This window comes from Tasmannia lanceolata, unplaced genomic scaffold (genome assembly GCF_043159265.1).
Source record: "Tasmannia lanceolata isolate RefF3 unplaced genomic scaffold, GAP_Taslan_0.1 ptg000019l, whole genome shotgun sequence".
Classification (NCBI taxonomy): domain Eukaryota; kingdom Viridiplantae; phylum Streptophyta; class Magnoliopsida; order Canellales; family Winteraceae; genus Tasmannia; species Tasmannia lanceolata.
Genome location: NW_027518696.1, coordinates 10946432 through 11018520, shown reverse-complemented (window position 1 = coordinate 11018520; position 72089 = coordinate 10946432). Strand labels below are relative to the sequence as shown.

Sequence of the window (72089 nt, the reverse complement as noted above, 5' to 3'; positions counted from 1 at the left end):
CAAAAAAACCGTGGAGGTCGGCCATGTGCTGTGACGAATTTTACACTTTGCTAACCCATTTTCAGCTAGAGTATGCCGACATGAAATTTTCTGATGGACGTTCTACTTATGGCAAAAAATTTGAAATGTCTGACGTGTACGCAGCACCCACTCCATTGCTTTGGAGGTGTGAAATACGAGCACAGTGCTCGGAAACAAGAGTATGGGATAAAAGGAATGTATAATGAGAATAATCATTAACAAATACAACTAATAACTAAAACTAGACTTATTATGGCAGAGACATCAAAACGGCGTTTTTCGATCTCCATGACACAGGCCCATAATAGAGAATAGCGGAATATCCTGTGGAAAAACGATTTTTGCACAATTTGATATTCTAAAAGAAACTGTGTTTCGATTGCCGGAATCAGGAGTCGGAATCGGCATCCTATTCTCTGATTCACTCGTAGACAGAATGGCAAATTAAAATAAAAAATTAATTCCAAAAAATTCTAATATCCCTCATAATGGGAATCTCAATTCCAATGCCAACGTTTGGTTGAATTTTTATATATGTAGCCTTAGGGCACTATTCTTTTAGCCATGATGAAATGAATGAAGATCAAACAAAGATTTTGAAAGCTTCTCTTGTGTGGATGTGATGTGATGTGATGTACGACTAGGAAGAGAAATAGAAGTGCCTATAAGTGGCATATTTGCCCATTAAGATTTATTTCCAAGTTATTTAGTTTCTAGGATTTTTATTTCCATGTTTTATTTTTAGGGCTGTTATTTTCGATGGAATTTTATTTCCATCCTATTGCCTATATATAGGCCTCATTGTACTAAGAATTAATAACTTTTGATGAATAAAAATTGATTGAGATTCTCCCCTCTAATTTCCTCTCTTTTTCTCCCCTCTAATTCTTCTTCCCTTCTCCTACTTCTAGTTCTATTCTTCCTCTTCTACTTCTCCCCTATCTCTTCTCTTCTACTTCTAATTCTTCTTCTATTCTTCCCTTCGTCTTCTCTTTTTCTCCCCTTTCTTCTATTTCTCTTCCTAGTCCTACATCAAATTTGGTATCAGAGCAAAAGATCCAAGCAATCAGAGCAACAGATCCCAGGTAACTTCGAAAGATTAACCCTATCTTTTGGTCCGATTCTTAACAGCACAGCCAGAAAACATAGGCTTTGTTTACTGTGCCTACCCGGAACAGTAATTCCCCCCTTCTTCCACCTTTAAACCTATCAAAAGCGTACCCCCATAACCCATCTTGCAGCCCACACACCACCCAAGAGCTATCTTTTACACCCCACTAGTAAACACCTTGCCATATCTGCCTTGTTGATGTCCGCCCACTGAGTCAACCCAGATCCCTCCTCTTCAGCCACCTTCATCCTTATTCCATACAAAAAAATCAGCCCCATACCCATCCCATAAACAGTACCTATAACTAGGCTTAGGAACCCCTCCTTCCCTGGTGTTTTTCCACCCGAAAGCAGTTTACCCAAACAAATCTCCTTCACCCTTCCTTGCTTATTACCAGCCCCTATTAACTAGTTCTCAGCCAACTAGAAAGAAAAAAAAACCCAGAGCACCTTCTCCTTCCCTTATCCACAAACCCATCTTGCCGAACACCCACCTTCATCTCTTTCCTCATCTTCACTTTCAGTCCCAAAAATACACCTAACCCTTACCCAAAACCATACCCAACAGACCACCCTCTTCTCCATCCCATCTCCCACGCCCCATCATCTCCAGCAAGACCATCAGCCCCAGCCCCCTAACGGATTGCCGGAACCCCTTCCGGAACCCTATCCTGCCGCATCCTTCTCGGGCAACCTTTCCGTGAGGCAACAGGAAACTCTTTCAGTTTCCTTCTTGGAAAGAACTCTCATAAGGCAAGTTGCCTTATGAGTCATTTTCCTTTTCATCTTAGGTTACCGTATCATTATTGTTGCTTTGGTAACATATGGCAACTTTTGAGTTACCTAAAGTAGCAGGTAACCGAAGGAGTAGAGAAGTTGTGTTACCCACAACTATAGGTTGCCAAAGTTATGTAGCACAGTAAGTTATCCGGTAGATTATAACTCGCAGAGCAAATTTAAATGCTTGAAACTTAAGTTCTATTGACTGGAAACTTGTAGTTCTAGGTAAAAAGTAAGTAATATTTATTATATCCCACTCCTTTTCCCCTTGCATACCCCCTTTCCACTAAATAACATGGAAATAAATCTTAATGGGCAAATATGCAACTTATTGGCCAACTATCTGCATCACGATCGGCTAGTCTCTTCCGTGAATATTGTCGAATTTGAACATCAAACAATGTCTCCTGAAGGTCTATCCTTGTTGTTCCTCCAAATACAAGTGATTGGATAACCCAATTTGGCTTCGACAGTTAAAAATTAAGTGGAGAAACAATATACAAGCCCTTAAACAGAGCTATGGCGCCCCAAATAAAACTACTCTGAAGTCTTTAGATGAGCAGGAAATTAGTTGTGTCTAGCACCACACGTTTCAAGGTTACTAATGTCAAAAATGCTAGTGGATAAAGGATGTCAATGAGATGACAAAGCAACAAACCAAGAGTTTCATCCAATCCTTACAAAAGTTTAAGAAAATCCAGTATTCCAATCAATATGCATTCTGATGGTCAGAAACTGTCTTGAAAGAAACCCAACTCCACTAGGGACGATTCTTAAGAAGAAATAACATATAAAATGTGGGGCTGCTCCACATGCATTTAATCAAACAGCAAGCTTAATCTGAACTTAATGCTTATGAAAACTCTACTGATGCATGTGAAGGTCTTTACAAGACAATCAACCAGCAAGAAAACTCCCAGCATTCAAGAATTCCTATCAAGAATTCATCCAACTCATGCATTTCCTCATGAAACTAATATCAGCACTAGCAGAGACTAAGGCATTTCGTCATCTACATGGATGAATTCAAATTGCAAAATTTTAAAGAGCCAATCATGACAACTGCATGGCAAAATGAACAAGATCTGCTTTGTCTAAACTTATTTATGGAACTCAAGCAAAAAAGAACTTGAGACCACCATTAAAACGAGAATCACAGCGTATTGGTCCTTGCATGCTTCAAACATCATTTACATATATTGATGCAGTTGGATCCGGAAGTGTTTTTCGACAATCTTGGAGATCGGATAGATCTGGAAATTTTTCCTATTTTTCCTATATATATATATATATATATATATATATATATATATGATAGAAATTTATCTACGCCAAGAGCGAGGGGACGCACAAGCTCGATCAAGCGTAGAATTGCCGGAGGATTTGATCTATGCTACAAGCGAGGGGACGCATGAGCTCAATCAAATGCAAGATCGACGGATGATTCTTGCATTCAACAAGTAGTGACATAAGATGAAAGACATATAAGAAAGATTAACACTCTATAATCTTCAAATTCCATAATCCTAAGATTTTAAATTTAAAAAAAAAAAAAAAGATGAAAGATAGAAAAGAGCTAAGCTTTATTTCAAAGTCCCCTCCAAGGAGAATCTCTCCAAAAAAAACTTGTTATAAATGAGAGGAAAGGGCCTTATATAGGCAGCCCTAATACATCATAAAATTCCTAAACTACCCTCGATGACACAAAAAGACCATTAAGAACAATTACAACAAGTAAAATGATTAAACAATCATGCAGGAACCTTAGAAGCAGGAATCTTCCCTCCCACCTCGGAACCTCGATTCGGCGCTCCTTAGGAAGGAGCTTCCAGGAACCATGACCCCAAAGAGACGGGAACCTCTCTCATGACGCTCCAAACCTGCTTTCGCTTCCAGCCTGCTTCTATTACTCCATAAGTCCCACCATCACCAACTTTCTTGCATCAAACTCCAACTCTTCAAAGTGCTTCATTGGAGCAAGCACAAAGGCCTATGGATCTTCAAAAGGCACGAGTAATGAGTGCACATATATGAAGACGGTTAGAAATTGTTGCTTTTAAATGTACTTAAATTTTGAAAGAGACATATGAAAATGGTTAGAAACTATTTTTTTTATGTACTTGAATTTTGAAAGATGTATAAAGAAAATACTACATACACGCTCCCATGACGCTCCCAAACTTAGACTCTTCTAGACCCTCACGCTTCCTCGCCCCCGCTCCCGCCTCCGCACCCGCTTCGTGCTTCTAAGGCAGGAACTAATGTGAAGGGAATGCTCCTGCATCAAACCCCCTGCTTGAAAAGAGCTTGTCCTCAAGCTCAAATCGTCCTCCACATGAGGGGTTTGAATATTTTGTCTCATTCCTTGTTTGAATCTGATGTGATATCAAATTTTGTTGCCATCGCTCTAGTAACTCCAAAGAATTTCCCAACAAGTGGAGACTGAACAGCCTCTTGCAACTCTCGTACAGAACCTTTTTTCTTTTTTGAAGGAGGTAACGATTTATTAATAATGCACACTCTAGTACAGAACTGAACTAAGAGAACCAGTTGCCAATTGTTTTCCAACTTTTACAATTGTAGACAGCCACCGAGTCATACAATTGTCCATTCTCTCGATCTTGTGGGTCATCAGACAGCTTCAACCCAGAATTCGTGGAAGCTCGTAAGCACTTCATAGCAAATTCTAGGAAAGAGTTTATTGCCACTGCTCTTGTACCTCAACCAAAAAGTGGTGTTAACCGTACAACCATTAAGAAGCTTTCTGTAGAGGCACTACTGGTGAGACAAAATCAAAATTTTGACTGTCCCTCAAAATCAGCATTACCAATCAATAGTTCTCCTACTAGTGGTAAAGGGCTACATGTTGTCAGAGGATATGTATACTGTCGCAAGATCTTTATTGAATTTCTTTTGTTAAATGAACCCAAACCTTGCCTATCATTTGCGGTTGTCACTCTACCTAGCTCTTCCATATGTGAATTTGCTAATTTCCATTAGCATTAAAAAAAATGGCACCTGTTCTCCACTACTTCAACACATGGAGCCTGGCAGAAAGGAAAATGCATGTCACTAAGTGTCTCAATTTATGCCCCAGAAGTTCTGATATACTTGCCACTTTACCAAAAATTGGCTCAGAGCGATCAAGTCCAAGGTCAAACAAGATTATTAAACCCAAAAAAAAAAAAAATCTAATAGCAGACCATCAAGCGGAGAACCATAGCTCTTGCAAGTGTAAACTCAGGGGAGAACAAGATGACCTGATGATTGATTGCGGCAATTTCTCCTCAGAAGCATTTTTTTTTATTTCTTTTTCCATCCAGCACGATGAACCGGAATTCATGGCAACTTTGTTCTACATGGCTTGCTGCTGTTGATTAGCATTATGAACACTTGAACGATGGTCAACTAAAGATATTTTCCAAATATGTACTTTTTGACCAGAAGAATCAGAACAAGTCTCAGAAATTGTTTCCTCTGTAGACTCGTAAGCACTAATAGAGATATCATTGTTCGCCTCCTTTTTCTTCTGTAACCAGAATTGCAGTGGTAAGATGTTGAGCCGAGAAGACAAGTTTCTCCAAATTCCAGATCTATGCTGCTATTCTCGGCTGATTCTTGGATCAAACCGAGGATTTCAAATGCTTGAGATCGTAATTCACCAAAGCTTGGAAAAAAGTAAGCTGATATGAGACCAAATCATTTGCAAGGAACATAACTCAAATCTCAATGTTTTCTAAATGTCGATATTTAAATCACCCAAAGGCAGTGTTCAATTTGAGAAATTTCTTGACCTAAAATCTAATATCAGATGTTCAGAATTCAGAACAGAACCTCTGATCCTTCTGCCTCTTAAATCGAGTAGTTTCAACAAGCTTTATGGAATCATGAACAGATCTTCTAGCTTTGAATGTATAATCGTAAAACATTTTGAACCCATCCAGATCAACAATAATGATGAGTTTCAGATCCGATGGATAGTTTCAGAGATTCCAGATCTAGAATTCAGTTTGTAACAACTCTCAGGTTTGTTAAACCGAGAAAGGTTTGTTAAACCGAGGATGGAACTTCATTTGGATCTTTACCAAATGAGATCAAAGAAAGTACCTGGACGAATAATTACTGTGAATTTTTGTTTGACAAATACTTCAACATCACAATTAATTGATGCTCTTTGCTGTTGGGATCCGAGCCTGAGGTGGAATTCGAACACAAAATTCACTAGATTCAGAGAATTCCAGCACAAATTTCATAGATCCAGTCACTCCTACTTCAGGAATAGAAACCGAGACTGTTCTTGAGCTCTCTTCACCGAATTGCTTCAATTCAATACAGATTTCCTTTCCAAGATCGGCAAAGATTGAGAAATCTTTGCTGCTGAGCTTTGATAACAATTGACGCAATTGGATCCGGAAGCACTTTTCGACAAGCTTGGAGATCGGATAGAACTAGAAAATTTTTCTTTTTTTTTACTTTTGTAAAAAATGATAGAACTTGATCTACGCCACGAGCGAGGGGACACACGAGCTCAATCAAATGTGGAATCGATTGATAATTCTTGCATTCAACAAGTAGTGACAAGAGATGAAAGGCAAGAAAGAAAGATTAGCACTCTAATCTTCAAATTTCATAATCCTAATATTTCAAAAAAAAAGAAAAAAGGATGAAAGATAGAAAAGAGCCAAGCTCTATTTCAAAGTTCCCTCCAAGAAATTTAATGCCAAAAACTTGTTACAAATGAGAGGAAAGGGCCTTGCCCTAATACAACATAAAATTCCTAAACTACACATAATGACACAAAAAGACCATTAAGGACAGTTGCAACAAGTAAAATGACTAAACAAGACATCACATGAACAAGCAAAAGACACCTATACTAAGAACCATGTAGGAACTAATGTATATAAGAGGAAGCTCCGCTGCATCAGAAAGCAAGGATGATCAATGGATCACAAAAGTAATTTTCAGATTAGAAAAAAGTTACCAGAATAAGGAACTGACACAGGGGATCGAAGAAGATCTGACCGTTGAATCTATTCAAAGTTTGGATATGCGGTAGAGAACCTTTATTGAAAGACAACATCAAAGTATGGATTCAACCAGATCATGAGAAGATCAAATCTAGGTGTTTCTTAAATTCTGCAGGTTTTTATTTAAGTCGGGAACTGATCCAACAGTAGATCCAGATCTGGCCATCAAATCGGGCTGAGACTTTAATATAATATGTCGCTTGTACATCCTAAAAGAACCCCAAACTTATACCTGTATCCATCGTTAGATTGAGAGGTATAAGAGGATTCAAAAAAGACTGTTTTTGGTCGACTGTTGGTAGTGGTTTTGGTGGACTAGGATGAGTATGAGATGTGACTAGTATTGTAGGAAAGTCAAGAGGACTGGTTGTGATGGTCGATAGGAAGGGAAAGCAATTGATGGTGGCCAATGGGATGTGGGAATAGATAGGATATTGACTGCAAGTGTGATTTACAACTATTCTGGAATTTCTGAGCAGACCAAGAAAAGGGAATGATGTGTAGGTTTCCCTGTTTGTTACATTGCTGTTGGAATAGGAATTCTGGTGTGGATATGAGTAGGGAACAGAAGGACTGGATGTAGGGTTTGTTTAAGGACTGGGGAAAGTAAGATCAGGATTGTTTCTTGGATCCGTAAACGGATCAAGAATAGTTTCAAGAAAAAAAGAGGTTGGGGCTGGCTGACACCTGTGAAGAGAGGGAAATAGGCTGGCAGGGAAAGATGGGAACAAGGAAGTGGTCAACAAGGTAATAGGGGTCTAGGGGACTGTTTCTTAAGCAGAAAACACAAGGTTAAGTGCAAGGATTCAAGAGTTGAAAACTGTAACAGGGAAGTAATTCAAAAGGAGGTAAAGAAGATTACACAGAATTACTCTAGGGTTCCTAAGAGTCCTACCTAGGCTGTCAATGCATCTCACCAAGACGAGGGGCTTGAAGCATCTCACTCCAAGGATTGCAAGGCCTGTAAAATCTGTAAACTGTATTCTATCATAACATGCAAAAAAGGGTCAAAAGCTTTACATAAATAAAACCTTGGACTAAGACCAACTAGGGCACTTGGTAGACTAAAATTTGAAGTCATTAATAACATGGACTATTATTTATGAGACACAGACTTCTTATCACTTAAAATGTCGTAATACATGATATGCCCTACTTTTACGAGCTATTCACTTAAGTGACTTAAAATGATTTTATAACAAAAGGACCATAGTAACCCTTATAACTTAAAAGGAATTGAATAACACTCTAAAATTGAATAACAGATTCTTTAAGCGCTCGTGATGGGGCCCATCTTCCTAGTTAAATGAAGGATGGTCCCCATCACTGATCCCCATGTGAAAATCAATGTTCGGTTTCCTATATAGAAATCATTATGACATGCGCTGTGTAAAGATTTCCAGATCCTAATCTTTCCGCACTTTTCGAGATTCCTTGGATTGAATCATCTCAGTTACCATGTTTGGAAATAATGATAATAGCCTTTCATTCACCAATAAGAAGAAATGTGTACAAACAATTAGAAGTATAGCAGCTATGCTACATGTCAACTTAAAAAGCATTATTCTGGATTTAAAGATACAAAAGAAGTTCCTAAAATCCTAATCTAAGTCCTAGCACTAGCAGTACATAGATATAGTATAGCACAATCACTTGGCCATGAAGTACAAAGCCATAATAATGATGAGGCAATGGATATAAATAGAACTTTGCAGGTGTTACAATTAATTAATTCGGCCCAAAATGAGTATATCCTGCAGTCTCACTTCATCACTTAAGACCAAGTCATAATTCCCCTCAACGACAAACTTCGCCCCATTTAAAAATGGTTCACAAAGATTTTAATGACTTCCAATTATTGAGTTGTAATTTCATATTTTCATGATTGAAATTTTTTGTTGAGAATTGAAAATTTACTAATCAAGGTTCATTTCCTTTAAGACTTCTTAATAAAAGTGCCTAAAATTTTATAAAATAGCATATCAACCTTACAATGTCGACTTGGACAGTCAATAGCATGTTAACATCTTAACATGCTTCCAAAACATCCAAAAAAAAGAAACAGCCAAAAATTAAAAGAATAACAAAATTAGTTTTAGTCATTTAGAATGGGGTTGACATCCAATTAAATAGAAAGTCAAATTTATAAACAAAATTGAAGATTCAGGTGCATTCTAGGTATGATGCACATGAAACTGAGTCCGCCAATGACTTTAGTCAAAAACCGCACGAAAAAATTTGAAAGGTAGTATCTAACTAGTAACTCAAAATTGTGCAAAAGCAAATAAGTAACCTTTCAAAAAAATGTACAAAAGCAAATAAGTAAATACCATTAGTACCAAAAAACTAGAATTCAAATAAAATTAGTACCAAAATATTGAAAAAAAAATATAAACTAATTAAAAGATTTATTTTATTGAGTCAACGATTTCAGCTAGCACACAACGATGCTGCACGACAGTAGTGGGAAGTTATCTATGTAGAGCGTGCAGCAAGGGCAATAAGAACAGTAAATCATTTCCATCGGTTTTACACTCGTTAATTCTACACAACAGCATTTGACCATGCCCGTTTACACAGGGAAAAGAAAACTTAGTAAGGAGGTTCAGGCCACAAATGAATGCCCAGCATTTTCCACCAACATCAGCATCAAGAATTTTCTCTGAAGTGAAAGTAAAGTCCCATATCATTCTTCTTGGAATGTCATATAATAATAAATAGACACTGTAATAGAGAATCCTCAAAAGCCAACTAAAAAGAACAAGTTTACCGAATATGGCAATTAAATTAAAGCACGAAGTATCAAAGACCAAGATTCCTTGCATTCCTCACCGAACATTCAAAATCCACATTAAATGCAATAATCATGAAAGCTTCAGATAGAAAATGACAATTAAAAGGCCTTATTGCTCTACCATGGAAATTCCATTGAATATTACTATAGAAGACCATAGAAAAACATTCAACAACCAATTGCATCTTGTGCCAAAGCTAAGAACTCTCTGAATTCTTGCCTGAACATCCAATACCAATGTTAAATGCGCAAGAAAGTGAAAAAATCTTCAAAGCAGAAATTCCATTAACATTGACACAAAGATGCTATCATTCTACTCTTGAAATAGTAAGTGGTAAGTCAAATTTATTCAAACAATTGAAGATTCAGGTGCATTCTAGGTATGATGCACAGGAAACTGAGTCGAACAATGACTTGAATCGCAAACCGCATGAAAAATTTTAAAAGGTAATATAGAAATAGTAACTCAAAATAATCAAAAGCAAATAAGTAATCTTTCAAAAACTGTACAAAAGCAAATAAGTAAATACCATTAGTACCAAAAAATTATCATTCAAACAAAATTAATTCAAATATTTATTTTATTGTGTCAACGATTTCAGCTAGCACGCAATTTCTAACTGGCAACCCCACTTGATGCTGCACGACAGTAATGGGAAGTTATTTTTCTAGAGCGTGCAGCAAGGAGAATAAGAGCAGTATATCATTTCCATCGGTTCTACACTCATTAATTCCCCACAATAGCGTCTGACCATGCCCATTTAGACAGGGGCAAGAAAACTTAGTAGGGAGGTTCAGGCCACAAATGAATGCGCAGCATTTTCCACCAATATGCTAAAGAAATTTTCTCTGAAGTGAAAGCAAAGTCCCATATCTTTCTTCTTCTTGGAATGTCATATAATTTAATAGACATTGTAACAGAGATTACTAGAAAGCCAACTAAAAAAACAATTTTACCGAATATAGCAATTAAATTAAAGAACAAACTTTCAAACACCAAGAATCCTTGCATTCCTCACCGAACATCCAAAATTCACATTAATAGGAAGTGCCATTAAAAAGACCTTATTGCTCCACCATGGAAATTCCAAAGAAAACTACTATAGAAAACCATAAAAAAGCATTCAAGAATCAATTGCACCCTGTGCCAAAGCTAAGAACTCTCTGAATTCTTGCTTGAACACCCAAAACCAATGTTAAATGCATAACAAAGTGACTAAATCTTGACCATTCAAAAAAAAAAACAATGTGACTAAATCTTCAAAGCAGAAATTACCTTAAGAGTGACACAAAGATCTTATCATTCTACTCTTGAAATTCCCAGGAAAACCCAGCAACTATTCTCCAATCATTAAAAATAAACACAAAACTATAAAAAGCAGTACGATACTACCTAATTCTATCCAAATCCATTTAAACAAAATCACCCATAAATCCAACCATACATTACCTCGATTTCAAATAAGGCTTCGACGAGTCCACGTAGAGCTGAATACCGGACAAATATGGAACGTAATACTGAACAACAGAGTCACTCCCATTCAACACCAACGGCACTCCGGCGCCATACGCACTCCACTCCTTGAAAGACTCCCAAAGATCCCCAAGATTGAAATACGGATGGAACTCCGCATCGCAATTTCTCCATCCCCTCATGCTTGTCTGCAAGCCCCAAATTCCAACAACTAAATGAAAAATAAAAAATAAATAAAAGAAACCCAAAAAATCCATTTCTTCAAAAGGAATCATGATATGTGCATACTATTATCGTATTGGTGTAGTTGTAATGTAGTTATTATGTGTTTATGGCTTATGTGATTTAGGGTAACGGTATGTAGTTGTTGAATTTAAGAAGGCCCGGTTTCCTCGAATCAACCTCTCTCCCTTCTTTTCTATCTTTTGTTTATTTGTGTTATAACCAATTAGGCACGTAACAAGTGGTATTTGAACGGGTCTATCCTGCGTCATAGCTGCATGCATGTTGGGAGATTATAGATTCCATATGTGATACCACATAAACACCATAATAGTACTTTTCTTTCTTTTATTTTGTTTATTTATGATATGGGACCGTAATAAGTAGTATCAGAGCTATCGATCCTGTGTCCTGACTACATCTTGGGCGATTTTGGATTCCATACGTGATACCACATAAACACCACAAAAAAATCCACTTATCAAATCCTAAAACCATCCAAAAGCCCTAAGTTTCCTTCTGATTATACTTTGTGACACTTCATAAACACCATAATAGTATGCACATAACAAATCACAAAACCATCAAAAAAAAACCCTAAACACCTTGTTTGGATTGCAGGAATTTTCAGGAAAAAATCGTAAATCAAAAAAATCAAAATTTCCTACTTTTTTTACACTAAAAAAAAAAAAAACTGGAATCAACTCTATTCAATTTTAATTTAGAGAGGCCTTCAACCTGTGATGATAACCATCTAACTTATCCATAATCAAATCATTTCCTAGAAACAAAAAAAAATCCAAGAAAAAATTTTCTATCACTAATGTTTTCCTTTAGATTATACCTTGGAGAAATACTGTGCAGGGACGACAGGAGTCGTGGATTCGATGAACCGATCCAAGTTACCAGGCGGAGGTCTAGAAGGCGAAGAACACGCCGGGGGTTTCGATAAAGAATCATCGGACTCTGCGTAATTCTCCGCCTCTCGAACCTCAGATACCGATCTCGCCTTTGGCTTTGTCTGTTTCTGAAGAACTTGCTGCTGCTGCTGCTGTTGTTGTTGTTGCTGCTGTAACTGTAACTGTTGTTGCCTTCTAATTGCAGAAGCATTGTAGAACCGATCGACACCATGACTGCGTGAAAACGAAGAACCTCCGGAGCCTAACATTTGCAGAAAATCCAAAGGAAAGTCGACAAATTCAAGAATTTGACTTGCTCTTGTTTTACAGTTCGAGATCGGAGGGGGATTTGTTCGGAATTTCAAATCGAGAGCGTTTTAGGGTTTCGGATCTGGAAGAGACTGTGTTTTTTTTTTGTTCTTCACATAAACGCAGAGAAGGAAGAAGAAGAAACAAGCAGGGAAATGAGGGGTTTTATATTTTTGTGTAAAAAATCCTTGCGAGTGAAATACCGGGAATGCCCTTGAGGGGACGTGGAGTGAAACTGTGAAAGTATACAAGTAAGGGAGGATGTGTTTGTATTTTTTAAGAAAGGTGAAGGGATATGACAATTCTGCCCCTTATGTTTTTTACTAAATGCCGCTTCCTCTACTTGACTACTACCTTTGCGACCGGTCAATTTCCTCCACGACTTTTCCGGTTCCGCTTAGCAAATAAAAACTTAGGTAAAGATACCAATCGAACGGTTGGGATTTTAGATACGTTTTTGTGTCATGATCAAATGTGTGGCCCACAAAATAACACCAGATAGAGGGAGAGAGAGAGAGACGGGGTTAATACATCTTCCATAGGATGATCCTAACCCTCCAATCTACAACAAATTAATCGGTTGGATTATAAAACCATGAGGGCCGGGCTGTATTTTTTTAAAAGGGCTTTTTTTTATATCCACTTTGCTTAATTTGCAAAAACAGTCTTACAATTTGCAAATAGAGTTGCCACGTTTGACAGAATTTTGCAAAAACGTAGGGGTGCAACTCGGGTCGTGTTCAACCCGAAAAAAGGTCGGGTAGGAATGGGTTGAGTCCCAACTCGGGTTGAGTTTGGGGTTCATATCAGGTTGAACCTCATCGGGTCGGGTTCAAGTTGAAAAAATGGGTTCCTCGGGTTGGGTCGGGGTCAGGTTGGCCTCAACCTGACCCAACCCCCCAACCCGACCTGAGTTGCACCCCTTTGCAATCAATTTGTGGCCAAAATACAAATTGTAATTGTTTGACTCGCAAAGGACCAAAATCTCTCTATATGTGAAAAGATGGAAATTACCTGTAAGAGACCAAATATCTGTGATGCTCAGTGATATGTTTTGAGATGGTGGGTCCAACCAACTCAATTCAAACACGTGCATCGGGTGGGGCCACCATTTTGCCTCATGATATGATGGGGGTAGGTCCCACAGGCTTCACCCGAGCCCATGTTTATGGTGGGGCTCACAATTTTACACATCATATTACTTTTGATGGGGGTACGCCCGTCCCAGTATCCCACCCCCTTTATTCATAAGTTATCACTGACTGTCATGGGTATTTTCGTTTTCTTACAAGGTAATTTTTGTCTTTGCCCTTATAAGGATATTTTTGGCTTTTCAACGAGTCAAAAAATAATCTACCTAGGGTATTTTGGTCACAAATAGATGGCATTACCTAATTTGCAAAATTCATAGTTACTCCATTTGCAAATTTTGAAACTAGAAGACTGGTTTTGCAAATAAAGGAAAGTAAGGACTTCTTTTGCAAAAAACAAGAAAAACCCTTTTATAAAATACTTGCACCTCGGCAAGGACACCATGTAAGGTTGAATTGCACTCATCCGATCTTTTTTTAAAGATATAGAGCATTTCAGATAAGGTCTGACTCATTTATGAATTGTCTAGACCTAGATCATGTTGACGTCGCATGGGCTGGGGCTGGGGCTGTGTGAGAAGCTCTTACTAATTGGGCCCCAACAAAATGGCATTGAAATGATCTGAATCATTTATCCATAGAAAATCACAGCCATGAAACAGTCCTAACCATTTCGAAGGATGCAATTTTGGGCCCTGTTGGGACTCAGGTAAGGCTCACCATTAAAAGTTAGCCATTAGGGGGGGGTGCCCAAGTCCTTATAAGCCCATCCACATCTATTCACTTTTTTGTTTGAACGGTCCTGATGATACTAAACCAGAGAGAAATTTTACTGTGGGCGTGAGGTCCAGTATTTTTTTACAAGTAGAGTGGTTGAAGTTATTTACCTTAAAGGGCGAACCGACTCATCTGAGCCCTTTACGTAGAGTGGCTGTTGGTGCACATGGACGAGATGCCACAAAAGAGAAAAAAAAAGGACACGCGGCAATCGTGGCAGACAAATTAAAAACGCCACGTGTCGTTTGTCCACGTGTTGTCTGCCAGCACGAAGGTTAGGGCACCGAGACGATAACTAAGTGATATTCGAGTGGGCCCACCGACTAGGACCTTGCTTATCAACATCTAATGGATAGAATTTGGGTGGGTATAGGCTATTTAACACGTTATAAATGAGAAGTTTAACTTAACTATTAAATACCTAATACCATGTTAATTTGTAGAGGAATGCTATTATCAAAAGCAAGGCTAACCGATTAAAGCGTTTAGATGAATCAAAATTAGGATCCCCTATGTCACACTGGTCGCACATTGTCCTAAATAGCGGGGGCACAAAAAATCATCCCCCTTTTTATTTGTTAGCCATAAATTATCTAAAGCAAGGTATATGCATCTTGTCTTAAGGAAACATAGTTGCATCAGCAGATGTTTCGTGTAGGCATTTGTAGAGATGCTAGTGTCTTAAAGAGTACCATTACTAGTAGCCTTTTTCGTAGAGACAGAAGATTCAAGAAAACCTAGAAGTTTCTAGAATAGTCCTAGCCATAATAGTCTAACATGTTTTAAGAGAGAGAGAGAGCGAGGGAGGGAGGGATGTCTGCTGCCAGAGCAACGTCGAGAAGCAGCGACGGTGAAGGAAGTTGCCACAAGTATTGATTTCTAAATAATGTCTCACGGAACAGATTTGAAAATCGGAATTTTTTGCACTGTTTTAACATATTTGGAAATTTTTATGATTTGATGAGTTCAAAATGTCGACTAGATCCAAATCTAAATCTTGTGGGTATCCAAACGTGGCCTAATTGTCAGGAAAGTGTGGAGAAATAAATTGAAAATAGAGAAGATACCGGGGAGAGAAGTGTTGGGAGGAGCAGAAGAGAATTAAAGAAGGTTATCTGAAAATGAAGGAAGAAAGCGGAGGATGAGAGAGAGAGAGTGAGAGAGAGTTCACCGGCATTTCAACGGTGGAAGTCATAGTTTAGTTGTCAATCTGTGGGTCCAACCTTAGTACCCACACAGGCTCTGTCCCGGTGCATATCGGGTTTTGTTTGCTTCCATGGTTTAGTTGTCTATCTGTGGGTCCGACCTTAGTACCCACACAGGCTCTCTCCCGGTGGATATCGGGGTTTGTTTGGAGAGATTTCGGGTCAAGGTGACGCTAGCCAGAGGGGGAGGGGGAGGGAGAGAGAGAGATCCTAGCTACAAATTTTGGGTTCCACGTCATCCAATATGGAAAATAGGTCAGACGAAGTGCCGAACAAAGACGACAAGTAACGCAACAGAAGAGCCAAAAAAAAAGCCCTTTCCACGGCAAATACATCAACTGAACAGAGCCTAAAGAGTTGGGCTATGAAAAGACAACCCCCAAATTGATCAGCGTTGTTGGCTTAATTGAATTGGCTCTTCAAAGAACTCTCTATCCACCTACAACATCTGCATATAGCAGCTTATCAAAAGTATCTTGCCTTTCAAGAACTTTGCAAGCAAAAGCACCCGTACGTACATGATTTTTCTCTATTTCTGCTGGGTCTTTTAACTCAAATTTGATACAGCATTTTGGGAATATTTTTCAAGAAGATCGTGGTTGGAATCCACCAAGATCTAAATGGGAACATAAGCTTTACCAACGGCCTCATCAAATAAATGAAAGGATTATCACTGCAATTTACTTTTATTTTTTCTTATTGAAGCTCCTAAATTTGCAACCATGGAGTAAATTCAAACCAGAGAAGTTCTTTCAGTTAATTTCAGGACACACTCTGAACCCGGGATTGATGAACCTGTATACAGCACTTGCATGCGAATTCACTGATATGTAGCATCACCATGGTTTCATCCCAAAACTTAAAGCTTTACCAACTAAGGAAATTAAGATTCCTCGATAATTAATGCATGTTTCATAGTTTAACATTTTAACTGTTGTGCAGATGTCTTGTATTCTCGCAGTGAATGATCACCATGACAGACTAGTGATTAATCACCATGACAGACTAACATGTGTGACGTTTATGCGAGTGAGCTTATTAATCTTTTTTTTTTTTAAATATGATTAGTTTCATTAATATTTAGATAGCATTCGGGACCAGCAGTCCCAGCCTGCAACAGAAGATATTAACATATGATGGCAAGGGCATGCCCAAAGCCAAATCAGAGTAAACAAAAAGTGAATTACAGTCCTTACAACTATTCCATAAACTGCCCATAATCAAATCTTCGATGACTGGTTAATGCTATGAATACTAATTTTCCTCCCAAAGACTTACAGATAAACTACCACTAGCTGAATTGTGAATAAAAGCTTCCAACTTAGATACAGACCTCCAAAAAGATATAGCAATGGTACTTAAACCAGATAAAGCCCAGGCGAAAGAACGAATCTCTCAAGCCATAGCTATAAGATATCTGTGCCAAACGAGAAATTCCGATTGCTATTCCCTTAAAAATTGTCTATGGGTCCAATCTTCCCCTTTCCACCCCAAGGGTCCTTTTCTTTTGACCTCCTCATTTTCTTTCCCCCTTTTCCTCTTTTTTTTCCCCCTCTTCGGGCCGGAAGGCTTTTATACAGGGTTGTTACCCTCGGCCCCCTTAACCTCCTTCTCCATTTCAACCTCTTTTCTTTCTATCAAATTCCTAATTGCCATAGAGTGAAATAATTTTTTTGTAGCATCCGAATCTTCATCAAAACCTATTCTAAAAACATCGCCTACTGCTAATAATTCATCCATTTCCTTACGGGGAACATCAAAATCTTCTTCCGAGTCCAGAGATTCCAATAGAGTTGAGTTTGCCTCCTGCATTTCTTCCACATTGCCTATCCGGTTCCGGATCTCGAGACTGACTTCCCTGTCAAGAGTGTCCCTTAATTCCTGAGACACACCTTCAGGGGGAATCAACATTTTTTTCTAGTCGTTCTATCTCCGCCGCCTTATTCATCTCCCAACGCTGTCGACGAGCCTGGCGCTCATCAGCTAGGGCCTTCTGGAAAAAATCCATCTTATAAATCTGAACAAAGACTTCCTTTGGTCTGATTTGCCTGTCATTAAAAGAAATCTTTCTCTGTTATCCAAGACTTCCCTCTTAAACTGCTTCCATTGCTGTTTCAGAATTTTCATCGAGACTTCCTTAGGTCTCGGACACTCTTCTGATGCCAGTTGTTCATCATATTCTAGGTCTCGGAGAAGCTGTAGGTCACCCACGTCAAATGAGGCCACCTCCCACATCCTTAGAAAAGAAGAGGGAGAAGAAGCCAATGAAGGGATAGGAGGTCTAAACTTAAAAGCTAAAGATAGATTTTTGGAGTCCTCACTCTTGCGGAAACCCAAAAGGTTCCGTTTAAAGAGAGACAAGCCACCCTTTGAAGCAGATAGATATTTTTTCTCGATCAACGCCCCCCGCCCTTTATGACATAAATCTGTATTTTTGAGCCAAGAGTCAGAAGTTAATACACCAGTCTCTTCCAACCGACTATTAGTTTCCTTCGAAACATATTTCGAAGCTGAAAAGTTTTTATGGATTTTAAAGAAGCGTGTTTTGATCTTGACAGCCTTTTCAACTGACACAGGTTGAAAGCTACCGTCAAATATATCCTTTCACGAACCTTTCCCCATACAAATGCTCGATTTAGCTTTTAAAGACTTCTGACCAAATCTTTCTTTTGATATGACCAAATCCCTTTCAATGATGGGATTGGACTTTGCACGGCTTCCGGCTGGATGGCCATTCCCGATGATGCAGAAAATTCAAAATCAGGGATAGGTGGAACCAACGGCTGCTTTCCTTTTAAAATGACCAAATTGCCCCGTAGAGACTACCGGAGAAGGCCCATTCACCGGCAATTCCACTACCGGAGGGGAGCCTACGGGAACCCCACCCTCTGAAACCACCGGAAGAGAGTCAATCGGGACCACCACCTCCTTTAAGGCCTTTAATGGTTCCTCCACCATCCTAACACCAATGGGATAAATCATAGAGTCTACCATAATATTTATGAAGGATGGCAAGTAGTTCCATAAATGCGTTAAAACTTTAATAGAAGCAAATTCCATACAATGGTCATGGGTACCCGACAATTGGGAATCCAAGATCTGAAAGAAATACTGGCCTGGAATTTCCACAGTAGAAAGGTACCAGGCATGAAGGGGTATGTTAGAGAAACTCAGTTTTACTGTCCTTGCACCAGTATTTAGAATTGGAGACCATGGCTAGAGGGAAACAAGATAGCCTCCTAAAGCATCACCCCCTTTTCGAAGAATAGAAGTGGCTTGACTCTGGGATTCAAAGGAGAAAAGCACAAAGAGAGGACTCAGACAAAATGGTTTGCTAAGCTGTGGCAAGTCTCATTGTCTCTTAGCCCAGAACCAAAGCTCCTCCCCGAGGACTCTATTCCTCAAAGTACCTATCAAGCAACTTTTTAGAACCTTCTTTCAGTCATTGACCAATTCGATAGGTATAGATATTACTGGATTACCTTCCTTGGAAGGCTCAGGGAAGATATTGTAAGGCATCTTTGGAATCCATATCTTGCCAGAGTTTACTTTTGTTCCAGTATTGGGCTTCGGCTCCAAGCACTTCCTACAGATGTTTCGCAGGCCAAAATTATAGTAATTACATTTCCAATCACTGACACTATATTGTAGATCATTCCTTCTAACATTTACGCTGCCATTTTTTAACTCCAACCTCCTATTCATCGAACCCAAGTCCTCCTGGCTCCCAAGAGATCTGGAATAGGGTCTGTGGGGAGCCCATGGAAGCTCTGTAATCTTCCCTTGACTAAGGAAAATCAGAGATCTTTGGCAGCAGCTTTTGGAGATATTAAGAGTATAGAAAGCTTCTTGAGCTGAGTATCCACAATCCATAAGATCTAGATAGGACGGGGATACCCATTCTAGATTACAATCGCAAATGCACCGATCAGAAAAGTTTAGCCCAGCCGGAAACTGAGTTCGTTGTCCGTAATTGGCATGCCGACGGTTAAAAAAATCCCAGACAGACATAGCATCGCGAAAATACCCTCCACCCAGATTGGAATTTATAGTGATCTTATTAATCTAAAACTTTCCATGGGGAAAATTTTAATTTTCAGTTTTGCGCTAAAGGATATTTCTGTAATTTCTTGATGTATTGGCATTAATATATGTCATGTATTTGGAGAGGGAGTCTAGACTCACAGGCGCCCTTGCAAAACAATAGGGCAAAGGGCGCCCTATTGGTCAAATCACATTTAAGATGGCATCTTAAATGTGATTTGACCAATGGGGGCGCCCTTTGCTCCCTTTTTTGCGAGGGCGCCTGTGAATCTAGCAACCTCGTATTTGGATTACGAGAAGCGAAGTTTTTGCACATTTTTCTTAGCCAAGAGGAAAGGAGATTTTTGTAACCCTAACTAAAATATTGAAGCTCTACTCTTATAGACTAGACAAACTGCAGAACCACATAAACCTTCTGTTTTTATTTTGTGTCTATGTTTCTTGCATCTCATGTTGTTGTTTGGTGCGCATCATGTTTAATCTTATTTTGAGATAGAAGAGATCTATGAGATTTCTACATTGACATCAGACAGGACCACGATAAGCAAGCAGAGGCTGCATTGCCAAGAAGCAAACTTGTTAATTGTGTATATTAACAATGAGAGGCAAGTAATCACATTAGTTTTGTTGTTAACATGGAACTTCAGTCTTCGGTGAACAATTTTTGGGATCCTAAACTCTAGTAAGGATAGGTTTTAGTGCATTCCATGTCTTCCCAGGAGTCCTGCAAGAATCGTCCACTGACCGCTTGCATAACCCAACATTGATAACAGTACTATTCCTTGTTCAAGAAAATGAGAATGCCTGATTCCATTTGAAAAACAAAGAACATTGCCACAGAATGGGATATTAGTATACCTGGTGAGCTAAGAATCGACTTTCGTAGTCCAAAGGTAGGCAGCACCTTTAAGATATGGAGATTGACCTCTCCTTCCGTTGCACCACTTTCAATGCATCATTTGAAGCCATTCTTCCCACATAGCAAAGATTCATGGTGTATCAGATCTGGATCAAGCTGCATCTGGATCAAGCTATGCAAACAACCCAATGTAATCCATTTGACTGGTGATTCAAACTCACTGGCTGTCATGTTTATGTTCCTGCTTTAAAACTTTCTCAGCATGCCGCCAATGACCAGAACCAGCTCTTCTCTCGACCCGTTTTCTCTTGTACTTGTGAATCTGAACTTCCGACTCAGAACAGGTCTTTAAAATAGGTTCCTCTGATGACACAATTGTTTCTGGTTCTGTTGCTGGTGCTGGGACCATTTCTGGCACAGGTTCAGGTTTTGGCACCAAAATAATAGGAGCAACACTCTCCTCTGATTCTTCTCTTTTCACTGGTTCCAGAGCCTTTTCTATTGGCTGACTCACCACCTCAAAATTCTGCAACTCTTCTGTGGCTGCTTGATTATGTATTAGAATGCCATCTGCTATCTGCAGGCATAATAAAACATAGGAAACCAGATAAGAACTCTCAATGGCTAAATCGATAAATAAGTTTACAGGCAACAAACAAACAAAGAAGAGTTCAAATAGCATAGTTTCTTCAGGAGGGATCTCCAGCATTGAAAAAAAAACTTAGAATATTTAGCATCTTATATCCAACCCCTTTTTTGGCCAGGGACATCTAATCTGTCATCGATATGCCTAACCCAGAATATTTCCACTGTCAGACAAATCAATAAAAAGAACCTTTACAAATACAACACAGGGAATTTCAATTCAGATTTCAGACTATACATGAAAATTCCGTTCTCCCTAGATGTCATTGCAGTGTCAATGTGCAGAAAATATCTTTATCCTGGACAGGAAGACCAGCATTTCCTATCTTCCCAAAAGAATGGATTCACATAGATAGAGGAAAGGTTTGATGAAAAATAAAGTTCTCCCAAGAGCAACTTTTACCCTCAGACAAGAACATTGGATCAAATTCAAGTCCTTTGAGATACACCAGAATCAGCCCCAAGCCGGATGGGGAAAAAAACAGGGTGCTCCAGTTTTGCAAGGAAAACACAGGGAGAATCTTAACCCCCTTTCCCTGTCCAAGAAAACTTAAATAGACTCTAAATGAAAAGCTGAGAGCTAGGTTAGAACATCAAACACCACCAGGGAGCCTACATAAAGCTCTAAAATTAGAAAAAACCTCCAGCAGCCCAGTGTAGCAATATGAGAAGGTTAGAAAAGGACGCAATCCGTTACTTGTAGAAAATTTGATTCATCCTGACGTTTTGTTTCACAATCAATTAGCAGTTTGGAAAAGACTGCATCGAGAGGAGTATAGTAGCTCCGACAATGGCCACACATTGAACTGCAAATGTACCTCCTTTTTCCAGCAAACAAGCAAATAAGTTATACCTTTTCACATTTCAAAAAGTATCACGTTCTACAGGTTAGTATCTTGCTAATTTATCTCACTAAAAATTGAGAAATTTGATGATTCTTTAAAGATTAAACTCAATAATTTTTTTGTTCTAATTTTGTATGTTTCAGTGATATTTCATTTTCATTGTATCATTAAAATAAGAAGAAATTCTAGACAATATCGTTGAAAATCCTTACATCTTCACATGAATCGCCAATCCGAGGATGATCCAGAGAAGCATCAGCAGCAGATAACAGGCCAACTGTGCTCTCAATTATATCTGGAAGACTAGCATCTCCAAAACTTGACACTGCACTTCCAGGCATTACTAGATCTCCAATTTCATACTCAGATATATGCCCAGGTGGCGTATATAATGCTCCAACTGGCATCACGTCACCATTGCCAGGAGATAAAGTAGGACTCAGGGCGGAGCTACTCGGTAGGTCAACCGGCATAAACACGCCCAAATTCTCCATTGAATTAAACTTTCCGGCATTTCTTGACACTACATTGTCAAGTTGAGTCCTCAACGTGACAACTCGAGACTGCAGGGTTTCAATACTCCAAAGGATTTGCTCAAAAGAAGAGTCACCATCTCTGAACTTGGGCACTGGCCACTCAAAATTGGCCCCAAACTCATCAGCGCTGTTGATATTTTGTTCTGGTGCAGTCACTGCCATAAAAAGAAGAAAAAAGTAAAACATAAGCACTTGGTAAAATTATACAGATCAAAGCTAGTATGTTAAAATTCGTACTACATCAAAAGCTAATTTTTATATTTTCTAGATGTATGTAACAAGATTTAGGCCTAGAGTTCAATGAGTGTGACAGTGTGGCTATAGAGCTTTTAAAGTTCCACAAGAAAAGGGTCAAAATAGAGAATTACATTGTAAGAAGTTGTGGTGCCTTCTGAATGAAGCACCTGGGCCGACATAACATGATGGAAGTAGAGTGTAAAATCATATTCAATCTTGAGTATTTCACCACTTGTAAAACAGAATAGAAAGTGGAGTCTTCATTCACGTGGAGTTGAGTTACATTCATATACACATAAGAACAAATGACGAATATACTCTCAATGAAGGGCACCTAACACCCTAATGTGAAGGTGAAAAAAGTTTTCTTCTTAACACTACCCCTCAAGCCGGTGTGTTCTCCAGAACATGATCATCTTGTCAACAAGATGCTTATGATGATCTGTAGTGAGACCCTTCATGAAAATGTATGCAACTTGGTCATGGCTCAGTATGAATTGAGGAAGAATCTCACCATATTGAACCACTAAATGTTTGGTCCTGGCATGAAAAACTAGATTAAGGGTGTTTGATTGCACTGTGATTATCACAGTTGAGTGTGCGACAACTAGAATCTATGTGGAGTTCCTTCATGAAATGTAGAACCCAAGTTAGCTCAGCAGTAGTGGATGTCATTGCGCATTACTCTGCTTCAATACTGGATCTTGCAATTGTTCTTTGCTTCTCTCTTTTTTCTTTTTTTTGAAGTGTGGCAAATTCATTAAAAATAACGGAAGACCGAGTTGGTCCACCAAAAAGTACAGAGATGACAATAATTTACTGATTGAGTCACAAATAAAATAAGGATCTATCAACGGGGAAGAAAATCAAACGTATTTAACCCCTGCCTATCCACCCCTTCCCGAGCCAATCTATCGGGTACACTATTAGCAGATCTTTGACATGATTGAAGACAACTGAGCCCCCCGCCCACCCGCACCCTCCCGATCGTGGCAGGACAACCGTCCCTCTAAGCCAACGTATCACCTTTAGAGAATCCCCTTCTATAATCGTCCTGTCAATTAAAGCTTGATCTAGATATTTTACGCCTTGGTGACGGCCCTTACCTCCTCCTCACTTGCATATGATATTCCAATTCGCCCCGAAAAGGCCTATATAACATCGCCAGATGAACCTCTCAAGACTCCTATTCTAATTACCCATACTCAACCCATCAAAATTCATTTTGAGCAACCCTTTCGATGGAGCCTCCCGGACTTGGATTATTAGTGGTTGCCTCTCCATACTATAGCAAACCTCCTTCCAACCCTCCTATAAATCGTATGCCGAAACGAATTGGAAAACGGGGAGGACCTTGCCCAAGAGATTGAGTAGTTGTTAATTATAATACAGAACCAAGTCACCGATCTGCTACCATCAAGATCACCAGCCCAATCAGCATCAACATATCCTTCTATATCTACCCCTATATTTCTATGCTCCATAAAACAATTCATAACCTAGAGTTGCCTTGACATACCTAGTGATGCTCTTTGCAACTTGTAGACATTTTTCTATATGGACGCATATGAATTTGGGGTAGACATCATTGCGTTAAGGTCATGACGAAAATGGGAACATGTCAGTTTCGTATGAAAATTTTGATAGAAATCTTGAAAAATCATGGAAATATATGGACGCATATGCAAATAATGGACATTTAAGATAAAACTCCAGAAAGCACTAGAATAAGCACAAATACACACTCAAAACCATTACATAAGCAAAAAAAACCAACAATGGTTTAACATCGAACACCTAGTGAGATACATTGCCGCGCATGCGTGATAGTTCAGTATATACCAAATTTCACATGTAATTCATATAAATATGTATGCATAATGCATACACCACATTTCACATGCAAATCATATAAATATAATAATTATGTGGCACATACTGGTATAATATATCACGAATACCCGTATGGTTTTGGTTTTGGTATGAGTTTCGGTTTTAGTATGTCTTCCGGTGGAGATGGAAATGAAAAATATTTTGGGCATTTTGTGGTGGTTATTGTGGATGGTAGGAAAAACCTTCCAATGAAGGTCGAGAAGATGTGCGATGAGAAGGATTCAGTTTTGGGTTGTCCAAAGATAGATTTTTTTTTTTTTTTGATGATTTTGAAAGGAGAGGAGAGAGATTGGTAGGGTTTCTTGAAGAGGAAGATGGATCTAGAAGGAAGAAAGTGAGGAGAAGCTAGGGTTTTCGAATCGTAAGAATAGAAAAATAAAGAAAATAGATCTGGGGTTAGGATGAAAAGGAGAAAGAGGTTCCTATGTAATAGCTCAATAGGAAATTTTGACTTAGATCTTGTTGGCCATAATATCATGTAAAATCATATTCAATATTGAGTGTCTCACCCAAAGTTACCAAAAATGCCCCCAGACAGTGGGAAGCGCGGTTCCTGGAAATGTGTTTCGGAAGCGGGAAGCGAGAAGCGCGTTTTCCCATGCGTTTTCACAATCTTAGCATTGTATCAATTACAGAATTTCAGGGAAATGGAATTAAAAACAAATACAGGGGACAAGGTATTTACATGCAAATTCATTTGAATAACCATTTACTGAAGATTTACAATTAAGTAGAGAAATACCCCCCATTTGGATTTATTAAGAATAGTTTCAAGACCCAAAAATCAAAAAGGATAAAAATTCAACTTCTCATTTCTAGTGCAACATCCGACATTTTTCAGTAATTTCAGGCTGGGTCAAAATCTTAACTTCCAAACGATGGGATATTTTGCCAATTTTACAAAATTCATTTATTTTGCCAATTTTAAAAATTCATAAATTCTATCATGTCCAAACATTATTAAATCTCAAAGTCCGGTAAGAAAATTTCATAATGTGGTCTCTAGAAAAATTTTCATTTAGTCAGGCACTGGTCAACACAGTCATTTCAACTAACAACGATTTACCTTTAAATATGTGTTGCATGTCATTTATAATGGTTGGATTCAAATTGCTTATGTTGGTTCGAAACTGGAATTTACTTGTTTTCAAATTTTGACATTTTTTAATTATTTCACGCTTCCTCGTCACTTCCCTTCACTTTTCCCCATAGCTTCCCTGCACGTTTTCTAGCTGCTTCCCTTCATGCTTTCCAGTCGCCTCCCTTCATGCTTCCCCGGCCCTTCATACTTCTCGCTTCCCACCTTCCCAATAGCCTCTGCTTCCCACCTTCCCAATAGCCTTCGTGATGTAGGGTAATTGAAGAGAGATTGATGGGAAGAAGAAGAGAGAAGGAGAATTAGGGGAAAAGAGAGAGAAGAATGGGGGAGAAGAAGTAGACGAATAATAGAGGGGAATAGCAAATCGTTGCAATTCAATTATCATGCAAAAAGTGAGCCTAAACGTGTGGTTTAGGCCTATAAATAATCAAATTACAACCCAATAAAATAGAAAGGTACTAAAACTAGAACTCTAAGAAATAGAAACCTGATAAACATGAACTATGACTAAAATAGCCATAATTAAAGCTGAAAATAACAAAAAGGTCCCTACGGGGCCTAAATAAGAATTAAAAAAACAACTCTATGGGCCTCTCAAAGGGTGGCCCCGTCTCGAATAGACGCACAAAGGGCGCCGATCTCCATCATTCCCCCCTGCTGAAAAGAACTCTCCTCCAGAGAGTGAAGAGAGTGGTACTGCTCCAAGATGTTAGGATGTCAGGATCTAGACGGTGAAGCTCGTCCTCTGTAAGCCAAGTAAAGCGTCTGAAAGAGGGCGACAACACCACTGAACACGGTAGCGCTGAAAACCACCATGGCGGGAGGAAACGATCTGATCGTCAAGTATAGCCTCAATCTGGTGGGAAGGAAGTGGTGGCACTGGTGGAACCACTGGCACTGGTGCTGGAACAGAAGAGCTGGCAGTCCGACCTGTAGAAACATCTGTAGGCATAGAAGGAGGCTCAAAGGTACCTCAATAGGTGATAAGATCTTCAATATTGAAAACAGGACTAATATGCATATCAGCAGGTAAATCAATTCAATAAGCATTCGGGCCATATTTACGAAGAATACGAAAAGGTCCGATGGCTCTAGCATGCAACTTTTTAAAAGAATGGCGAGGGTAACGTTCGGGACGAACACGGACCATTAAATAGTCGCCTTTAGTAAATTCAAGGTTCCTACGATGTACATCAGCTGCTAGCTTATAATCAACATTACTAGTAGCAATCCTACGACGTATATCAACATGAAGGTCATGGATGCGCTGGGCAAAAGAATCCGCTGACTGAGAGGGACGGGCATCAAGTGGTAAAGGTATAAGATCAACAGGCTGACGAGGGTTGACGCCATGAACACTCTCAAATGGACTCTTTCCAGTAGTTCTATTGATGGATCTATTGTACGCAAACTCAGCAGAAGATAACAACAAATCCCACGTACTAGGACGATCTCCAACCAAACATCGCAACAAATCACCTAAACTACGATTAACTACCTTTGTTTGACCATCAGTTTGTGGGTGAAAAGCTGAGGAAAACTTCAATTGGGTGCCAAAAAGTTTCCAAAGTGTTCGCCAAAAATAGCTAACAAACTTGACATCTCGATCTGGCACAATGGAAATAGGGAGCCCATGAAGTTTGACAACTTCCTTAAAGAACAGCTTGCTACTTGCACGGCATCAGCTGTTTTGCTACACGAAATGAAGTGTACCATCCGTGAGAACGATCCACCACAAGCATGATAGAATCATGTCTCGAGCTGTCCGAGGCAGACCAAGGACAAAGTCCATGCTGATATCTTGCCATGGAGAATGGGGAATAGGCAAAGGCGTATATAATCCAGTATTTTGTTTCTTAGCCTTTCCTAATTGACATGTGCGACATCTATGAAGCACGGGTACGGGGTGCGGGTACGACACGACACGGGTACGTGGGTACGTGATTTGCCAAAAAACCGGGTGCTGGTACGTTCCGGTACACCGAATATAATAATATATTTTAATATTTTATTATATATTTATAAAAATTAAAAAACATCACCAAAATGAAAAATTCTAATATTACTCTTCATTTCATAAGTGATTAAGTTCCATATTTCATAACATGAGGCATCAATACATCATTCATTAGAAAAAAAGTCTGTCACCAGTGTGTTGACCAGTGCCTGACAAGATGAATAATTTTTAGAGACCAAATTATGAGATTTTTTTTACAGGACTTTTGGGATTTAATAATGTTTGGACAAAATAGATTTTATGAATTTTTAAAATTTGAAAAATACCCCACCGTTTGGAAGTTAAGAAAGTTAAAATTTTGACCCGACCCTTTTTCTTTGAATTTTGTACTAGAACTGGAGAGTTGACTTTTTTTCCTTTTAGATTTGGGTGTTGAAACTATTTTTAATAAATTCAAAAGGGGGGTATTCCGTTATTTACATGTAAATCTTAAGTAAATGGACAATAAAATAGTAAAGACATTTACTAGTACCCGTGCTTCCTAGTGCGACATTGTGACACGATTCGCGCTACGTCTTTCTTTAAAGATGGCCAATAAAATCTATCATCGACTAACACGATCGTCTTATCACAGCCAAAGTGACCTGCTAGGCCTCCAGCATGCATTTCCCAAACAATGAAATCGCGAAGGGAGGTACGGGGAATGCATAGCCTAGAACCTCGAAAGAGATAACCATCGTTTATCAAGAAATCAACATGTTCTCGACGGTTACCATCATGGACATCTTGAAAGATGATGCCAAAATCAGGACACGTAGGATATTCATCCTTCAGTCTACCAATACCTATGACTTTGGCACTCATGGACCGCAAGACCATAACCTTATGACTTAAGGCATCAGCTACTTTATTCTCAATTCCTGCCCGATGATTGAGTACAAAAGTATACTCTTGGAGAAATTCTATCCACTTAGCGTGACGTTGACTTAATTTCTTCTGTGAATGAAGGTATTTCAACGCTTCGTGGTCAAAATATAAGACAAACTCCTGAGGTAAAAGATAATACCTCCAATAGAACAATGCCTGTATAACAACGTATAACTCTTTATCATATCTGGAATATCGTTGTTTAGCCTCATTAAGTTTCTTGCTAAAATAGGCTACAGGGTGTCCTTGACTTAAAACACGTCCTATCCCTACTCCCGACGCATCATATGATACCTCAAAGACTTTAGAAAAGTCAGGATGAATTAGGACAGGAGCTTCTATCATCTTCTGCTTGATATTTTGAATAGCTCGTGTAGTAAAAGGGGTCCAACGGAATTCGCCTTTCTTCATGCAGTCCGTTATTGGAGCCATAAGGGTACTAAAACTCTTAACAAATCTGCGATAAAATGTAACCAATCCATGAAAACTTCGAACCTCAGAAAGTGTAGTAGGAACTGGCCAATCATTAATTGCTCGCACTTTTTCAGGGTCTGCAAGAACACCATTTTCCGAGACGATAAAGCCTAGGAATATCACCTGGGTTTGCATAAAGGAGCACTTCTTGAGATTTGCATAAAATTTAGATTCTCGAAGAATCTCAAGAACTTGCCTAGGTGATCCAGATGTAATCCTTTTGATCGACTAAAGATTAAAATATTGTCAAAATATACCACCACGAATTTGCCTAAGAACGGACGTAATATCTGTGTCATTACCCTCATAAATGTGCTCAGAGCATTAGATAATCCAAAGGGCATGACTAACCATTCGAATAATCCGTCCGGTGTCTTGAAGGCGGTTTTCCATTCATCTCCTGGACGAATTCGACTTTGATAGTAACCATTACGTAAGTCGATCTTACTATACCAACGCGACCCAGCTAATAGATCTAACATATCTTCAAGACAGGGAATGGGAAATCTGTACTTAATTGTGATCTTATTTATAGTGCGGCTATCAACGCACATTCTCCATGATCCGTCTTTCTTGGGTGTAAGTAATGCAGGTACAACACAGGGACTAAGGCTGTCTCGGATCACACCACGCTCTAGTAACTCCGCTACTTGTCGACGTAACTCTGCTCGCTCAAGAGGATTCATGAGATAGTGTGAAAGGTTGGGCAATTGAGAACCTGGAATCAGGTCAACCGCATGCTAAACATCCCTCATGGGTGATAATTCTGCAGGGAGCTCATCAGGAATCACATCGTGAAATTCCTGTAATATCTGGTTGACCTCAGTAGTAGGTCAACAAGTTGCTCAGAAGAGAGCTGAAGAGCTCCTTCATCCACTAAAATCAACATGTGTCCTGTCTCTTGACTTGCTCCTTCAAATTCTTTACGGTTTAGAAGATGGAGACTCTTTTGTTTAGCGGGCCTTGATGGTGGAGTAGGCTTAGAACTCTTAATTTTATCGACAGGTAGCGCATATTTTAGCCTAATTGTTCTACCACGGTGCTTGAAGACATGAATTTTCTCGCCCATGATGAAGTACATCCATATCATAAAGCCAGGGGCGGCCGAGTAAGATGTGGGCAACATCCATGGGTAGGACATCACACCATATCTTGTCGGAATAATCTCCCATCGTGATGGGGACAAGACATCGTCGGGAAACAGGAAGGGATGTCTTATCAACCCAAGCGACTTTGTACGGCTGCGGGTGTGGTTCAGGTTTGAGCTTCATCTTCGTAACACCTGCTTGGGAGACTACATTCATTGAACTTCCTCCGTCGATGACGATTTTACACACTGTGCCTCCGCAATCAAGATAAGTGTGAAAAATGTTAGTGCGCTGACAGTCATCTTTTGCTGCAGGCGTAGACAAAATGCAACGCACTACTCCAACACGTGTGCCATCGAAGTCATCTTCATCTGCCGAGTCGACATGATCAAGAGGCTCTACTTCTTGTTCGTCGTCTTGGTCTTCGAAGGGATCACCATGCTCCTCCTCTACAGTAAGGGTGCGATGTGGACAACGGGAGGCAATGTGACCTTTCTGCTGACAGTTAAAACACTTAAGACCTTGGGGTACTTGTCGAGAATTTGAAGTTATAGGTCCTTGGCGAGAAGTAGGATTTACCGATCCTTTATCTCGATTAGTGCTAACTGTTGGACCCAAGTTGTTGCTTCCTCTAGAAACATTAGTGGTGTTTCTTGAAGCAGACGGACCTGACTGGGCAACTCTACCAGTCTGCTGTGAGGACCATGATCTACTCGTTTGGGTCTCTCTCATTTGGGACATCCCACCTCTTGGGTTGGAGTACTGAAAGTACTTTTCATACTCAAGAGCCCTATGAACAGCATCCTCCAAGGTCTCTGAAGAATGGAGTTCAACCTCTTTCATGATATCATGTCTTAACCCACGTATGAACCTGGAGACAGTCATGGACGACTCTTCCTTTAGATTGCATTTTTGCGCTAGTTCTTCAAACTTAGTCAAGTATGCAGCGACCGTCAGGGTCGATTGCGTCAAGTCTAACATTTTTCTCATAAGTTGAGACTCATAGAAAGGGGGAACATACTTATTCCGTAGTCTAGTCTTCATCTCATCCCAGGTGAAACCGTCTAGTTGTCCTCCAAGATCTATATCCCTTTGAACAGATTGCCAATGGCGCTTGGCTGATCCTACCAGCTTTATCTTACAAAATCGTGCGCTAGTGATCATTCATATTATACCACTCAAAGAAGTCTTCGAGGTCTGCTAACCAGTCAAGGAAGGCACCGGGATCCATTCTTCCATCAAAACTGGAAACTTCAAGTCTGACCTGTTTAAAGACATCATATTGGTCATTGTTGTTCCGATCGAGAGGTCGATTATCGAGACGTCGATCCTAATATCTAGCCTGAGGATTAGGCTTATCATAATGGTATTGATCGTCTCTATGGAATTGTGCCTCTTCAACATAATCATCAGTTGTTTGGTTGACAAAGTGTTTTCTACCATTGTGACCTTGCAAATTGACTGCCCTAGGGTTGACTTCTCTTGCAATAGGTTGCAGGCCCTGGGGAAGAGGAAGAAGGGGGCCTATTAGACCTACGGGTATATGAGACTCAGGTCCATCCACATGAATGGCTGACCTGTCACCTAACTGACTCTCTGCAGGGTGGTTGTCCCTTGCGATTCTCATTTGCCTAAGTTCTTCTAGGATTTGTTGCACCGAAGCTTCGATTGCTGTAGTTCTTCTCTCAATTCGTACTTGTGACTCCCTAAGAGTGTTCAATTCGTCCTCCAATGATTTAACGCGGTCTTCCATTTTGGTTTGTGAACATGCTTGTATGCTCATGAACTACGAGTAACGAAAGAATGGAGTTTTGGCTGATATACGATGCAAATAACTAAGAGTAATGCAACTAAACTATGCTAATGTAATACAAGGAAACTACTTAAGGTTGGTGGAAAAATAGGGTTCGAAAATCAAGTTAAAAAGGGGTTTTAATATAGAGGAAATAAAGGTTTGATGAAAACAAGATTTATGTGGGCCCTCTTGCAAATTTAACAGTGTAACTACCAATATAAATATTGAATCACGAATTCAATAATGAAGATACGTACCTTGGTAGCCTACTACTTGCCTAAGAAGTCCTGGTGGTCTTCCTGACAACTGCTCTGTCCCGGATCGTCGATCGGATGACGGAAAGATGTTGATAAGACCGTAGAACGTGATCGACGGCTGAGATTGCTCAAGTGACTTTCTTTTTTTGAATGGCTGCAAAGTGGTCCCACTACTCAACAAATGGGGAGAAAGTTACCTTTCAGGGGAAGTTACCTGATAAGTATTGAAGTAGGGAAACTACTTGACCGAATGACCAGTAATCAGTAACTTGACTCTTTTAATGAGCTACCTTTTCTTTTTTTGTGACTGGTCAGTGTGGTAACCAAAAAAAAAGTATTTTGTTGTACGAGACACCAGATCTCCTTGTAAATCTCGGTTCCTTATCAAAGAAGGAATTTGGTTTCCTTGCCCACCTCTACACGGCAGTAGAAATAGAAAGTGTGCAACTCGGATGGACTTCTTGCCAGAAAAAATGGCGGAAAACTCGGAGGATTTCTATCTGTGATTCCTAGCTGAGAACATCAACTGCAACCCAAACAAACTCCAAAAAAAAAAATCAGCGATGGTGTAAAATCTGAGAATCAACGATGGTGTTTTCCTGCAACTCTCGAAGTTTTGATTCAAAGTAGGAGAGGGTTGTGGGTCTGTTTGGGTGTGGGAAAAGAAAAATGGTTTCTATATTAGGTTTGATATAGGGTTTCGTATTTGGGAAATATTAGGAGTTTCAAAGGGTTCGTGAGAGAGGGTTTGTAAAGAGGGCCTTGTCTGGAGGTTGAAGATGACTGAGTGGATGGGTGAGTCAACTGGGTGTCTTTTTTTTCTGAGGGATTATGTGGTTCGGCTAAGTCTATGGTTAGAGTTTCAGAAGCAAGAATGGTGGCTGGGAGAGGGGTTGAAGGTTAGGGATGATGAGTATGGGGTAAGAGAGCTGTTGTTTGTGGGTTGGGAGAAAAAGAAAAACTTTGGTGGTGATCTCCACGGCTTGAAATTCGAAGACTTGGATCTTCCGCTTTGATACCAAATTGATGTAGGGTAATTGAAGAGAGATTGAGGGGAAGAAGAAGAGAGAAGAAGAATTAGGGGAAAAGAGAGAGAAGAATAGGGGAGAAGAAGTAGACGAATAATAGAGGGGAGATAGCAAATCGTTGCAATTCAATTATCATGCAAAAAGTGAGCCTAAACGTGTGGTTTAGGCCTATAAATAATCAAATTACAACCCAATAAAAATGAAAGCTACTAAAACTAGAACTCTAAGAAATTGAAACCTGATAAACATGAACTATGACTAAAATAACCCTAACTAAAGCTGAAAATAACAAAGGTCCCTGTGGGGCCTAAATAAGAATAAAAAAAACAACTCTATGGGCCTCTCGGAGGGCGGCCCCGTCTCGAATAGACGCGCAAAGGGCGCCGATCTCCATCACTTCGTTTCCCACTGCGCTTCTCCCTTTCGCTTCCCGCACTAGTAACTATGGTCTCACCACTTGTAGAAGATATGAGAAGAAAATGAAGGATAGACAAGTTGTTGAAGAGAATGTGAGTTTCCATTCACATGGAGTTTGCATATATCCATTAGATAAAATGAAAAAAATACCTATTACAGGTAAAACTGATCACTAGTGGGATGACAACACAATTCTAACACCTCGGACACTATCAAGCCAGTCGGACTACCCGGCCGACTATTCACCAAATGTTCATGGCCAACTGGCCCCTTTCGGCATGCCTGAAGGTTAACCCTCACTGAGCCTTCTGCGGTCCTCGACGAGACCCAATCACCACATGAACGTACAACGCCATGTACTAACCAAGCAACACAGAACTCCGCCTATAAAAGGAAACCTTCCACTCCACACCTGAGGCTTTATTGAGGGGCCATCTCCCCTTCTCTCCAAGCCATTACGATCAGAGCACAACAAAAGCTAAACACCACCCCCGGTGCGAGTATCCATCTGGCCTTCCTAACGGTCGTGGTTCATTTCTCTCTCTCTCTCTCTCTCTCTCTCTCTCTCTCTCTCTCTCTCTCTCTCTCTCTCTCATTGGTGTTTAGCTCTCATTATGATGCCTCTGTCTGACTTGAGTGTCGAAGGGTTCCCTTGGAGTTCCAACTCCGATAACCTTTTGTCTGTGAGCGCAAGTCGAAGGCCGAGGCGATGATCTCTCCGTCCCTGCCATCAAACCCAGGCAAAAGGCGGGACTCGGCACAATTAGGACCGTTCGTACACCCAGACAGATTCGAGCAGCATCACTACCCGTAATGAAGGGCACCTAACACATTTTGTGAGGATGAAAACAGTTATATTCTTAACAAAGAGAGACAGAGAGAGAACCTTTGTTTTCCTGATGAATTGAAGCAAAAATGAAAGTAGTAATAAATTATAAAGCTCTTGGCACTTGTAAACTATGACAACAAGGTTGTCAAGAGAAAGGGGAGAAAGTGATAAGGTGGCCGAGTGAAGGGATTGATGGTTGTTCCTTGATGAAGATAGTATGGCAGATGTTCGGGGGTTGGGGTGTGGGGTGTGGGACACATAATGGTGATCTTTGAGCTCATGGGTGATCGGGACACAAGATCAGATGGTTTTAGCACATCATTCTTGAGATATTGTAGAAGGAGATTTTCAAGAGTTCAATGATAAAGCACATGAGTAAAGATCTAACACAACCATATCACTTTATTAATTGGATTGTTTACAAGATTTTACCCAAGGTCTTTTCAATCATATTCAAGGTGTTGGGCAATGTTTCACCACAGCAAGGGACTTCCATAAGTGGGAGATAAATTACAAATTATACACTGAACACCCACAGGTTTCACATATAAGGCATTGGTCGAAGCATGGTTTTAAATTTAAACCGAAACAGACACAAAAAGACCAAAATGTTTCTGTTTCCATTCCCACCGAAACAAAATCTCAATGGATCCGTTCTACTTCATTATTTCTGTTGGAATTTTGGAATTTCAACTGAAATTTGACCAAAATGGTCGAAACAACAAAAATATGGAAAGATGTTACGATTTAAATCGTATAAAATTGTTTTTTTTTTATAACAAAACAAAAGAATATGTGGTTATAAATTTTTTTTAAAAAAAACTGCAATTCGTAAAAAAACATTTTCCGTACTTTTCCATGGAATTTTTTTATGGAAAACCCTGTTTTGAAAAAAAAAATCCTAAAATGTTTAGATTTTTTTCTACAAAACCCTGTTTTGAATAACCCTAAAAAGTTTGAAATTTTTTCTATAAAACATGTTTCTTTGATTTATTTTTTTTTTTCAACCTTTGATTTGTTGCATTTATACATAAATTGTCATTTGGATGTAAATGGTGCAAATAGTGGTGTCTACCAATTGCAAAGGTAGAAAATATTTAAGATTTTTTATCTTGGTCAACCTACTTTGTCGGCCCATCCTAGCTGAATCAAAGGTGAACTCACTTTTCATTTCAATGAGAAGTCAAGGGAATTTCAAATTTCAAAACCCATGCATCATAAAAATGATGAGTCTCTAACCAAGCACAGAATGGGAAAATGTTTTTTTTGTAAGTCATCATACAAATGATGAGTCTCTAACTAAGCACAGAATGGGAAAATGTTTTTTTGTAAGTCATTTTACATTTCATTTCATTAATATATATTATGATATTTGGTAGGGACTGTACAACAATCGCATCTTATGCATGGAATGTCAAATTGCAATGGGACCAATACCACCTCGTAACTCTATGTGGTACTGACATAAAGTTGGTATCATAGGCGACTTTCTTGCTTATGTGATGGTTTTTTAAGTATGTATTTGTGCTTATTCTAACATTTCCCTAAGTTTCATCTTAAACTTTAATCATTGCATATGTTTCCGTACGTTTATGTGATTTTACAAGTTTTCCACTGAAATTTCCAACCGAAGCCAAAATGCTTCTGTTTCCATGCCGAAATCGAAACCAAAATTTAAAACCTTGGGCCGAAGTCTCAAAGATAGTGGATAAGGAGGATATAGAAAAAGCCTAATAATTAAGATTTTCTTGATTACCTACAATATACAATAGTTGTCAAGCCAGGTCAAGGAGACAAATAGGTGGTATGGATAGTATCAGTATGGATCTCGCTCCCTAGTTATAGTGAACATGTCTCTAAAAGGTTTCTTATGTATTTCCAGAGAGGTGAGACTTGAGACCATTGTTTTTTAGTCTGCTCAATACACATAGTGAACTTTGAGATGTCAACTTGAATCTGGAAGGTCTCTCTCCCTTCACTATTCAACATTGTTTTTGAGTTGTTGAGAAAGAATAACATCAAAAAATTTAGTCATTTACTCAAGCTTCACTTGATTCATCTCCAATATGTTGATGACACTTCCCTTTGTGACACTTCCCATTGTGGTGTGTCGTGTGAAGGTTTTCCACATGCAAGTCATTGCCATTCTAAGAATTTATCAGGTGATTTCTGGGAGTCATGGTGTTGAGGTGGAGGATTTTAATTTGGTTGTAGTAGAAGCACATTCCCTATTTCACATTTGGGACATCCCTTAGCTGTCCATTTGGGGAGGGTTGAAAGGTTAAAGGAGGCTTCAACATGGAAAGGTAGACTTATTTAAGGTAACATTCTGATGTTTGCTGGTGAAGTTAAGCGTTGCCCTAGTGATGATGGTCTCAAGTGTGTAGTCTCAACGTTTGGGATTCAAACCTTGTGCTTTTCTTTTCTTTTTCTTTTTTTTTTGTATAGCTGGTTTCAAACCTTATGCTAATCTATGAAATCAAGAACAAAAAAAAATCCCAATCTAGTTTATCTCATTGTACAGTACTAGACAATGTAGAATCATTTGATCACGTGGGAAGATGTTTGCAAACCTATGTTTGGTGGATTATGTATTAAGAGCTCTAGAGAACTTAATGAACCCCTTTGCAAGTGGTTGAGGACCTTTGGCAAAGATTATTTTTTTTCCGAATGGTACCTTTGGCAAAGATTATGAAGCCAGCTTATGGCATCAAGTCCTATTTGGATAATAGTGATTCAGGTTAGGGCTGGACCGCTAGAAGATAGCCTTATTTATCACTTATATACACAATGGTGTATGTAAGTTGTGGAGTAGGACCTCTTTTAATATACTTATATTTAGGACCAACTTAAATACACACGGATACAGCACACACGGGAAAAAGCATGGCATCAATAAAGTGACTGTATAATGATATCATGTTTCCAAATCAAAGCATACAACATGTAATTCATACCTTGATTGCCACAATCGTCATCAACAGAGACACCATCAGCTTCAGACCTCTTATTTTCTGCAAGACATCATAAAGTAGGAATGAAATTCATTTCATGAAATACAGAAAATATAAAAATACAATAAATGAGTACCATAATACGAGAATAGATTGTGGTGTGACATATATGATGGTATATCAGCCGTGTCTTCAATTCTCTTCCTTTTTCTCCTCTTCATTACTTGTTTTCTGTGACTTTGGCGAGAAAAAGGAACTGATCTAGCAGTAGAACTCTCTGATGCAACGCACCCTACCGTCGATTGCTTTACATGAGCAATAGCGGAGAGTTCTTTATCATATTTTGATGCCTTCGATTGAAATTCTTTCGCCCGCAATTCTATCCATTTGCACCGCCACATCAGAGGACGGATGTACCTTCTCCAATGAGGCGTCAACTTTTTCTTCCTGGCAAGTTGAAAATAGATTACATACAATGAACAGCCACTCCATTTCCATGACACGTATAAGTTGAGAAAGTAATAACAATTGTTGTTAAAAAATGAGTATTTGTCCAAATTATAGGGAGATCATATGTATATATATCATGCAGTTACAAGTGGAGGGATAATCTACTAAATCATGATATTTTCCATAGGTTCATTCTCCATTATTACTCAGATTTCTTTTTCTTTCTTTTGTCCATTCTCCCCATTATGATTTGTCCCTTTACACAAGTCTTCTCTTTTTCAATTATTTTGTTGTTTGCTTTCCTGCCAATACCAGATATTTTTGAGCTTCCTGGCAGAAGTGGTAATTATTTGGGATTCAAAATAATAACATAAAAATGAAAATGTATACAAATAGGAGTGTAAAAATAAAAATGTATACAAATAGGAGAGTAAGACATGCCAATCTGTAATGGATTCATATTTTGGAGCGTACTTTCGTTAAGGACAGACGCAAATCCGCATGCATAATATCTACTAGCTACAAGACACGCACATGCAGGAAAGCTGCAACTCGTGATCAAGGGAAATTAAGTCCCAGAAAATCAACTTTATACATCCACATCAAAGGACAGATGTGCATGCGTCTTATCCAATACTCTTTCTAGGAAAGTTGACACTAGATGAGTGTAATCAAAAGAATAGAACAAATCCAGAGAATATTCATGTGGGGTGGAGGGTATGAGATGAGAAAACTACACTTGGTAAGTTGGGAAGAAGTGTGTAAGCCTGTAAGAGCAGGCAGCTGGGCATAAGAAGGCTAAGAGGTATAAACAATGCTTTGGTTGGTAAGTGGTTATGGAAGTTCGAGGAGGAGAGAAACATCATTGGGCTTGAGTCATCGGCTGTGAGTACTCCAGGCCAATGGGTATCTGATGACATGTTTAGACACAGTAGAGACAGTTTGGAGGGACCTATTGAGGCAAAATCATAAGTTTAATGAGGGGATATGATACAGAGTTTATTCGGGAGAAAATATCAGATTCTAGCATGACAGGTGGTGTCAGGAGGTCCTTTTGAAGGCTGTGTTCCCAGACTTGTTTTTAGTGGTGATGGCCAAGGAGGTATTTGGTACGGACTGCTTTGAGTGGGAAGAGAGAAGAATTTCCTGGAAAATCAACTTCAGAAGAAACTTCTTTGACATGGGGTTAGAGTGGCTAGCCGGGTTGTTAGAGATTTTGGACAATTATTACATTAGAAGGATTGGCGAAGACAAGGGCTTGGTCTTTGTGCTCTTCCGAGGTTTTTAATGTCAAGTCTTTCTATCATCAACTTGTCCCCAGCCCTGGCCCTCCATTTAGCCAGAGTGTGGAGCATTCCAGCGCCCCCTAGCGTCTGTGCTTTTGGATGGACAGGCTTTCTCAATAGAATACCCACGGTTGATCACCTTCTGAATCGGCATATGCTGATTATGGATCATTGTGCCCTGTGCGTAGAGTCAGGCAAAACAGTGGACCATGTATTTCTCCACTACAAAATGTGGAGTGGGGTTCTCGACATATTTGGCGTAGCGTGGGCGTTTCCATCTGGGCTCTCCACCTTTTGGAATGTTGGTTCTTTGCCCCTTGGAGGAAAAAAAGGTAAGATTCTTTGGAAGGTGGTACTGTTAGCCATAATATGGGTACTGTGGAAGGAGGGAAATGCAAGGGTGTTAAGGGTACGTCAAGAGAGCTCATTTTGTGCACACAAAGGTAATAGCCTTATCCATGGTATGGACTTAGAACCCTCCTGAGTTTCAGGTATGTATCAGCATATGACCTTTGGTATAGCTTGAGAGAAATATGTGTTTAGTAGTGAGCAAGTGGAGAAACCATCCCCTGGATGGAAACCACCAGGACCAGGAAGGATGAAGTTCAACTTTGATGCATCTAGCCTGTAGAATCCTAGACCTGCGGAATATGAAGTCTACTTAGAGACGATCATTTAGAACTACTTGGGCCTTTTCAGGTCCTATTGGGGAGGTGGAGGTTATAGCAGTTCTTCAGGGCATCAGAAGCATAGAGAGTATTATCTTCAAAGTCCTGACAGTTGAGAGCGACTCGCTAAATGTTGTAAGATGCTTGCAGGAAAATCAACCTATACCATGGAGATTTGCACACATTCGACTAGATCCAGGAACGGATGGAGTGATCATCTATATCCTTCCAGCATGTTAGGTTGGCCAATGGTGAGGTGGATAGGTTAGAAAGGGATGGAGCCGCAAGGGAATTCATAGAGTTCTTTGATTTCCTTAACCCTTGAGGGTTTTACTTTTATGTATATTACCTGTGCATTCTTCCCAAAAAAAATTGTGCTTATTCTGGGACATCCTGAAGTATCATCTATGTTTCCAATTTTTTTACAGGATTTCCACAGAAATTTCGATTTGAACCGACTTGTTTCCGTTTCTGTCATGACCGAAATGCATACCGAAACCAAAGCCTACAAACCTGCCCTTGAATACTCTAACTTCTCTTCTCAAACATGCTCCATGAAGTGGATTTGCTGGCCCAAGGAGTCGAGAAGTTCAAAATCATGGTTGGGCAAGATTAACCTTTGCATTTGAGCTCTTTCATGGTCTTCTTCATCTCATATTGTTCCCTTTTTCTACTTATTCCTTGTTTTCTGTTTTGTTCCTTTTTTCTCATCTCCGCTTATTATTTATTTCCTGTTTCTTGGGGCCATTACCCCTTTATCATTTTGCTTCTTCTTGTCCCCTACGATTTTCAATAAAATCTTTCCGGACTTTGGCTATATGTATTGGATGCATATTCAATATTGGTAAAGGTAGGGACCTATTTTCATGTATATAATATCTACCAACTGTTTAACATGCACGTAATGAAAAACCTTAACATGAAATTAGTACAAAAATGAAATCCCAAGAATCAACAGTTGTAAAATAAATTGATTAAACCAACCAACCCACTAGTCTTGAAACCAGTGTGTTCAATCCCAAGAAAACTAATTCTTCAAAGTCAAGTTGCACCTTGACACATAACTTCTCGAAAGGATGTTTAATTTTGAGTCCAATAGTAAGTTTGGGACTCACAGTTGGTTGTCAAAATCTAAAACAAGCAGGACCTTAGTGTTGCTGACCCAGCTAACTGCATACAACTGTTATGCAACACTATAAACTGGAACTACAATGCCCAGAGAAACTAGAATTAAAGACATACCTCATTCGGAACATTCCATCAAAAATGGCAGAACTTCCATCTTCACAAAAAAATTGTGACTCCACTTCAGCATCACTCAAATTTAACTTGGAACCATCATTAGATCCCGACATGGTGTCTCCAAAAGAACTCGAATATTCAGTGGCATCTGGGTCTTCAGCTTGAGACAAGTTGAGTCTAGTATCCGCACAATCGAGAATATCAACAGCTAAATCACCTGAATCATCTATCTTATGTTCTTCCAACAATGTTTCTGCGTCGAATGTGTTGTCTTCACAATTATTTGCACATTTCAAACCATTGCCATCCGTAATCTCCAACTGATTCCCATTTTCTCTTGCCGAAGCAAATTTTTCGGGGCTTTCCTGTTTTATTTCCAGGTCTGAACTCATCAATACTTGAGCAGGACCCATCCTGAGTATTTCACCCGCTCTAAAATTCAACTCATTCTCAAAATTTACTAATTGCAAGAATTCAACATGACTTCAGATCCTGTCTAGAATCCAGAAATTCCAAACCCTAACAAAAGCGATAAAAAAAAAGCACCTGTTCACGAAACCCTAACCATGGCGAATAAAAAAACCCTAACACCTTCTTTACGGGCTTTCACGTATTTTGTGAAGGGGTGAGATTTGGGAAGCCCTTGCAAAGGGAAGTCATATATCCGCCCCCTTTTTCTTCCCTGGGACACCACCCTCTTGTGTATTTCAGAATTATGACAACTCTTTTTTACCGTGAAGGAGTGCGCAGGGAAGGAAAGGGGACGATTATATCGTTGCCAAAAGTGAAACTGCTATGGAGACCGAGAGTGTAACCGAGGGTGTAATGTAACGAATCCCCGCATGGCATGTGAAGGGGTACTTTTGATATTTTCATGGAGAAAAAACCAAAAATAAAGGGAAAGATTGGTAATGTGTTTAAGAGGCTATTTGTTCGTTCCTTGCTTGGTCCCCAAATCAGTTATCATATCATTATTCTTTCCATAGTGGATTTTGAGCGTAGTAAGGCATGTTTCTTTGTTTGTTTTGGATTTTGACAACTGATGGTGAGTCCAAAACCGATTATAGAACTCAAAAGATTCCAATAATCAGCTTTGGGCACACAATCGGTTCTTGACTAGGGCTCTCTTAGTTTAAGACTTAATAATCGATTTTAAGTCCTAAACTAATTATTGGGATTTTATGATATTTTATGTGGTCTTGCAAGACCATTTGTTGATAGTGAACCGATTATTTTTATGATATTTTATAATCAGCTTTGGGCCCAAAATCGGTTCTCAAAATCCAGAACAAACTAGTCCTAATTAGGCCCCTGTTCGTTTGAGATTATGCCAGATGATTGTGAGTGCCAAACCGATTGTTGGAGAATTTTAGTCCAATAATAATAGGTTTAGAACTCACAATCGGTTTTCATGATCTTAAACAAACATACCTTTAGTTTGGGACTTAAAATCGATTACCAAAGTCTTAAACTAACAGAGCCCTAGTCAACGAATGTGAAATTCTTTGGATTTTATGACAGTGGTGATAGTGAACCAATTATCTCTATGATAATTTATTTGGCCTTGCAAGACTTTATGAACAGTGAACCAATTATTTCTTATTATACTTAATATGCATCATGTGATTGATGAAATAATGTAAAATCCTCTTAGCCGGTTGGGGCATATATTTTCATGGTGTGCGAGATGCCAAGAATGCGAACTAACCAAGTTAGGGATGAGATAAGACTAGGGAACACATTGCAGTGGTGATAGGACCATGGGACCTACCGACCTATGGATGTAATTTTAGCACTTGAACGTGGTACCTGGAATGTTTTGCTAGGATTTGTATGGATGGATTGGAACTGAAGATTGTTGACCTTGGTATTTCATTCTAGAATGTACGCACTCACAGGATGTGGAAATATATATATGTGCGAGCGATGCGATAGTAATTCAATGAAATTGGATGTATGTATGTTTTTTCTAGAATACATTGAATTGCGAGCACTACAGTAACATCACAATACACCTAACTAGAGAAGTGGTTATTGTGAACTATTTTGTATTGGGTAAGGGTGTCAATTTTGGCTCGGGCTCGGAAGCTCGGCTCGAATCCTTAACGAGCCGAGCCGAGCCCGATTTAGGCCAGGCTCGGCTCGTTAAGGCTCGTTAAGAATTTAATATATTTAAATATATATATATATATTATATATATTATATATTAATATATACACTAAAAGGGTTGTCCATGGAGTGAAAGGGGGAGGCAAAATATGTCACTTCATTTTTGGAACCCCATTTGTTACTTGGACCACTCCCCATAGTGTAAAAAAAGTAGTCAAATTACACTAGATAAGGCTGTCCAGGGAAGATGATGGGTGTGAACTGAATATAACCCGAGCTCGGTAAGGCTCGCGAGCCTGGCCGAGTCTAACCGAGCCGAGCTTTTGAGCTTAACGAGCCGAGCCGAGCCTGGCCAAGCTCGGCTCGGCTCGTTTACACCCCTAGTATTGGGCATATGGCACTACATGGTAAAAGTGACGTATGCCCATGCTGAGACTCATTGCAATGAGATGACCAAAGTTAGGGAATTAATTGTGGGATTCTCAATTATTTTATATTTAATTTGAGTGTTTGGAGCCTCAACACACATGGAGGATAATTAAATATAATTATGTTGATAATTAATAACAAATGATTAAACATTCAGACTAAAAAAGTTGATGAACATCTTGAATTGAGATAAGGATGAAAATAAGCAAACAATTAGAAAAAAAAAACAGTAAAATCTCTATTCCAACTCAATTCAAAATAGGTGTTTAACAAATATATTTAATTAGGAAACTATCTAAGGGTTGTACACATTGTGATTTTATGTGAGATATCAAATGATAATGGCCAAGTTAATAATTAAAGCACATAAAGGGTTGATTAATTTGCCACTCACAAACATAAGAATGAAAAGACCCAGCAATAGTTCACGAGTTTAGGGACGGTTTATAAAAGCCAAACAGACTCAGCTCCTTAATTAGCACTTCCAGCACTAAATAATTATTGTAATTTTGGAATTTAGAAGAAAGAACCATCGATCGGTCTCTAAGATGAATAGGGAGTAGATCGAATTGGTCAACAATTCAGAATATCCAGATCCACAATCATCAGTCCGATGTGCATAATTCCATGTATTTTTCGATCTCTTGGTATTCAGAATTTCAACAGAAAGAAATAAATGTCGCCCGGTGAACGCAACTTGCCATTTGGTTGGTATAAAAAGCCTCCCAACCAATCTCCATTTAGCATTTGTCTACAAATAGTTCCAAACAAACCATACTCAGACCAAATTATGAAATCAATGTAAAATTTATTATTAGTCTCTCAGACATCAATCATAATAACTAATAAATACCAGTTCTTCACATACAACATCCCTCCACATTCTTCACCAAAGCAAACTTTAAGAAATGTTCAGTCTGTATAGTCTAAGAACTGATTAAAGCTACGTCCATGGATTATTCCTTTTATTTTTTAAGAAATGGTTGAATCACTTCATAGCTAACCTTATCATTGCAGGTCTGTCTTCATAATCTGAACCACCACATTTCTCACAAAGGAATTGAAGCAACACTCGCAGAAACCCTTCATTAGATTCGCAAGTTTGTCATCTTTCTCTATATGGAAACAGTCAGATGGTGGCTGAACCAGCATGGTCACACATTGGTTGTGCTCGATTCCACATGCTGCTAAAATGCTGTGAGTAGAATGTCTAGCGATCTCCTTAAAAGTAGCATGATCTTCATTCAAAGATCAGAGAGGAGTCAGTTTTCCTCATCATATAAATATATAGGCACTGCAGTGGAGAAAGAAGATGATGTATGCAAAAACATAAAGAATAAGGAAACGGGTAAAAGGAAGAAATGCTGAGAAAGAAGGCGGCACATTTGAAGCACATAGTAGTTAAAATTTAAGTCAACCCAAACCGAAATCAAACGCACATGGATGTTAAAATTTGCGATTTTTGTAGGATTTTAGTTTTTATTATATCGGCATTTTTCAGAGCTTTTGCTCCACAGTTGATTTTTCACATGTTTTTCCACCGCAGAAGCATCCAAATCTGCATTAGATCTACAAATACATATTTCCAATCTTTCCAAAACTAGTCTATAATCACAGCTGTAAAACAACTAAAAAAACTTGAACTGGATAAGTACTAGAAACTTGGAATATAAGTTGGAATCAAAGAGTTCTGCCACACTAACGACAACTTCTACTCTTTGAGATATCAATTGACATATACTGACATGACTATACTAAAAATTGACAATGATGTCTATGCTTGTATTTTGGGACTGAGTGGATCATGTGATCTCATTCCTTACATAGACACAAATTATTGTGTACTAGTTAAAATCACTGCATGCACGGGTTTAAATTTCTATTGAAACTGACACAAACCAACTGAAATGTTTCTGTTTCCATCCCTACTGAGCACATCTTGAAACCGAAACGCATCACCAAAACTAAATCTGTAAGTGAATTAGTGGTATACTATATACATAATTATATTTATATGAATTGAATCTGAAATGAGATGCTATTATGAATAAACATTTATATAAATTACATGTCACTAGGTGTGCAATGTTGTTAACCATTATGGGTGTTATTTTTGCTTATGTGGTGGTTTTTAGTGTATTGGTGCTTATTCCAGCACTTCATGAAGTTTCATCTTAAATGTCCACTGTTTGCATATGTTTCCATGCATTTTTTATACTTACAAGATTTAAACCGAAACTTCTATCCGAAATTGAGATATTTCCATTCCCGTAGTGACTGAAACACATACTGAAACCAAAACCTAAAACTTTGAATGCATATTCTATCTATGACATGAAAGAAAAAACTTCATCTAGTCTTCCTTAAGTCTCATTGCTATATCTAGAGAAATTAATCATTTCTTGGACCATGTATGCATCTAGCCCTCCCCAGAACACGCAATGGCGGGAGCCTCGTGCACTGGGCCGCCCTTTTTTTGGACCATGTTTTAAATATAATAGCATATGCACCATCTTGGTAAAAACATGTTTTTAATTCCTAATGTTACAATTTTATAAAAATTACCAGACTGCCACTTTGTGGTGATGATGCTCTATGACTCATAATCCAAACATATGTTTCAGTTATAATAAACTTTATTTTCATTTTAAAAAAAACATATGTTCCAGTTATGGAGAATAAGAGTAAGGATCATGCATAACAGCTGTCTTCGCCGAGACACCAATTAACAAGGTTAAACAAATGAAAGAAATGATAGCAAAATGACAGCTCTAGGAAATAGAAAGAAAATGTATGGCAATGCTAATGGTGAGCAAGAACGTATTCATGGATCTCAAGATGGATCTACTCATAGAATTGGATGAAGTATACAACGACAAAGTTTGACATACCTAACTCAGTATCTCTTGACAAACGTTTCAAATGGCTTTCCACCATTGTCCTCACTTGTTCTTTTGCACCTTCCACTTTGCGGAAACTGCATGTCTCATTACGTGGGCATGGAGAAATATTTCCACTAGTCCCACTGACAGGCAATTTGCACTGCTCATAGTCCAATACAGTATTCGATGGATTGATCCCTTCTAGGTCAGCACAAGTTTCATCTGCAAGGCCACTAGAAGAGGCAATATTTGGATCATGAATTACTTGCTTTCTTGCACAAACGGCACCCTCATTAGGCACTGCACATAAGAGACTTGCTCCCAATATAGCTGGTGATATATAATTGCCCTGGTGCCCACCCTCAACAGATGAAGAATATGACTCGCCAGTTTCTAGTGTTGTAGCATGTTCAGAGGCAGTCAAATCCTGGTCCACTTCGGAAACATCAACATCACTTTCTGAACTGGAATGTGGCGGTCCATCAATTGGGTTAGATATTTCAGAGAATTGCATTTCAGAGAATTGTCGCATCATACTGTTTGAAAGCAAAGGGTGGATTCTATAACGTAACATGCGTCTCCCTGAGCCAGTTGACGTTGGTGCTCTGGATAATAGTGACGCAGCCTGGAGATCTTCCCCAACAAAATTTCTAGAAGAGATAAATGTATCCATTTTATGAAAATAGGATTGTTCTAGTAAATCTATAGGAGGGGGTGATTCAACACCAATTCCCCCAGTAGAGTGATCCATGCCTAAGCCAATATTACTTGCACTCTGATCAGCAAAATAATCCAAATCCAGTGAAATTGGGGATCTAGAATCAAAGAACCTACAACCCTCACAATACCAATTACCTTCAGGTACTTCCCTTCCAAGGCCAACACAATAGGTATGTGCACATGAATCACATATATCGCACAGTAACAAAAGGTTGTCATCTACACCTTGTCGGCATTTTATACAGACCATATTTGCATACGGATCCATAGTCCCTTATTTCTTCTTCTGAAGGTTGATAAACCTACAAAGAACATAGTGAACTGTCAACAAATATTAATTATTAAGTAAATATCATGCAAGTCATAAGATACGCAAAACCATATCTTTTGTTTTCTCTGTCTATTTAACAAGATCAGGATCTAAGCATCATTTATATTCTGTAGTAAATGCGAAAGGAAATAATAAGAATAGCTTTAGTGCATTCATAATAGGAGGTCATTTGTAAAGACACATTACCTATGGTACTTGAAAAAGGGCATGACTGTGACACCAGTAGAGACTATTGTTTGTGACAAAAGTAGAGACTATTAATTAAGTTCTGCATATTTGGTTAACATTGAAGTACTACTGTCCACAGGTTGGATGCAATGCATATGCGTAACATAATATTCTTCACTCTTGAATTTAAATGCAAAATAAATTCTTACTCTAAATAGAAAATCTAACAAAAAATAAAAAATAAAATAAGAAGTATCCTGTGTTAACACTTTGTCAACTAAATGGCCCTTAGAGAAAAACATGGTTGTAATGCATACGAGTATAATACCATCAAGGACCAAGTACAACAGCTTGTATCACATACCTATTGATAAAAGTCATCTCCAAAAGATGAGAAAGTGCAAGAGGTAACCATGAAAAAGTATTTGAAATATGTAACAAAAAATATTCCAGTTTAGTAAACAATCGTAAATAACTATTTCATAAACATACCACAACTATCTAGACACGCACAAAGTGACAAAACCCAAGACAGTAGGCTCTTCAACTAGAAATTAGAGGAAGTTTTCAACTTTAAACACTCGATATCGACTAGAAGGGGAAAATTAACCTGTTTTGCTGAAAATTGCTAACATAATTGTGCTAACATTTTATCAGGACTGCTTTTAGGCTCGTTTGGTTCAAAACGACTAAAAGAATCATTTATGGATATTTGTATGAACTGGAAATTTCGCTGAAATGGAGAGCAAGAATTGGTTTTGAATTAGTTTGTATGAACTGGAAAATTCAGAACCAGATTTTGAACTTAAGTAAAACACATGATACATCACAAACTTTTTCAGATGTAAAGTGTATGCGGGAAGAACAAGAATTGGTTTTGAATGCAAACTGTTGGGAAAGTTGCCTTATTTCCCACCACGTGAGGTGGGAATAGAAACAATGTTTTTAGGCGTTTGGAAAACCTGAGTATAATGCCCTTCATATCACACCAGAGTGTGGCAACAGACGCAGACTGAGAGAGAGAGAGAGAGAGAGAGAGAGAGAGAGAGAGAGAGAGAGAGAGAGAGAGAGAGAGAGAGAGAGAGAGAGTTTCTCTTGGCTCTTCTTCTTGGGTTTTTACTCGGTTTACTCATTGTAGGATCTTGGTTGAGAGGGCTAGGAAATGGTTGCAGGTTTGTGGGTTTGGTATAATCCATTGTAATCCTTGTATATTGTTTTTCTCATAATGGAAGATCGTGTTTCTCACCCGTAGATGTAGGCATCTTGGCCGAACCACATAAATCTCGGTGTTCATCTCGTGGTTTGTGTTAATCCCAATTGGCAGTATCAGTTTCAGATCATAGTCAAGTTGATACTCTAGAACAAACACAGAACAAATTATATCCAGAGTTTAATAAAACAATTCTAAAGTATCACAATTTACAATCCAGAGTTTTTCTCATAAGCATGTAGTCCTGACTGCCTTGTACCAGAACCAGGCTGAGCAACCTTCTTACTTAGAGAAGTGTTGAAGAAAAGGGAGAAGAAATTATATAAGAATGACTGGAGAAGGAACCTTTGGATATTCTCCTTGTGGAGAATACAAGACCGGGAAAGGAGAAAACTCTAAAAGAGAAAACTAGAGAAGGAACCTTTGGATGTTGGAGAAAAATCTCCCTGGGAAAAACATAAGACCGATATAATTATAATAGGAATGAAATTTTAGTCAATCTCTATTGTATTTTCATCGATACATTCCATCAATTTCCTCATGTCAATTGAAGGAATGTGGGGGAGATGTTTGTTAAAGTATAAAAGATTAAATAACGCCTTCTCCAACGGCTTAAGCTTTGGGAGTAATTGGTAGTTTCACATGGTATTAGAGCAAAGGTCCTCAGTTCAAACCTCTTTGATAGCAAAAATCAACATGCAATGGCCAAACCCAAAAGAAGTGCCACATGTGCCACGTGTAGGCCAAACCTAGAAAGAGGGGCCACACACGAGGGGGAGTGTTAAAGTACAAAAGACTAAATAATGCATTCTCCAACATCTTAAGCTTTTGGAGTAATTCGTAGTCTCACAATGTTTGTACCATTTTTTGAATATCCCTTTGGGAGTCGAAGCAGTTATATGACAACTACCACTGTTTCTAGAAGACGACAAGGGAACATGTAAGAATTGGAAGCTAAAGGGGACGACAGTTACATGCCAACTGCCACTTTTCTAGAGGATGGAGTCAACAATTATTCTACAACAAGTTCTAAGCTAAAGTGGTTGGTTAATGCAAGTACCTTCTCAAAGAATGTGGGATAGTGGTGAACAGTTGGAAACAAGAGCTATAAAACGGAACCTCATAAGGAGTCCTATAACCAAAACGCAAACATGTCTCAGCATTTATCTTTTATCATTTACTTTACATAGTTGTAGCTTGTCCGATCGAACTAAGGAGACATGAATTCATCTTTTTAAGTGAGATATTCACTTTAATTCCCTATCCCTCACACCGGTGGTTGTTTGTATTGTTTTATTAGCTGGCTAAACAAATTTTATGTCGATCATGAGAGTCGTTTGCATTCTGCATGCATCGAAGATGTCGTTTGTGTTCTGCGAGCATCGGCGTTCACTGTTGACGAGTGTTCGAATCCCGCCTCCGACTTACCTGTACACGTGGTGTGTGTGTGTCATTGCGTGTATCCGTAGGGACTAGTCCTACTCCCGAAGGGGGTGGGGACATCCTACGTCATCAAAAAAAAAAAAAAAAAGCATCGGCGTTCCCCACGAGTCGTTCACATTCTTTGTGTCAACATCCCCAAATACGGCGTTGCTTCGTACTAGAAAAAGTCATTTCCATTCACGTAAATTAGAGCATAAGGAAGAAGTGATGTTACCCTATTCTTCTCGATCCCCTGAAATCCGATCTCAGGGGACAGAAAATTCAGTCATTGCCCCCTCGAATTGAGTTTCGAATTGTGTTTTAAAAGAGTGGCACACCCACACATCCACCATATACATGCGCACACACACCCAAGTTGTGCTGACCTATCATGTCGGATGCTCTCGACCAAAGCTCACAATTATACCATGAGGTGTTCCATAAATATAGATAATATTTACGGCCCGTTTGGATACCTCATGCATTTGTATTTTGATTTGGATTTGAGTTTTGGATACAAAATACATACATCACCTTCGTGAACATCTTTTAAGAGAGAGAGAGAGAGTGAACATGTTTTAAGAGAGAGAGCGAGGGAGGGAGGGATGTCTCCCTGCTGCCAGAGCAGCGTTGAGGAGCAACAACGGTGACGGAAGTTGCCACAGCGTCGACTCGGAACTCGGCTGAGTCGACGCAGATTTGCGGTGACCGCGTTTTGGAGTCCCGGACTCGCCGAGTCCTGGCCGAGTCGTGGCCATTTTGAACTCATATTCCATCCTAACTTCAACCATTTTTTTAAAAAAAAGAAAAAAAGATAAGATTTACAGGAGAGAAACGTACCTAAAGCCGCATAGAAAACCCTCTCTAATACCCTAACTCATAAAGAAGAAGAAGAAGAAGAAGTAGTACGTTTTTTTACTGGATCTGATAATATGATTTTGTGAAATGATAAATGCGCCCCCTTTCATTACCTGAGACAGCCCCTCCAATGTAAAATAATAGTCATAAATACACTAGAGAGAGCTGTCCCGAGTAAAACCAAGGGGTGATTCGAATAAAACAAAGGGTCAAATATAATTTATTATTGTTTTGGGCAATACAGTACACAGTGTAGTTGTCAATTCCACCCTGACTTTTGCAGCTTTGCTTGTCTTATTCTCTACCTCATTCTGGGTGTTACAGCCATTTAAGAAGACAAGGATATAATTCTTTTATATGGTGTAAGCCCTTATAGTCCCTTACTTTTCTAGAAGTACTGTACGGACCACACTAGAGGATGATCCAAACCGTCCATGTGATGGGCCATGGACTGTTTGGATCATATGGACGGTTTGGATCATCCTCTAGTGTGATCCGTACAGTACTTCTAGAAAAATAAGAAACTTTAAGGGCTTACACCATATAAAATCTCCTTTTTTGATATATATAACCTCTTTCTTTTGGTTATTAAAAAATATTTCTAAATTTTCTTACATTTTTAACACCTGAAAAACAAAAAGATAACATAAACTAAACCTATTCAACATTTACTTAGATGGACCTTCAATTTATGAGAATATGCCTCCAATTAAATCATAATCATATCATTATACTCAAAATTTTTCCAAGAAAAATTTCCCATCAAAAATGTTTTTCTTGCATGTATTTTTTTAAAAATTAGCGGGCTTGCACTATTCATTTGTTGGGCCCTACTTAAATGGGTTTGGATTTTTGTATTTTTTTCATTTATTTTTTAATAAAAAATAACGACTCATCTAATTTGGCCGCATCAACCGTGTCATCGCCGAGTCGACAAGGATTTTCTTCGGCCGCGTTCCGCGTTGAATCCGCATTTTTAAACACTCCAGAACAGATTTGAAAATCGGATTTTTTTGCACTGTTGTAGTAGATTTGGAAATTTTTAGGATCTGATTAGTTCAAAATGTCAACTAAATCCAAACCTAAATCTTATGGGTATCCAAACGTGGCCTTAATGTATATTTCTGTTATGGCACTTACATTAAGATAAGTTACCATATCTCATAGTAGCAAAATATTTGTCAGTTGTGATAAAATGAGATGCTTAGCTATCATTTTTTGCCGAGAGCTATCATATGTCTACAAGGAACTGGAACACCATATATTTTTCCATATCTATTCTTTAATCATAGGCATGGTATTATTTTAAGGGATTTGCTAGGGACTTTCACAGAAAGGTATTTCACAGCTGGCTGTTGCATGAGAGAGCAGCCACACAGACTAATTTTTCAGCATATTTTGTCTTATTCATTTAATTCTTCTGAGGTGGCTGCCCTCGCATGCAACAGCCAGCCGCGAAGCAAATTGGCTGGTCAAACTCTCCCTAGATGAGCCTCTTCCTAAACCAAGAGTTTCGCTTTCACCTACAGGCCTGCCATCCGATCATATGGGCTGGCACCGGTTCAGTTCCCGCATTCTAAAACAAGTAAGATTTGATTCATCAAACTCATTATCTAGTAAAGGAGTAAAGGGAGGAAGAACAGGAGGGCAGATTCAATGCTCCTACTTCAGCAACATCTTGCAACAAGCAATAGGCGCTGCAGAAGTCCCTAGCAAATTCCTTACTTTAAGTTACCTAAGAAACCTTATGTCAACATCATATGAGACATTCAAATCATAATGCCCATAAAAAATCACGATAATGAAAATAATAAAGTCAAAATAATAATTTTTTTTCGTATAGAAAAATACAATGTCTATACTCAACTTGGATGCTGAGAGCTACAGATGGACAAAAAATAATCCAAGAAAGAATCTTTGAACTTTTCATTTCAATATAAATAAGAGAAGCTGTGTAGTTATAGCATATCTGCAAGAATCAAATCTCTTGTAACCATCCATCTTATGTCTTGTCTATTTAACATTATGACAACCGATTGTGAGTGCCAAACCAATTATTGGACTCCAATTTAAACGTAAAATTGAGTCCAATAATCAGTTTGGCACGCACAGTCGATTGTCATATTCTTAAATGAACAGGACCTTGCTCTGTTTGGTTGCCGGGTTTTTTTTGTTCCTGGGAGTTTTGTGGGAGAGTAAGTTAAATTTTGGTCCCATCCCATGTTTGGTTGCCTTTTAGCACTAGGTTTATTTTAATCCCACTCTTGTAATGATTACTTGTGGGGTGAATTTTTTAATCCCACTTTTGTAATGATTGCCTTTTCATCCCATCCCAAGATAACCCCAGGAACAAAAATAAACTCGGGAACCAAAAATAAGCTTGAGAAGAATTTTTTTCTACCCAACAGTTCAAGCAACCAAACAAAGGGTTTTTTTTTTTCCCACCATATCTCCCAGGGTATTTTTTTCTCCCACATAACCAAACATGGGATTTTTATTTTACCAGGATACTTCTAGGACTTTTTTTTTCCCACCTATCTCCCAGGGTATTTTTTTTCTCCCACATAACTCCTAGGAACAAAAAAAACCCGGCAACCATACAGAGCGGTCATTTGGATGCATGGGTTTTATAATCCAGGATTATAAAACCCAAGAAAAGTTATCAAGTACTTTTAAGGCCATGTTTGGCCACCACGAAAAAATATTCGATGGAATATTTGTGGGGCCAGTTGTGAAAAGATGGATGGGAGATGGAGAGACTTGACAGGGTTAGAGTGACTGGGGGGCATTGAAAAGCCAATTCTAAATTGGTATTTTTGTTTTCACTAGTTTTTAGGAATTTTTTATGCTATCTTTACTGCCCAATCAATTCTCTCCCTCTCCCTTCCTTCTCAGTTCTAAACCTCTCTCACACATTTGGGCTCATGAATAATCCATGGAATAATTTTTCATGTTTACCAAACATGGCCTAAAACTGTCTCCTTTTAAATCATTGGATCCTAGCTATTTTTGGGATTCTCCACTCATTTCCTTTTCAGTGTGGGAGCCAAACAACATGGAGGGAGATCAAATTCCCTCGCATCTTTTATATAAAAGGTAAGTAAACATTTTTTTGGTAGGTATGTATACTTCTTATGCCTTGAAAAGGGAAGAAAAAAAAAACTATTGCTTTTAGGATAAAGAGAAGGTTCTTTCCAAAGGGGATCCAAACTTCATTCCCTTTTTAATCCCTCCCTATACTGCGTGTTGAGATTTTATATGGTGTGTGGCCGAATAGTCAAGTAATGTTCAAAAATACTGTACGGCCCACTCCATAGGATGATCCAAACTGTTCATTTGTCTGCCACAACATAAAGAGGTTGTGCCCTAAAATCATTTCCATAGGGTGATCCTAACCCTCGGATCTATAGAGGTTTTCATAATGTGCAATCTGTCTATCGATCAGAGAGTTAGGGCACGTTTGGCTACCATGAATTTCTTTTTTTCATGATAAACTGGTGTATCCAAGTGGCGAGAGAGGGGTGGTCTAGTGAAGTGGCTAAAAATCAGGAAACAAAAATCAAGAAACTAGTGTCTCCAAGTAGCGAGAAGCAGCTAAAAAATAGGAAACAAAAACTTTACTCACCCTCGTGTGCTCTCTCAAATCTCTCTCCTTCTCCCACCCACCTACGCCTCTCTCTCTCACCACTTTGGAGACACCCATTTATCATGAAAAAGTTCCTGGCTGCCAGAAAGACACTAATAGGGCCCTACTTCTGTCTTATTTAAGCGATCACAACTATTGATCTGAACAAAAACCATATGTCCCGCTAAATGTCATTCCACTAAGAACACCTTGATCAGATGATCTAAGGTCCCGGTCGGGTCAAATAAGTCTCTTTTAGGGACTTGCCATCGAAATCCTAATTTTGAATTTTTGTGGTCGGGATGTCCATTGGGATAGGAATATATAGTTAGCAAAACGTGATTAGGTTAAAAAACGGGATAGGAAAAAATTGAGTTTAATGCATGGTATTGGTTTTAAAAGGAAAAAGAAGTAAAAAAAAAATGGAAATACAAACAAATAAGTTTAAAATTTTGTCATTTAAAAAGGGAAATGTTATCAGCACTACCGTATTTTGATGATCGCACTCCTCACTTTATTAAAAGTACGGTATGGCCAACACCATAGGATGATCCAAACTGTCCATTAGATGGGCCATAGCCTAAATAGGTTGTGCCCCAAAAATTATTTCCATAGGTTGATCCTAACCGTCCGATCTATAGAGGGTTAGGATCAACCCTCTAACATTCAATCCCTCTACATATCAGAGGGTTATGATCACCCCTCTAACATTCAATCCCTCTACAGATCGGAGGGTTATGATCAAGGTTTTAAATTTCAGTTTCAGCTACAATTTCGGTCCTCACCAAAACCGAAATTTCAGTCAAAATTTGGTAGAAGATATCGAAATCCCATATTTTTCTTCGAAAATTTCAGCTGAAATTTCGACTGAAATTCTATAGAGGAATAAAAAACAATATCTTATCAAATATTTCGCCGAAATTTGGTAAATTTCGACAATTTCGGTTTCTGAACGTTTCCATTTCGGTCCTCACCGAAATTCGAAATTTCAGTCCAGAATTTAAAAACTTGGTTATAATCAACCTATGGAAATGATTTTTGGGGCACAACCTATTTAGACTGTGGCCCATTTAATGGACGGTTTGGATCATCCTATGGTGAGAGCCATACTGTACTTTTAATAAAGTGAGGAGTGCGATCATCAAAATATAGTATTGCTAATAACATTTCCCTTTAAAAATATATGGCAGGGCAAAGTTGGAAAGTTAGCCCAAAAGAATGTATTTAGTATGTCTAAAATGTGTTTTAAACATGTTCCCCAAAGAACAAAAAGAAGTTTTTTATGGTAAAAGTTTTAGGAACAATTACCAATGGGGGACATAAAAATGACGTAATTGTCAACATGACCCATGCTTTTTTGAAATTATCAACGACGGACAAAAGTGGTCTTGTCAGTATAAGCTGGACGAAAATGCCCTTTGGCATCTACAACACGTTTTCACCTTGCTTTTTTCCTTCTTCCCTCTTCTTTTACTTTTCCATTTTCAACTTTTGGATTTTTACACTACTAGTCATCTTCCTCCGAAGTCAGCCACCATTGTTGCTAGCAAGTCTTGAAAACTTGAAAGTTGAGTTCTTACCATCCATCTCTCTATCTAGGTTTTGTTTTTCTTTTCTTTTTGTAGGGTTTTGCACTATTTTTCATTCCTTTGTTTTTTATTTATCTTGTTTAGGGTTTAAGTGGTTTGTATTTTAGGGTGTGTTTTGCAGACAATGCATGGATGGCTTCACTCACTTTTTGGAAGAGAAGTGGTTGTATAAGAAAATTTTGATGTAATACATGAATGGATAACTAAACATTTTTTGATGTACTTAATTTTTTTTGTAATACGCGAATTGGGATGTAATACATGAAGCACATTTAATGAACACAACATCCATTTCTTTTATTATTTCTACCATGAGCAGAATTGTAATGCCATTAGAAGAGTTGCTATAGGCAGAGGGTTTTGTAGGAGAAGGGGTCTATCAACTCTCTGGAAGGGCGTTAGCAACTCTCAAAAGTAGGGTTACCAATTTTCAAATAAGCTTATCATGTTCCTGAAAATTGGCTGAGGGTACTGAAGTTTTGGAAGGGGGTTTTCAAGTCTCTCGGATTGGGTTTATCAAGTCTTTGGGATTGGGGTGATCTAGTATCAAAAATGGGGTTACCAATTTCCGAATGGGCTTATCAACTCCCTAAAAATTGGCCGAGGGTACTGGAGTTTTGGAAGGGGGTTTTCAAGTCTCTAGGATTGGGGTTATCTAGTATCAAAAATGGGTTTACCAATTTCCGAATGAGCTTATGAAGTCCCTTATGAACAATTTTTTACTTCCAGCTTTTTTGCACTTATTCATTTTCACTGTTTATTTCTTTCTACCATATGATTCGTCTTTTTCATCCGGCAGTGAAAGGGAGAAGGAGAAATGCATAACCCTAGAACAAATAAAAAACAAAACCTAGATACAGAGAGATAGATGAGAATGAACTCACGTTTCAAGTTTTCGAGACTTCCCGGCGACAATGGTAGCTGAACGCTGAGGAAGATGACTGGTAGGGTAGAAAAAAAGTTGAAAATGGAAAAGTAAAAAAAAAAGGGAAGAAGAGAGAAGAGGGAAATGTGGAAAAATAAAACTTGTTGCTTAAGAAAAGGGCATTTTCGTCCAGCTTTCACTTAACAGACCTCTTTTGTCCGTTGTTGATAATTTTAGAAAAGCATGCTCCTGTTCGCCCATTTTTGTGTCCGTCATTGGTAATTGTTCCAAAGTTTTAAACGAGTGTTCAACGGCAAACCAATGAAGCCATTTTAGCTAGAGGCTCAATCCCTTCTACCATTGACAATAAAATTGGCTTTATGCATCGTCATTGTCGTAAAAGACAACTAATGTGGTGTGGACATGCCGTGTCAAATGACACCAAGGTGTTTGTATTTACTATAATGTAATGTGGACATACCGTGTTAAAGAACAATAGCTATTAGGTCGTTGTATTGGGGTCTACACTCACTTGTGTCCAAAATGGCTGATGTCATCCAGGTGGGTCAACTCCACAACTGTAATTTATTTTGGGAAAATGATATTCATGTTCCTTGTTTTGATAACGGCACCCATCTGTTTTTTTTTTAAACATTTTTTTCTATTAGTTGTCAGGGACTGAGGCTGTCCACAGCTATGGTTTTAAATTTCGACTGAAATCCGAAATTTAGGGTTTCGGTCGGTAATACCCGAAACAATCGTTTATTTCAGCTGAAAATTTGAAATTTCGGTGGATATATTATTTATCCTGAAATTTCGTATGAAATTTAAGGTATTCACCCAAAAATCTCGATTGTTGATAATTATTGGGAAATGATAAATGCGCCCCTTTTCATTACTTGGGACACCCTGCAAAGAGGCAGTTGTACCTCACATGGGAAGACTTGAAGGAGCCCAATTGCATCGCACACTTTATATATGACTGCAAAGAGGCAGTTGTACCTCACATGGGAAGGCTTGAACGGACCCGATTGCATCGTACACTGCACCTGGGTGTTCCAAGTAATGAAAAGGGGCGCATTTATCATTTCCCTAATTATTTAATACTATCCAGAAATTTCGGGTAAATAGCGACAATTTTGGTCGAAATTCTGCATGAGAAAAAATAGCTGCCACTTTAATTTCGTTGGATTTTTGCCGAAATTTTGGTTTTGGTGAGGATCGAAACGCATTCCGAAACCGAAATTTGAAACCATGTCCACAGCCGACAAAAAAGTATTTAAAAAAGTGAGTAGTGTGATATTTGCAAATTAAAAATCTTGCTCGTGAAAGTCATTTGGATATAAGGATTTTATATTTTACAAGCTAAGACCAGGATTTTAAAAGCTAAATAGATTGTACATTCTAAGGTTTGCAAAACCCAGATTTTATAAAATCCAGGTTTTAGCTAGTAATATTAAAGATTTTACAATCCTGACTATAAAATCTATGTATCCAAACCATGGTTTTAAATTTCGGCCGAATATTTGAAATTTCGTGAATTCAATATTTTTTAAATATGGTATTTTTCCAAAATTTCGGCCGAAATTACTGAAATTTTGTAATGAATAATTTTTTTTATTTTTATCATGTACCAGATTTCGGACGAACTTTCGGTTTCAGCGAGGGCTGAAGTACATACCGAAACCGAAATTTAAAACCATGACCAACCACGGGGCTATTCTCCACGAGGATAGCAATTAGCAAGCCGAGATTCATTTTATCCTTGAAGAATGACCCAATTTTTAGAAGTACGCGTTTTTAAAGTAAGTCTATTAAGCCCCTGTTTGGATTGTTGGAAAAAATTGGAAAAGGTTTTATTTCCAAAATTTCCATTTTTCAAGTGTTTAGTTAAGCATGAAAAAGATAACTTGAATCAAAGTGGTTCAAGTTTTATTTAGAGGTGACCTTCGATTGATGATTGTATCCCTCTAAATAAACTATATCCATATCATTGCCTTTAAATGACAGGTAGGAAAAAAATTTCACAAAAATGTTTCATGCAATCCAATGAGAGCGATTGCACGATTTTCCTTTTGGAAAAGTTTGGAAAAGAAAAAATTTCCGAAATTTCTTACCATTCCAAGGAGAAACTTGAACCACAAAAGTTCAAGTTTTATCTAGAGGGACCATTAATTTATATTGTTATCCCTCTAAATAAGCCATAACATGGTAATTTCCCTCTAAATTGAACAAATGAAAAATTTCCCCTATTTTTTCAAATGAGAGTTGCTTTTCCTGCAATCCAAACAAGGCGAAAAGGAAAATAATAAAACTACCCCTATTTTAGCTTTAGGGGCTAACCTTTAAAAGGAGAATAAAAGCCCCACTACCATATTTTGATGATGCTAAATTTCCTAAGAAACTCTCAACAGCCAACCAGAGAATCATGCTCTGTTTGGTTGCTTGTTTTGGGGGGATTGTAGGAGTTTCAAATGCATGAGATATCCAAGAGATCTCCACTGCATGTTTGGTTGTCATTTACACCTTTGACCACTAGACAACTTCTAGACATCATTATTGTTTTTTATCCTAGGTGGCGGAGATGTTCTGCCCATAATCTTCTCCCCTTTTTTTCACCAAAATGAAGAAATTTGTTGGGGGGAATTAGGAGAAATTATTGTCTTATTCTTGTTTGGGGGGATAGTAGTCCTTCTATTAGGTCGTTGTACTGGGGTCTACACTCACTTGTGTCCAAAATGGCTGATGTCATCCAGGTGGGTCAACTCCACAAGTGTAATTTATTTTGGGAAAATGATATTCATGTTCCTTGTTTTGATAACGGCACCCATCTGTTTTTTTTTAAAACATTTTTTTCTATTAGTTGTCAGGGACTGAGGCTCTCCACAGCTATGATTTTAAATTTCGACTAAAATCTGAAATTTAGGGTTTCGGTCGGTAATACCCGAAACAGTCGTTTATTTCAGCTGAAATTTTGAAATTTTGGTGGATATATCATTTATCCTGAAATTTCGTATGAAATTTAAGGTATTCACCCAAAAATCTCAATTATTGGGAAATGATAAATGCGCCCCTTTTCATTACTTGGGACACCCTGCAAAGAGGCAGTTGTACCTCACATGGGAAGGCTTGAAGGAGCCCAATTGCATCGTACACTTTATCTATGACCGCAAAGAGGCGGTTGTACCTCACATGGGAAGGCTTGAACGGACCAGATTGCATCGTACACTGCACCTGGGTGTTCCAAGTAATGAAAAGGGGCGCATTTATCATTTCCCTAATTATTTAATATTATCCAGAAATTTAGGATAAATAGCGGCAATTTTGGTTGAAATTCTGCATGAGAAAAAATAGCTGCCACTTTAATTTCGTTGGATTTTTGCTGAAATTTTGGTTTTGGTGAGGATCGAAACGCATTCCGAAACCGAAATTTGAAACCATGTCCACAGCCGATAAAAAAGTATTTAATAAAGTGAGTAGTGTGATATCTGCAAATTAAAAATCTTGCTCGTGAAAGTCATTTGGATATAAGGATTTTATATTTTACAAGCTAAAACCTGGATTTTAAAGGCTAAATAGACTGTACATTCTAAGGTTTGCAAAACCCAAAATTTATAAAATCCAGGTTTTAGCTGGTAATATTAAAGATTTTACAATCCTGACTATAAAATCTATGTATCCAAACCATGGTTTTAAATTTCGGCTGAATATCTGAAATTTCGTGAATTCAATATTTTTTAAATATGGTATTTTTCCAAAATTTCGGCCGAAATTACTGAAATTTTGTAATGAATAAATTTTTTATTTTTATCATGTACCAGATTTCGGACGAACTTTCGGTTTCAGCGAGGGCTGAAGTACATACCGAAACCGAAATTTAAAACCATGACCAACCACGGGGCTATTCTCCAGGAGGATAGCAATTAGCAAGCTGAGATTCATTTTATCCTTGAAGAATGACCCAATTTTTAGAAGTACGCGTTTTTAAAGTAAGTCTATTAAGCCCCTTTTTGGATTGTTGGAAAAATTTGGAAAAGGTTTTATTTCCAAAATTTCCATTTTTCAAGTGTTTGGTTAAGCATGAAAAAGATAACTTGAATCAAAGTGGTTCAAGTTTTATTTAGAGGTGACCTTCGATTGATGATTGTATCCCTCTAAATAAACTATATCCATATCATTGCCTTTAAATGACAGGTAGGAAAAAAATTTCACAAAAATGTTTCATGCAATCCAATGAGAGCGATTGCACGATTTTCCTTTTGGAAAAGAAAAAATTTCCGAAATTTCTTACCATTCCAAGGAGAAACTTGAACCACAAAAGTTCAAGTTTTATTTAGAGGGACCATTAATTTATATTGTTATCCCTCTAAATAAGCCATAACAAGGTAATTTCCCTCTAAATTGAACAATTGAAAAATTTCCCCTATTTTTTCAAATGAGAGTTGCTTTTCCTGCAATCCAAACAAGGCGAAAAGGAAAATAATAAAACTACCCCTATTTTAGCTTTAGGGGCTAACCTTTAAAAGGAGAATAAAAGCCCCACTACCATATTTTGATGTTGCTAAAATTCCCTAAGAAACTCTCAACAGCCAACCAGAGAATCATGCTATGTTTGGTTGCTTGTTTTGGTGGGATTGTAGGAGTTTCAAATGCATGAGATATCCAAGCGATCTCCACAACATGTTTGGTTGTCATTTACACCTCTGACCACTAGACAACTTTTAGACATCATTATTGGTTTTTATCCTAGGTGGCACCTACGTGGCGGAGATGTTCCGCCCATAATCTTCTCCCCTTTTTTCACCAAAATGAAGAAATTTGTTGGGGGAATTAGGAGAAATTCTTGTCTTATTCTCTCTCTCTCTCTTCCTCCTATATTTTCATAATGACACCCTACATCTTCCGCTAATTTACTCGCGCAACCAAACACTACTCACAAATCTCCCTCCTAATTTTCTCCCCATCTTCCACTCTCTTCCATTGTTGTCTAATTCTCTTTGACTTATTTTTCTCCTATTCTCCCAGCCATCTACAAGCAACCAAACATAGTGCAAGAAACTCCCATATTTTCCTTTTCTTGCAATCCAAACAAGGCCGAAAAGGAAGATAATAAAACTAACCCTATTTTAGCTTGGGAAATGTTATCACCGCAATCATATTTTGATATTTGCACAAACCCAGCCGTCTTTCCTTCTATAATTAGCTCGTGAGAGCTTTTTGGGAAATGTAGTAACCTTTCAACAACTCTTTAAATACTAAAAGACAAGATGGTTTGTGAAAATATCAAAATATGGTTGTGCTGATATCATTTCCCTCTAGCTTTAAGTGGCTAACCTTTGAAAGGAGACTAAAAGCCCCACTACCATATTTTGATGACTTACTCTCTTTAACCTTTTTAATTTGATGTCCAAGATTACTACAATTACCCAAGAAATTCTCAACAGCCAATGAGAGAATATGGTACTGCCTATATCAATATACCTTCTTTAAAATGATATCACTGAATCTATAGTCCTCTCTGAAAATCCCCACACTACCAACCATCTCTGACCAGTGCATGAACATACCGCTTACTACCGAGAAATTAATCTAAAATCTAAGCAGTGATTTTGCCATTAAAAATTAAAATATCTAAGCAGAGATTTTATATTAAGTTTTTGATCCTCAGTCACTCCGATCCAAGTTTAATGGCTAATCCCAGACAAATACGACGCTTCCACGTGGCACCGATCGGAGACCAAGTGGTCCAAAGTCCTTCCATGCTCGAGTGGCCACGGCTCGTTCTAAAATTCTTAAGAAAGTGATAGGGTGATGATAAATTCGCACTCTCTTAAGATAATTCGCACTCCTTTCACGTTGAAAACCGTTAAAGTTTGCCATATATCCTACGGGTGGACATGGTTCCGGTTCGAACCGAGGAACCATATGGTTCGGTTCGGTTTGGTTCCATATTTATGTGGTTCGGTTCCGGTTCTGATATCCTAGAACCGATGGAAATTCGGTTCGGTTCTGGGTTTGGGATCTCGGAACCGAAAACCGAACCGAGAACCGACCCTCACCTTAAAACCCAATGCCCCATCGCTTGATAAAATCACCCCACCCCCTTTTAATTCACTCCTCTTTAACGTGTTGCTTTGCCTTTAAAATTTTAATTCACCCCCCAAATTTGTGCTTGATTATTCCAAATTTGTGCATGTTTGTAGGTCATATATAATTTTTGCATTGCCCAAATTTGTGCAAATTTGTGCCTGATTATTCCAAATTCATGCATGTTAGTCTTTGTAGTTCATATATAAACAGGACCGAACCGATTATAAATACGTTTAGGCAAAATATCTACATTTGGTGAAGGTCGGGTAAACCCAGAACCAAACCGAACCGAACCGAACCGATTATATATGGTTCTGGTTCGGTTCGGTTCGGTTCCAAACATATATGGTTCGGTTCTGGTTCCAATTTCAGGGAACCGATTATATATGGTTCGGTTCTGGGTATGCCCCAAAACCGAACCGAACCAAACCATGTCCACCCCTAATGCTCTGTTTGGTTGCCGGGTTTTTTTTGTTCCTGGGAGTTTTGTGGGAGAGTAAGTTAAATTTTGGTCCCATCCCATGTTTGGTTGCCTTTTAGCACTAGGTTTATTTTAATCCCACTCTTGTAATGATTACTTGTGAGGTGAATTTTTTAATCCCACTTTTGTAATGATTGCCTTTTCATCCCATCCCAAGATAACCCCAGGAACAAAAATAAACTCAGGAACCAAAAATAAGCTTGAGAAGAGTTTTTTTCTACCCAACAGTTCAAGCAACCAAACAAAGGTTTTTTGTTTTCCCACCATATTTCCCAGGGTATTTTTTTCTCCCACATAATCAAACATGGGATTTTTATTTTACCAGGATACTTCCAGGACTTTTTTTTTTCCCACCTATCTCCCAGGGTATTTTCTTCTCCCACATAACTCCCGGGAACAAAAAAAACCTGGCAACCATACAGAGCATAATATATCCTCCTTTAAATTGGTGTGAATTATCCTATAGGGTGCGAATTTATCATAGCCCAAAAGAAGTTGATAAAAGTTTGAAATTGAAGCTCATAAAGGTCGAGAAATACGCACCACATGTTTAAAAGATTACATTGTGGGCCCTCCGTCCTTTTGGTTTGTCCCGTTGCTTGATAGTTGATACCAATGGAAGAGGGAAGTGATATACCATATAGAAACTCCTATTTTAAACTATCAGGGGGGTGGCCCGGGAAGAAAAAGGGGCGAATATATTATTTCCCACGTAAGAAATCTAAATTAAAAGAAGGTAGGCCCACAGATACAATGCGTGCGTAGTACGCAGGGGTGGATTCCAAAGTCGAAGCCGATCGATCTCTTCACATTAAAAAAAATTCATTGTCGAGTCGTGTATTCTGTCGTGTGAATTCGTCAAACGCGAGGAAAGTAGAGAAAACGAAAGCCAAAACAGAAATAGGACAAAAACAGAGAGTTTTCTGAGTTTTCTTAGTTCTCTTCTCCGTTTGAAAGACTAGATGAAGCTTCCATGGCGATTCAGATCTCATCAAAACCCTAATTCACGATAAGTTAGACTTTCTTCGTTCTTCTTCGTCATACTGGGAATTCTCCTCTATTTATTTCTTTTTGCCATGCGACTCTGGTCGTCTTCGATCTCCCTCTCGAGAGAGGAAACCCTAGAATTCTTCCAAAACCCTATATTTTCTCAGTTTCTTAAATTTTCTTCCATTAATGGCTGTGGAATCTCATGTTCTTAGTACCAGGGGTCTTCTCTGTAATGCCGCTGCTGGTGCCGCTGCTGGTATGTTCAAATCCTTGATTTAAAGGCCGTTTGGATGTATGGATTTTATAATCCAGAATTGTAAAACCCTGGATTTTACAAGCTAAAACCTAGAATTTTCAACCTAAAATTCTGGATTTTATGACTCATGATTGTAAAATACTGGATTTTACAAGCTAAAACCGAGATTTTTTTAAGCTAAAACCCTGGATTTTACAAGATTGAGTGGTAACACACCTTATTTACTCATTTAAAATCCAGTTTTTTAGGATTTCAATTCCATGTTTTATCTTTAAAAATTATAGGTTTTAGCCTGGATTTTACAAGCTAAAACCTCGATTTTTCAAGCTAAAATCCTGGATTTACATGTTTGAGTGGTAACACACCTTATTTACGCATTTACAATCTAGTTTTTGGGATATAAAATCCAATATTGTGCTAAAACCTAGATTGAGTGGCAACACACCTTAATTACGTATTTAAAATCCAGTTTTTAGGATTTCAAATCCAGGTTTTAGCTTGTAAAATCCAGGGTTTTACAATTCTGGATTATAAAATCCATATATCCAAACGGGGTCTTAGTGATTATTATTTTTCTTGGATGCTTTGGTGTTCGTTGGGATTTGATTGATGTTTGGGATTCTTTATTTTTTGTGAATTTGAGGGTTTCTTTTTGTAGGTGCAATCGCCGCGACTTTTGTTTGTCCATTGGATGTTATCAAGACAAGGTTTCAGGTCCATGGGCTGCCGAAGCTCGATAATGGCAGTGCCAAAGGTATGGTCTATTTTTTCTTTTTGTTTTGTTTTATTTTATCTATTAATTTTTTTTATTTCAATTAAGAAAATTTTAATTTTTTTAGTGTTTTGTGATTTGAATGTTCAATGAATTGATTTCTGGATGTTTTTATATCACTTTTTTTGCTTAATTTTCCTTTTTGGCATTTTTTTCTTTGTGATGTGCTATTCAATGAATTGATCTTGATCTTCTACAGGTTATCATCATGGTTTAAATTTCGGATTTCGGTGGGACCGAAACCGAAATTTCCCGAAATTTGATATTTCGCGAAATACCGCCGAAATTTCAGAATTTCGGAATTTTGGTCCAAAATTTCAAGAAAATCGCATTTAAAAATAAAATAAAATAAATGTTAGGCCGAAATTTCAGAATTTCAGTCCCAAATTTCGAAGCTTAATACCAAATTTTGGACCGAAATTTCAGATTTCAGTGGGGTCCGAAATAGGTACCGAAACAAAAATTTAAAACCTTGGTTGTTATGTCCTTTTTCCTAACTAATTTTCCTCTTTTCTCTCAATTTTCTTTGTAAGTTCATGCACTATTCAATGAATTGGTCTTCTTCAGGTTGTCTCCTAACTAATTTTCCTTTTTTCTCTCAAATATTTTTTGGTAGTTCATGTGCTATTCAATGACTTGATCTTCTATAGGTTGTCATATCCTTTTTTTCTTCTTTCTAATTTTCCTTTTTTCTCTCAATTTTCTTTGTAAGTTAATGTGATATTCATTGAATTGGTGTTCTTCAGGTTGTCTCCTAACTAATTTTCCTTTTTTCTCTCAAATTTTTCTTTTGGTTAGTTCATGTGCTATTCAATGAATTGATCTTCTACAGGTTGTCATATCCTTTTTTTCTTCTTTCTAATTTTCCTTTTTTCTCTCAATTTTCTTTGTAAGTTAATGTGATATTCAATGAATTGATCTTCTACAGGTTGTCATGCCCTTTTTTTCTTTATAATTTTCCTTTTTCTTTTCAATTTTCTTTGTAAGTTCAGATTTTCAGCTGTTTGACATCAGTGTTTTAGGGCAAAGAACAAAGAGGTTTTTTTTTGGGGGGGGGGGGTTGTCTTTTATTATGGTTTTATGCTGTTTACTTTGCTTTTTAGTTTAAGAAATCGGAGTTTTTTTTATCATTAGTAGTTTCATGGTGCTTAGATGAGTAGATGGTGCCTTGGTTAAATAGCGAGGAGTTGTGTGTGTACTCAACTCAACTAAGCCTTTGTCCCAAACTAGTTAGGATCGGCTAATGAATCCTTTAAAAAAATTTCATGAAGAAAGTGAATGGATCTACCCGGCTCAAATTGCCTAAGTCTAATCCTGACACTAGTTGGGTTCTTCTACATGGATCATTTTCTTCCATTCTATCCTATGCAAGGTTATGTTCTTTGTTATGTTCCTAACCCTCAAGTTTTTCCTCACTGTTTCTACCCAAGTTTTTTCGGTCTGCCCCTACCTCTTTTTACTCCATCAATTTGGCATGAGTCACTTTTCCTCACTGGAGCACCCAAAGGCCTACGTTGGATATGCCCAAATCATCTTAAGCGGTGCTCTCTCATCTTCTCCTCAATTGGTGCCACCCCCACCTTTTTACAGATGTCTTTAATTTTTAATTCGATCAAACCTTGTGTGGCCGCACAGCCATCTAAGCATTTGCATCTCCGCTACACTCATCTTATGCACATGCTACTTCTTGGTGGCCCAACATGGATGGCTTCACAGTTGTGTTATTAAACTTTCCCTTCAACTTGGTAGGTATTTTACGGTTGCACAAAACTCCTGAAGCATGCTTCCACTTCAACCAACCTGCTCTTATTCTGTGGTTAACATCATCTTCAATCTCTCCTTCCTTATGTAGGATTGAACCAAGATAGCGAAAGATATCCCTCTCAGGTACCTCCTGTCCGGCCATATTCACTACATCCTCGCCCCGCCTCCTTACATTACTAAAGTTGCACTCCATATACTCTGCCTTAGTTGTGCTCAGTCTAAAAACTTTGGATTCTAATGTAGCTCTCCATAACTCTAACTTAGCATTAACTCTTGCTTTGGTTTCGTCAATTAATATTATGTCATCTGCAAATAACATACACCACGGCACCTCATCTTGGATACCCTTTGTAAGTTCATCCATAACTAGAGTAAAAAGATAAGGGCTTAGAGCTGATCCTTGGTGCAGTCCTATTGTAATTGGAAACTCACTAGACGTGCCATCCGTAGTTCTGACACTAGTTGCTGCTCCATCGTACATATCCTTAATCATATCAACATATTTAGTAGGCATTTTTTCCCTTTCAAGGACTCATCATATACACTCCTGGGAACCCTATCGTACACTTTCTCCAAGTCAATGAAAACCATATGAAGGTCCTTTTTATTTTTTCTAAATCTCTCCATTAACCTCCTAATCAAGAAGATAGCTTCCATAGTCGATCGTCCGGGCATGAAGCCAAACTGATTCTCTGACACCTTAGTCTCTTTTATTAGTCTATGCTCAAGTACCCTCTCCCAAAGCTTCATGGTGTGACTCATTAGCTAATTCCTCAGTAATTGGTGCAACTCTGGATATCCCTTTTTTCTTATAAATAGGTAATGTGTTCCTCCACTCATCAGGCATCTTCTTAGTCTTCAAAATATTGTTAAATAGTCGAGTTAATCAGTAACTTTTAAAGCTGTCTGATGTCTAATTTTATTCATCTTTGTTGCTCTTCTATTTAACTCATGAATTTATAATGGTGCTAAAAAAACATGGTGCTACTTCCATTGCACAACGATATTCTGAAAACTACTGTCTACTTCACAGATCTGTTTTTTTCTTATTTCAGTTCTACTTTTTCTTTGATTGCATGATTGTTTTATGAACATTTGGAACCCATGGCATGAAATTTAGTTGGAATATCTTAGAAAAAAATTTAGCGGTTGCTAAATTTAGTGACCATGATATTTGATGTTGTGATTGTTGTGGGGTCCAGCCCCATGTGGGCCCTACACCCACATAACATTAGAAACCTGATTCATTTAGAAAACAAGTCTTTTCCTGACATGTATTTGAAAGTGTGTTCCGTGGAGTGTAAAAACCGGAAAAGCATGTAAACGCTAGGGTAGATAGAATATAGAAAGGAAAGAGAGAAAGAGAGGGAAAAAAAGAGAGAAGAGAAAGGGAAGAGAAGAAGTAGAAGAAAAGAACTTAGGGTTTCTTGCATGCTCTTTTTTGGGGGTTTTTTGGGGAATCAAAACCTATTTTTTGGAGCGTTCTTCTTGAAGATTTTCACCACGCTGTTGAGTCCTCTTGTTGCACGGAGACTTTGCGAGGATTTGGGTTTCTTCGACTTGAAGATCGAAATGGGTATTTGTGGTAGAAAGTGGGATTTGTCTTTCTCAAAGAGCTAACCCTGGTATCTCTCTTATTTCTTGTATTGGCTCAAGTTTTGGGTGAAAACTTGAGAGACATTGTATTTACCTATTTTGATTAGTGGATATTTTGTCGGATTCGCCCCTTGGTTTTTCCCTCTTCGTTGGAGGGCACATCAATCTTTTGTGTTTTGTGTGATTGTTCTCTTGTTGGTTTTATTTTTTAATCCGCTTATTTATTTGCTTCGTAATTTGAGTGGGTTTTCTTCGGCGAAAAACCCAACAAAGATGAGGGTCATGGAAAGAGACCCTGGCATTTAAACAGTATCCAACCCACAGTAGTTTGAAGTCCAAATATTTATCATCAGTTCAGATACGATTGTGATTCCGAACACAATTTGTCTGATATTGTGCAGTCTGTCAGTGCCTTACATTTAGTACTGTAAACTAGAGAGTGGCTTTGACGCTATTTTATTCTGTTGCATGTGTGAGATTCTTGAGATTATGTATAGTCTTGAAAATTGATGCAGAAAATAGGGGTATGCACCACATGGTCCACATCAAGCAATCTGATTGTTTATGTACCCTAGTATTATATAGTTAAATAAAAAATTAAAATAAAAGTGTAACCTAGCATCACTTGTTTCTTATTCGTGTCACGGTTGCCTTGCATCAATAATAATATGCACAAGTTTGCAGGTGTGTAAGTGTAGCAATTGTTATTTTTCATTCAGCATTTGAAAATTATATTTATATAATGTATAATTTTCTATATCTGACCAGGTAGTCTCATAGTTGGGAGTTTGAAACAAATAGCAAAAAAGGAGGGCGTGCGTGGCATGTATCGTGGGCTTACACCAACCATGATTGCGTTACTTCCAAACTGGGCTGTAAGTCTTCCTTCCTGTCCTAAGTTGATGCTTGATAATAAAGTTCATTCCTCATATAGGAGCAGTAACTTTCCAAAGCCCTCGACATACTTGCTTCGTTATTCCCCTGCAACATTACCAATTGGCATGAGTGATTAAATGGAATAAAGCGGCTCGATAGGAACCTATCCCTAGAGTAAACCTTGTATAACCAAATTGAGACATTTTAGAATAGGCTAAACTTCTCTTAATGTCTCTCTGAGTGAGAGCCAAAGTAGCTCCTAATAAAAAAGGACAATAGGAGAGCCTAACATGTCTAGGATGTGAGATAAGGAACGATGATATCTACTGTGCAACTTCTATAAGAAAGAAGAGCTACTCGTTATTGCTATCATATTGCTCCTTACTCGCACAGTAGCACTGTAAAAAAAATTCTATTCAAGGAGCTATTCCTGCTGTGGGTCTCCACTCACTCCCATAGTCCCATTCCGACCACTCTATCCATTGCACCTTACTTCCAAGTTGGTGATATTCATAGTTTTGTTCTTTCTTGGAATTTAGATATTTTTTAAAATCTTTGTCTTTAGTGACCAGAATTATTAAGTAAATTATTTTTCCATATTTTATCAAACTAGTCTTAATGAACACAATTCCTAACGATAATTTTTCTGTATTTAATTAAACACAGTACTATAAATTTTTTCATATTACTTATTCATAAATCCAAGAGGGCGAGCCTTGGCGCAACGTAAGGTTGCTCCATTGTGACACGGTGGTCACGGGATCGAGTGACGGAAACAGCATCTTTGCAAAGCAGGTGTAAGGCTGCGTACATCTAGCCCTCCCCACAGAACCCCGCAATGGCGGGAGCCTCGTGCACTAGGCCTTTTTTTTAACTTAATCATAAATCCACTCTACATTACCAACTTTTGAAGGCAGTCCTTTTTCCCTGTGTCTTCTCCTAGATCAGCTCCTGTTCTGCTACTGAACTTTTGTTCACCTTTTCCGACTTGGCACTATGTTTAATATGCACTCATTCATAGCGAAGGATACCCATCTTAACAGAGAGATTTTCTTACACTAGGGCCGTTTCTGTATTTCTTGTTCTGAAACTTGACCAAAATATAGAAACTCTGAATTTGATGATCCAATGAGGCATTTGAAATCTCATTTCAAGCCTCCTGGAATGTTTTCTTCTGTTGGTTATTGGTTAATCTGCTCCCGTCTAACGCACTGTCCCTAAAAATTGCATTTCCCAGTTTCTTCTATGATATGCCACTTTTCTGCATCTTGGCTTTTTTTCAGATTTTGATGTTAGACTAACACTCCTCAGAGGACAGTAAATTGTGGTCTATTGCAGCTGTGATCATTACCTTTTTTCATTTTCTGTTAAGTTTGGCATTTTTCAGATTTTAATGTCAGACTAACACCCCTCAGAGGACTGTAAATTGAGTTCTATTGGGGCTGTGATCACTACCTCTTTTTATTTTCTTCAAAGCTTGGCATTTTTTCTCCATTCGACACAGAGTTCATTATCAAAAAAAAAAAAAAAAAACCTTCAATTGTCAGTAGTTGTCATTGCGCTGCAAAATTGGATTTAATATTATTTTGACTGTTTAATGGTCACACTTCTGGATTTCTTGACTGTTGAAGGGATAGTTTCTTGAAGAAACCTTCACATCTGTTTCCTGATCCAATGTCACCAATCATGTGCAGGTGTATTTCAGCATGTATGACCAACTCAAGAGCTTGCTTTCTTCAGATGGTTAGTTTCCCATCATTGTACTGTAGTCGTAAACCATGTAAAGAATTATGAACTTGTTGTTTATGATTTT

At 38.3% G+C, this 72089-nt stretch overlaps 4 protein-coding genes across 7 annotated transcripts in view; 1 reads left to right on the top strand and 3 right to left on the bottom strand.

The window, feature by feature from the left end:
* The window catches only part of LOC143852809 (uncharacterized), a 21404-nt gene extending 8622 nt beyond the window's left edge, over window positions 1-12782 (bottom strand). Inside the window, exons 1-2 of the mRNA XM_077362412.1 lie at window positions 12276-12782; window positions 11186-11397 (exon numbers count right to left, since the gene is read on the bottom strand). Coding sequence (XP_077218527.1) covers window positions 11186-11397; window positions 12276-12599 — 536 coding nt within the window. The 5' untranslated portion in view covers window positions 12600-12782. The remainder of the gene's footprint in view (window positions 1-11185; window positions 11398-12275) is intronic.
* A 7534-nt stretch (window positions 12783-20316) lies between these two features.
* Window positions 20317-41986, bottom strand: LOC143852966 (elongation factor). 2 transcript variants are annotated; one of them, XM_077362648.1, is made up of 6 exons: window positions 41789-41986; window positions 41243-41706; window positions 37733-38043; window positions 37600-37656; window positions 22318-22796; window positions 20317-21192 (listed from the first exon to the last, which is right to left on the bottom strand). In XM_077362648.1, exons 2-6 carry the CDS (start codon window positions 41653-41655, stop codon window positions 20833-20835), a joined length of 1620 nt encoding a protein of 539 aa, XP_077218763.1. In that variant the 5' UTR covers window positions 41656-41706; window positions 41789-41986; the 3' UTR covers window positions 20317-20832. The 2 variants fall into 2 exon arrangements, with proteins under 2 accessions (XP_077218763.1, XP_077218764.1); XM_077362649.1 differs by having other exon boundaries at window positions 41243-41656.
* A 2054-nt stretch (window positions 41987-44040) lies between these two features.
* LOC143853171 (uncharacterized) lies at window positions 44041-51480 on the bottom strand. Of its 3 annotated transcripts, none has more exons than XM_077362905.1 (4): window positions 51355-51480; window positions 46673-47685; window positions 44786-45019; window positions 44041-44532 (listed from the first exon to the last, which is right to left on the bottom strand). In XM_077362905.1, the coding sequence occupies exons 2-3, from the start codon at window positions 47649-47651 to the stop codon at window positions 44790-44792; spliced, it is 1209 nt and encodes a 402-aa protein (XP_077219020.1). In that variant the 5' UTR covers window positions 47652-47685; window positions 51355-51480; the 3' UTR covers window positions 44041-44532; window positions 44786-44789. The 3 variants fall into 3 exon arrangements, with proteins under 3 accessions (XP_077219020.1, XP_077219021.1, XP_077219019.1); XM_077362906.1 differs by lacking the exon at window positions 44041-44532 and adding an exon at window positions 44570-44698; XM_077362904.1 differs by lacking the exon at window positions 44041-44532 and having other exon boundaries at window positions 44570-45019.
* Window positions 51481-64814: 13334 nt separating this feature from the next.
* LOC143852795 (nicotinamide adenine dinucleotide transporter 1, chloroplastic-like) overlaps window positions 64815-72089 on the top strand; it is an 11221-nt gene continuing 3946 nt past the window's right edge. The window contains exons 1-4 of the mRNA XM_077362397.1: window positions 64815-65268; window positions 65927-66022; window positions 70169-70275; window positions 71971-72019. Of these exons, the coding sequence (XP_077218512.1) occupies window positions 65199-65268; window positions 65927-66022; window positions 70169-70275; window positions 71971-72019 (322 nt within the window). The 5' untranslated portion in view covers window positions 64815-65198. The remainder of the gene's footprint in view (window positions 65269-65926; window positions 66023-70168; window positions 70276-71970; window positions 72020-72089) is intronic.

Bases quoted from the DNA above. Each gene is read 5' to 3' on its own strand.
- LOC143852966 (XM_077362648.1), bottom strand. From the start codon at position 41,655: ATGGGTCCTGCTCAAGTATTGATGAGTTCAGACCTGGAAATAAAACAG. The intron at 22,797-37,599 runs GTATGAATTACA...TTTTTATGGCAG, and splicing joins TGACGATTGTGGCAATCAAG to TGACTGCACCAGAACAAAAT. The intron at 21,193-22,317 runs GTAAGGATTTTC...TTATGCCTGCAG, and splicing joins TTGGCGATTCATGTGAAGAT to ATAGCAGATGGCATTCTAAT.
- LOC143853171 (XM_077362905.1), bottom strand. From the start codon at position 47,651: ATGGATCCGTATGCAAATATGGTCTGTATAAAATGCCGACAAGGTGTA. The intron at 45,020-46,672 runs GTATGTCAAACT...CTTTGAATGAAG, and splicing joins GTCAAGAGATACTGAGTTAG to ATCATGCTACTTTTAAGGAG.